The 72089-nt window shown below is 36.4% G+C and overlaps 1 protein-coding gene across 1 annotated transcript; it reads left to right on the forward strand.

Annotated features, from left to right (window-relative positions):
• Window positions 1-2509: 2509 nt before the first annotated feature.
• GABRA1 (gamma-aminobutyric acid type A receptor subunit alpha1) lies at window positions 2510-60196 on the forward strand. The gene is made up of 10 exons (XM_069592545.1): window positions 2510-2823; window positions 5148-5236; window positions 8522-8634; window positions 23632-23699; window positions 31654-31874; window positions 34054-34136; window positions 38958-39101; window positions 50419-50571; window positions 55616-55818; window positions 59643-60196. Exons 2-10 carry the CDS (start codon window positions 5163-5165, stop codon window positions 59952-59954), a joined length of 1371 nt encoding a protein of 456 aa, XP_069448646.1. The 5' UTR covers window positions 2510-2823; window positions 5148-5162; the 3' UTR covers window positions 59955-60196.
• The last annotated feature ends 11893 nt before the right edge of the window (window positions 60197-72089 follow it).

A 72089-nucleotide genomic window follows, 5' to 3' on the forward strand; every position in this document is an offset into this window, starting at 1 on the left:
GGTTTTATGTGCACCTGTTAATGACACCTTAGATGGAAAATAATAACCACACTCATAATTTAGAATTGCAATTGCTATTTTTGAAATAGTCAAACTATCAATATTTTAAACATCCACAATTTATTCATTAAAAACATACATGTCCCAAAAGATATTATATATACATCATCTAGCAAAACCTATCTTATAAATACTGCATCTTAAATAGAGAATCATCATATGGGTATTTCCATTTTCATATTTTTACCATAGTTTTCTGATACATTTGATAACTATTCATAAATATTCATTTGTTTTGAAAGGTATGGAAATGTGCAGTTGTATCTTGCTGGAGAGTCACATAACACTTTTAGTCTCAAGTGAGATGTGATTGGCATTGTTTTCATTATTGCTCAAATGATAAAGTTCAGTGTTTATGCTCAAAAAAACAATCAGCACAGTGATTTGGTTGTATGTCATTAGTCATAAAGTCATTCTCAATTTGTAAAGAGAAGTAAAAGGAGCTGTGACTATAAAGCCAAAGACAGGGGAAAAAATCTAAATTGTGTCATGTTTAGGAGTATCAGTCTCTTAAGTCAAAATGGAACTATGAAATTGCATTTTATATTGTCAGGTAAGAAAATAATGTTTACTAATTGTTAACCTGGGGTTTTGAAACCTTACTAAAGTGAATTTTATTCTCAGAACTGTTTAATAAATAAGTAAATTAATGGATAAATAAAATAAAAAATAAATAAATAAATAAAATTTAATAAATAAATAAAAATTGGGTAATGTCACACAGGAAAACTCTTGATGCTCCTTCAGTGGCTATTGTTAAGAATACATTACATTTGTTGTGTCTGAACAGAGTAAGCAATTACTGCCCAGAAACAAAGGTATTATGAAATAATCTTCAAATTTCCCTTCCTTGAAGATTCATTTCTAAAATAACTTCCCAGTGACACTTCTCCTTCAAAACTCAGAAGAAACCAAGCCCAACTCTGAGTGTGATCTTCAATTATATATTTCTTATTTCAATCACTTGTTTTAAGTTTCAATCATATAAGCTGATTGTGTTGCAAGCACAGTCAAGGAACACTTGTAGAATCAAAAACGCATGAGTGATATAAACTGGCCATGTAGATTTTTCTCTTCCCTTACCAGAGATACAACCGTATCAGAAATCTCTTCTCTGCTAGAAATCCTCCTGGGAAAATGGCTAGGAAGCTCACCAAAGTTCACACTTTGTTCACCAGAAGAATTGCATAGAGGAGTCCCATCTCTTCTCTTCAGCACCTGCTGCTGCCTAGTCCAGGGGAAAGAAAGTGCTGAAGGGACAATTCCCACAGCATCAGGTCATTTCAGTAAATGCTTCCAGAAACACAGCACCCACCTCCTCTCTGCTACAAATTCCCATTCACAAAATCCGAGGAGAGAACTACAAGTCGTCCCTGATTCCTTGGAAATGTAGTTAGACTGATGTTGAAACACACCCTCCTTCCCTCAGTGTATAATTATTCGTGGGTGGAGAGCCACCAGGGAGGGTAATAGAAGAGGAAAGAAAGAGAGAGAGAGAAAAAAAAAAAAAACAAACAAACAAAACACTAGAAGCAGGCTTTGTTTGACCTGACTTCTAAAAATCTTTCTGTTCATCTTTTCTCGTCCCCTCTCTCTCATTTTTCTAATCCAGAGAATGATGGAGTTACAAGGCAAGGGAATGAATCCGGAAATAGAGATAGGACGCTTGCCTAGAAATTATCCGGGCGAATTATTTAAAGTTAAATACTCCTGGTCCTAGGAAGCCAGCATAATTCATATTTAATGGAGGTTATCTTTTCTCGATCATGACATAAACAAACAGTTTTCCTCCAAAGATTAAAAACCCGGTTCCAGAGCGCGTTCTGGCTGTCCTCTAAACTGCAGACTGACGAGAGGTGGAAAGCGCTGATAACCTGTGAAAGTGCGAAAGACTCTCTCACGCCGGTGGCCAATTCCCCACCGGCCAGAGCTCTTCCCTCCTAGCCCTCATCATTCGTGACTCTGCAAGACACAAGGACTCAGACGTGTGGGAGTGCGTGTGAGCGAGACAGGCGAGAGGAGAGCGCGCTTTCCACATGTGGAACCCTGCACCTCCCTGTCTCATCGCTTGCATCCATTCATATGCATGTAGTGGTTAAATATTTGATCAAAGGTGGGATAGTTATACTGATCGGTTGTATTTTTAATAGGCACACCTTAAAATAGAGGGTTCGTACATTGCAAGTGTGAAGAGATTCTGAGGAGAGTCCCTGTGCCTCTAACCCTTTCTACTCTTCCCTCCTCCGTCTCTACTCCCCCCCAAAAAGGGAAAGCTTGCAGCAGATTGTAGAAGGATTTGAGTCTGCAGCTCAGAGAAGGGGATTAGGGCCAGAGCGGTGCAAGTTAAATTGTGCTGCAAATAAAAAATGGGCGGATTGGTCTCCAGATCCAGAGGCTGGTACCACCTTCCTTTCTAAAATAAAATCTCTCTGGCATGAAGTCACCGCCTATTTCACATCCGGTTTGCCCTGGGACGTATTACTACTGTCTTGGTAAAGAAAAATCTTTTGTTGTATAGCTGCAGATTGGAATATAGGGAAGCAAATTCGGGTGTGAAATCTTCAGCAAAGGAACACGCAGAGTCCATGATGGCTCAGCCCGCTCAGACCGAGTGAGTGAGCGGCGGAGCGAGGACGCCCCTCCGCTGCCGGCGCGCCCGGACTCGCGGACTCGCGGACTCGCGCCGGCTCCAAGCTCTCCACGATTTTCTCTCGCAGACTTTTCCCGGGTCTGGAGCGATCCTGTGCCCAGAGGGGGCCCAAGGTAAGTGCGGCTTCGGACCGCAGCACGCAGAGCTTTGAACGTGCCTTTTCCTTGCTGGAGAGACCAGAATGCAATAGGGAAAAGAGAAAGAGGGAACAGGACAAGAACCTGATCACATAGCAGGTAGACAGAACGAATGTTTTTTCTTTCAGGGTTAAAACCGCAGCGGTCTAGGAGCATTATCGTCATTATTATTATTTTCTCCGTCTTTCTTTTCTTTCCTTCCTTTGGCAGGCAGATTTGAATGTATTTCGCGGGGTAGGTGGTGACATGTTGTTTTGGTCTTTTTTTTTTTTTTTGGCAAAAGGGAGCTGAGGTGAAGTGGGGAGGGGCGTTGTGGGGGCATCCTCTAAAGTTAAGACGCTGGTATAGAAAACCTGTCTCAACGTTGCATATCTTAGGGAAGGCACTCTCCTTCTGGCTGCAAAAAAAAAAAAAAAAAAAGCCTCTTTTCTCCTTTCCGGTGAACGCTGCTGAAATGCCCTCTGGTGTAGGGGTCTCTCCCATTCTGAACACGAAAAAACTCAAGTTCTCATTTGATGTGGGTGGCATGGAATATGGGTGTTTGGAGTGTGTGTTTGATGAGGCGAGGTTGAAGGTGGAAAAGGGTTAGGAGACAGCTTAGCGTTTCTCTTAAACTATTATGTTTGTATTTGCAAGAAACTTTCTTACTCAACTCAAGTGCCATGATAGGTTTGTTTTCCTCTTTTTAAAATGTCAGAGGAGGACAGAAAGCAATGGTATCTTGCTTTGGGGTTTTGTTTTGTTTCATTTATTCCTTCGGGAATTACCTTTTTTAAAAAATAAAGATCAACAAATATTAATAAGGTAGAGAAAGTTGTTTTTCCTTCATAACAGATGCTGAAGATTAATAAAATATTAATATAATTATGCAATTTAGATGCAATATTTTAACATGAGGATATTTATCCAATATTCCTTGTCCTATTCAACTCTTCTATGTTAAAAGCAGTCACTAGTTTAGGGAAAAAGTATGAATCTCACAGTTCTTATCTCTAGATCTAGACTGTCCACTCTAAGCACCTTAATTATGTTTCATTGCTTATATTGCCATTTGGAATGATTTTTACTGACATAAATGATCCCAGAGAGTGCGGAAAGCATTTGTGTAGATGTATTTAAAGGCATACCACATTAAACTATAGAGTGTCTCATGAAAAATATGCTTTAAAAGACTTGCAATCCATTAATCACTGACCCTCCTGAGGGATTCAGGGAAGTGCTAACAAATTTTACCTTGAACAGTTTCATAACTGAAATCAATTATCGCACATTCAAGTAAAGTGTTACCATATCTTCTCCTTCTCCAGGTAGAGCACTTATTTTTAAAAACTAACTGCACAAATAGGTTATAATTTTAAAAATTCTCTAAGCTTTCCAGACTCCTCCATTCCTCCAGCATCCCACTACCAAGTCGAAATTCAGCAATCAGACAGTGATTGATTGCACTTTACCTAAGAGGGAAAAAAAGATTCCCTTATTCATGCAAAGCAAAGCACTCCAGTTTCCATCTGTTTGAGATGAAACATTTTCTAGCAGCAACCCGGCAGGCAGAATCCAAGAGGGCTTAAAAGATATGTGTAGGCATGTTTGTGTGCATTTATGTGAGTGTGGTTTGTGTGTGAGAGACCAGCACATGGACTGACTCTAAAGTGTGTCCTTTAGCCCCACAGAAGCATTAGTGAGCATATTTAACAAGGCAATCACAGGCAGAGAATTACAAGCACGACTTCAGGATTCAACAGTGTATCTCATGATTTTTTTTTTTTTTAAGATAAATAGCAGTTGCTTCTGAAATCAAGGTGTATCCAGAACCCCAAGATGAATTCAGTCATCAAAGCATAATAACCAACTCCATCACAGCCCCCAGACATGCTCTCTCTGTTGTAGACACCAGCTGAAGATTTTTAATGCACAGTGCAGTTGTGGGAACTCAAATCAGAAAGGTCAAATTTATCAGATGACAAACAAGAGGAGAGTAATTCAAACTATACTGGAAATATAAAGCCTATAAAAACAAACAACTCACAATTCTATGTTGAGCAATATTATCACCTGAGAGCATTTCAACTTGTATTCTTTTACAGGAGAAATTAAGACACTTATATTTCTGAATGGAGAAATGGAAGGGAAAGTGGAGAATGGATGGTCCAGGTTTCCATTGCTTCCAATGAGGTGTCATATCCCAGTGAGGTCATTTCCTGACTTCAAAGCATTTATCTGAACTGCCTCAGTCAGCCCTAGTGGTTATAACCTGATGTTTCTTGCAAGAGACATTGATCTCTACTTGTTCTACTTTTCAGCTGCACAAGCCCGCAATGAAGAAAAGTCCTGGTCTCTCTGACTACCTTTGGGCCTGGACCCTCTTTCTGAGCACACTGACTGGAAGAAGGTGGGGACCCTTTATTTTAAATCTGCATGAGAATTTCTGTAACTTTTCATTTATTCTTTCAGAGTGAAGAAAATTAACCTTGGATAAATTCATGACTAAGGGAATTAAAAAAACTTAACAGCAATAAAATTCCAGCTAATAAAGTAGAACAGTATGAAAAAATAATTATCTTATTTGCATGTTAGTTAGAATACACTTAACACGCTTTTGTTAAGGAATGTGTTAATTCACCATTTAATTCTTAAATTGAACTTTTCACTGCTTAGTTGTAACCGAACAAAACATGCAGTTTCCTAATTCATAAAAAAAGTTATCCCAATTAATATCTGCATACTATGTAAGTTGATTTTCCAACAAGAAAATTTCTAACTAGTTGCAAAGATCATAGAGTAACTTCTGACTATATGCAAGTAGAAACTTTGGAATAATATTTTTAATTTGAATGTTATAATTTTTTATAAATGCATGTGCATTTTGTTTTAAAACTATTACTTATATAACTAATAGAAGTAGAGTATACTAGACACATTTAAGAACGGTAGATAAAACTGAACTTTTCTATTTAAGTTTACTGTGGAGACAAGTTATGAGAAAAATGTAATAATATGATTAACTATATTCAAAATATTAGCTAATGATCCCTCAAGCATATAGATGTATTATAATAGCAAAGATATAAATGACCAAATATTTCAGATTCTCCTTTATCTGCTTTTATATTTCTAGTGTAATCTGTTCCTGTGGCCAAAGTCTTAGCCATATTGTAAAAATCTAAGATTCTCCATAATGTAACAAAAAGTGAACCCTTAGAGGTTAAGGCAGAGAGATGGAATAGTCTGGAAATATGAGGATTTAGGAGGATTTTTTTCAACTGAGAAGTTGTCCATTTTTAATGTTCGTTATTGTGCATGGTGAATAATGACTGCCAGATGAACAGGAAATGCCTTATTGTCAAATACTCTTAATCTGAGCAGTAAAAGGTTCCTCACTGCTTTTGAAACATTATATGAAGTGTTACTATTGTGATGACCTGTAGATGGAGTTAGTGCACAGTGTTTTCCTATATAGTGGCTCATACGGAATCAAAATCGAGTACTGTAACTGACATTTCTCTACAAATTATAGATTATATATTCAGTTTAGGAGACATTACATTGGCATGAGTGTTTAATAGCAAATAAATAATCTTGCTCTTCATTTTAGGCTTATTCTCTGACAATTACATAGTAAATGAGAATTAAAGATGAAGCATAATCTGATTAAGAAAATCACATAAAAGAATGATTATCATTCCAGTTGGCAGAGCAGAAATGGTTCACTGGGAGGGAGGGAAAAGACTCTTTTGGCATTTGTATTCCAATCCAAACAATTGGTGAGAACAACATTTATAAAATCAAACCAGGAGGAGAAAAGCCTTTCCTGAATTTGACATATGCTATAAAAACAAAGGAAATGCAGGTAAAGGTAATAGACCACTCCATTTTGGGGGAATCATATTAGCAATCTAATATGCTCTGTCATGTCACTTCATCTCATCATCTCCCCCCTTCTTATTTTAGTGCTTCTTCCTTAGAATGCTTGATCAGGCCCTATTCACAACTCAAAGTGTGCTAGCATTTCTTTTCTACCTTTATCAAGATGACCTTCTAATATCCTTGAAAGATGCATGCATGGCAGTAGGTTTTATGACAATGAGTTTTTAAAAATAATTGCCTTCAGAAAACTATTTTTGCTTTACCGCTGTCATCTGCTAGTGAGACATCCTAGAAGACACAGAGCTTGCTGAAAATTTGATTTCAGAAACCAGGAAGATCTTTAATTTTGCCAAAAGAGAGTAAACCCTCAACCTGCATGGTATTAATATTGAATTTATGATACTGTGGAATTGTTTCAAAGAGGTACATTTAATATATTTCATATTCATGAATAGATGTTAGTTATAGCTTATTAAAAGTTTCACATTTTACCAGTATAACATTAATTACCTAAATAACAGTGTTTGTTTTTTAATTGATACTTGATTATATTTCTTGCTTTTGTCAAATAAGTGAATCTTGGTTTCAACTGTTACTATTTTTCTTAATCAGTAATATAAACACACAAGTAAGAAGCTAAAAGCATATTACATAGAAAATATGAAAGTGATATTTTAATGTCAGTTTTTTAGTTTACACTCTATATTCATTTTTTCTCAAGGTCAGAGCTATCAATGAAATGTATCAGTAAGTGTGATCTATCCTAAAATAGAAGACTCTTCTCCCAAAGGATTTTGGAAGTGTCATCTTAATCATTACATAAAATATGACTTAAGGAGCATAGATAATAATGTGATTGATACAATAAATATATAATATTTGAACTGTGGTTATTACATGATCAAAATTCAAAGACTAGTAATGATAAGGAATTAAAAACTAGATATTCACATAGAAAGAATTAAACAGAAATAATTACTCTGATATAGAAGAATGAAAATAATGTCTAAAAGTTAAAGAAAACTGGATTTTAGTTCAAACTCTTCTCACAAATAGCTGTGCTTTCTTAAAACAATAATCTTGCATTATCGCTTACTAAAACCATAAATTAAGAATATTGGCTCTTACCTTTTCCAAGGCATGTTTTACTTCTAAGACCAACAAGGACAAAAATTCAATTAATTAGAGGTTTGAATAGACAAATTATAAAAAGTTTTGGTTTATTGGTTCATAAACCTTAATGAAATAGAAATTACACACTGATGTGAACAAATAATTATCATAAGTAACAAGTTCTATTTTTCTCATTTAAACACCTGAAAGAACATAAAAAATCACAAAAGAAACATAGGAAGTGGACGAAGGAAGGGATGTTGGTAGATGCAATTTTAGGATTATGCTACATATTAAATGAAAACAAAGCTATTAATTATTTTGGTAGCTCCTAAATACTTTTTTTTAATTTGGGAAGAAGTTTCCCAGATTTCGGTTTTTCAGCATTAATGTTCTTGCTTGCCCAAGGAAAACATGCATTACAACTTTGTACACACACTGAGAATTATAAATGTAAAGAGACAACTCATGTCCTTTAATGTTCCTTCCAAAGTTAGAAATATTAGAATGTAGAGCATATCATCTATGAGAACAAATATAAGAAAATGTTAAGAATTAAGCTATGATTTTTTTTTAATTTTACAAGAAGGAATTTTCAAATTAAGATTCAATAGAAAGGAAAAAATTGCAGAAGGCTTTATTTGGAAAAAGGTTTTAGTCGAAATGTATAATTTAGCTATTGCCTCTGATATTTCAGCTATGGACAACCCTCATTACAAGATGAACTTAAAGACAACACCACTGTCTTCACCAGGATTTTGGACCGACTCCTAGATGGTTATGACAATCGCCTGAGACCGGGATTAGGAGGTGAGTAGTGTTATTGTGCTTTATTTTAGAGAACAATATTAAGCCTTTACTATTAAAGCATTGCTTCCCTCTACATGGTAAAGTAAGAATAACAGCATGTAGTGTAATGACTCATCCTATTTTCAATAGATTGCCCAATGTTAATTCAGTTTTCCATGGTCATCCCATGCACATACCCAAACGTGATAAAAGGCAATTCAAACTTCTCATGATGTCATGAAAGTAATGTTACATTTACTTGACATTCATAATCGTTTGCAAGTATGATTTGATTTTACAAGGGAGAAAGGCGGGTAATATTCTCCCTTCCAGCCCAAAGACTGCATTGCTATTTCATTCCACATTGCTTTGTTTGCATTGGATTCCATTAAAATATTTCTGAATCTGTTGCTGTAAACATTTCTTGTGGAATATTACAGACTAATCCACTATTTTGTGTTCGATTAACCCCATCTTTGGGACAAAAGGTGAATGAGATAGATGGTAGTATTTTTTATCTCAGTGCACTTAAACTGTAATTTTCTGTAGTAAAAATGTATTTTTCTTTGTATACCAGTTAATTCGTTTACTAATGAATTTCTACTCAGGAAGAAGATAGCACTTAATAATACAATATTTATAACAATAGAAGCAAATAGTACAAGACATTACACGCTTACTTAAATAGCCTTTGAATAAGATAACCAGCCTATCTTATTTAGTTAAGCAAAGAATAATGAAGTCAAAACAAAATATTGATCTCAGAGTAAAACAAATGAGGCAAAGAAATGAATTATTGTTCAAAGTCACATAAGAAACTAAGGTTATTATCTATGACTCCCAACTATAACTTATGCTGTACTTTCTCCAGAGCATTTGTTGAAACTATTTAATAGCAATATTTAAACTACTATGAAATGGCAGTTTTAAGAAATTCATCTCTTCTCCATCTAGACAGCAAAGATATGCAAAGAATAAGAAGCTTAAGAATTCAATTTGTGATTTTAAAACAGAATGGTAACATGGATTTAGAATCTTCGTTTTAAATCTTTAGGTAGTGTGATCATAGGGGTATGGGACGTAGGTCTGCTTTGAAGCCGCCAAATGCCCTTAGTGTCTCAGAGGTTTGACGGAAACTCCTTTGTCAAAGGCACAATCCAGAAATATGTCAAAGGTCTTACCAGGTGTCCTTTCCTATCAATCTCAAGCATTCATTCTAGGACATGCTATACAAATTCCTCCAGGTTTGTTGTATTCCACTTGGTTTCCCCTTACTAAGTTCTTTGAAAAAGTATTAAGGAATAAAATGTATCAGTCACAAAATAGAGTGCATAAATAACTGTGCTGTATTAATATAAAATCTGTGTATATCTAAACATCTAGAGTGGTTTCAGGAAAACTGTTCTTAGTTTATAAAAATTTGAAATAACCTGCAAACAATGCAGGTAGTGGAGGAACGGACAAAAAGAAAGTCAGAATAGTGATAATAACTTTTATGAATGGGCATGCATCTGATTTCTTTACCTATTCATCTTCCTTCTCCATATCAATCCGTAGAAAATCTGCAGAATTTTATAATATATCTAGAAAATCTTATCTTCATTCTAGTTTAGGAAATTGCGTTTAATACTTTAACATGTGAATATGAGTATCCTCTTAAGTTCTGTGCATAGTTTTAAGTTTGCTAAACAATTTTACACACACACATACACACACACACCTTCGTTAATAATCAGCTATATGGTCGTATTGTTATTTGGAGTACAGATAACACACCCATGACTGCTCACTTAAACTTAATTATGTATAATAACTTTAATAAATGTGTATATTAATTCTTTAATCAAATATCGTGTAAGCAAGAAGCATTTCACCTAATCCTCATATGCATACCTAAGTCTTGGAGAGCCACAAACCTCGAAGATATATAATACAGACTCAGAATGAGTTGAAAAGCTACTCTTTCAAGACTCAAGATGGTGAATTTATGATACAGAAACAACAACATTAATTCAGGCAGCAACTTTCATGGAATCTATTATCTATTTAACCCCCTCAGAATAACAAAAATGTAAAGAACAGAGTAGTGGTAGGCTAAATATAGATAAGATATATTCTTTTTAATTGAAGTGAATATAATGTCCTCTACCATAGTAGAGGATTCAAGGGCTCAGGAAAAAGTTTTAAAATGGGCCTTCTTTATTCTCTTTAAAAAGAATTTTCTGATATTTGTGATTTCTGGAAATGGTGATTTTGAGGTTATGATAGACATGAAAACAAATTTAAAAGTAGCCTAAATAATTTACTCCATTTCTATTTTATGTGTCATCTTAGAACATACTGCAATTAAATCTGATGGATTTGAGATTTATGAAAGTTTTAATTCTAACTTAATTTTTGTCATTTTTTGGATTGCCTTTTCAGTTTTAAGGGATATAATGGGATGAGTTTATTACCCTATCTCCAGAGTCATTTACATGTTTATAAGTACATTTTGAGAATGTTTATCTGCCTTTAGAAAAATACAGCCTTAAATATTAAACACAGTTTTTAGATATTTTATAAACATAATCAGCTATAGAATTAGAGAAAAATGTTAACATCATGCATGATATTTGGATGCTATAAATTGAAATTATCTATTACAAACATTTCTACAGAATTATTTAATTCTATGTCTTTACCATAGATTTCTGGTAAGCTAAGTTTAACATGCATTCTAGTAGCTCTCCATTATAAAAATCAATTTTTTACATGATTCATTTGCTTTTCAATGCAAAAACTATATAGAGGCAATACTTGAAAGATTATCATTAGCTTATAAAGGGGGTAAAAATTTCCTCATAGTAGGTTCATGATCACAGCTGGAATAATCTTTTCTTGCAAGAGAAAGGAGCCCACTGTCTTCTTTATTATGATAAAAGTCTGGTTTTATAAAAATAACAACATTGTGCAGAAGGCAGAGATATTTTGTTCTGAATGCCTTGATAAAATATAGAAATGTGTTGTTAAGCTAAGACTTGAGACTAATGTAAGAAACTCTGGTACGTGCAGTTTCATCATGACCTGTTTTTTAGAAACACACACAGCATCCAAAGGTGTAATGTTACTCATTGGAAATGTACACCCTAGATCCAAAAATTAAGAAACAAATACATAATATGGTTCATCCAGATGACAGGAGGTTGCAATTATTGTAATACTATTTTTAAAAGACTATCTTTTCAGGGTCAAGAGCAATCCTTAGGGGGAAAAAAATTTAAGGACAACATAAAAAATGATATCCTGGAAGGCTAATTTAAAAAAGAAAACACTAAAAAGGATAGTGTGTGGAATTCTAGTAATATCCTCTATTCAGGGACATAAAGAGAAAAACATTTGGCAAATTCATATTTTAAGTACAAAATTAAGGAAGGAAGCTTTAAATAGACTTGAATTGAAATAGTCTGTAGCCAGAAAATAAAATCAAAATTGTCAGTGATTGTTGAGTTCATTCTCGTCTAATATTGCCTTCTTTGAGGGCAAGGTGTGGAGGGCTCCTTCTTCCTTGCAACCAGAGACGGAAGAATCTTTTTGAAAGGCTCGTGCCTAAAGCGTGGTTCCCACAAAAGAATAAAATGGTTGAGGAAGGAGAGGACATAAAATCCAGGAAAAAAAAAAAGCAAGATAAGAAAGGAAAGGTTAGAGCAGAAAGGAGAGCAAGAGGGTATTGAAAGAGGGTATTCAAACTAAGAGAAAGAACGGAGAAAGGTGAGAGAGCTGGAGAAGGCAGAGGAGGACAGCTAGAGCGCCCGGTGCGGGAGAGGCGTCTGTGTTCCAAGGCTGGCTAGGCTAAGGTGTTCCTTGATTAATCAAGGTTCCTCTTTTCATTTTAAATCAAGACCAAACCAAACACCTTCTGAGGAAATCTGTTTTCTCAAGGTTTCTCCTTATTGGCTGTGAATCTAAAACTAAAGAAGCCTAAATTTTCTCCAACTTTCTAAAAGAGTAAACGATGCTCCCCCCACTCCCCCCCAACAAATAAACCAATCTGGGTAAAATTTCAGCCACTATCACACTGGCTTTCCCTGCACTCTAGGAGGAGGGGTAAGAACAATTCAGAAACAGAGATCCAAAACTGCATTCTGAAGAAAGTTTTCAGGTTTTTAAGGAGAAGCAGTGTCCTTCCAGTAACATCTTTCCCGCCCTCTCTGCCCCACCATTTAGACAGGCTGCCCCATTTAGACTCTTTGCAGTGAAAGAGTGCCTGTGTGTACTCATCATGTGACAAACCCAGATGGATGGGAGAAGTAAATAGGTAGGTAGGGATGTAGGTAGAGAACTGACTTTATTCCTGTTGTTGTTTAATCACTGAGTCGTGTCTGACTCTTTTGCAACCCCATGGGCTGTCCATGGAATTTTCCAGGCAAGAATACTGAAGTGGGTGGCCATTTTCCACTCGAGGGGATCTTCCTGACCTAGGAATCAAACCCGAGGCTCCTGCCAGGTCTCCTGAATTACAGGCAGGTTCTTTACCACTGAGCCACCGGCGAAACTACTTATTTATTCCTACTATAAACCTAACATATTTAGTTAAGATTTTCTTCTTTTTCCTGTGTTACAGAATTGGGTTGTTGTTTTAGATTTTAGTTAATTGAAGCTCTCAGTTAGATGAGTATATATAACTGGAATGTAGCTGGGATTTTCTCTCAAGGTATTTGAGCACTGACATACCATGTGATAAACAATCTATGCCTCAAAGCATACTCCTTATCTTCTTGATTTTCCCAATTTTTGAATTTTTATGCCTGTATGAGACCTTTTAGACTTCCTTTAGCCTAATTATTGCAAGAGATCTCAGCTTTAAGATAATAAGTATCTCCCACCAGGCAAGGAGACTGGACTGGATATGAGTGCTGCTGGCAAAGTGGTATTGGCTTCTTGGGGAATTGGCATCTTGGGCTACGTTTCTTCATGTCAAAATAATTCAAGGTGGAACACTAAAGAGCACTCTAAGGCGAAAAAAAATCAGATTAACTTCTGTGAAATTTTGTGCCACTTTATAAACTTTAGGTAACTATGATCTTTTTTATGTTTTTATATGCTGTGTGATGTTGAAATCAGAGGCAACCATTTTATCCATGTTCACTTAAAGCACATATTTTGTATTTATATTAAAAAGCCAGAATTTCAAAAATTTAGAGGATAAGATATTATGTCACAATATATTCACTTTCAATAAAATTACTGACAGTACCCAAAACAAGTTAAAACATTAGATTTCTCCAATATTTGTTATTGCTTTTGATATATTTACTTTACCAGTTAATAGCTTTTCTTGTTAACTTTTGAAATTCCACTCTAGAATTCTTCTTTTTGAATTTGCTATAGCTTTGACTGGTGCTTTTAATGCAAGGTGTGGAGCAGATGCTCAGACTTTGGCTTAATGCAGTCTACTTCCACTGAAATACTATAACCAGACAGTCCATAATTCAACTGAATTTTAGAGGAAGAGCAGTTACCAAAGACACAAGAAAAACTGTTAAAATGAACAGAGAACACCTTTTAACCTTTACTGGCTGAGAGATCCAGTCAGCTCATGAAGCCAGCTTGTCTAATGAATCCAAGTGAGATGCCCAGAGGAATGTTTTAGCATATTTAAAAACTTGCTGCTTCCATTTTTCCTTTTTGTGTATAGATCATTGTGCCAAGCACTTCCTAAGATAAAATGTTGCCTCTGAGACTATGCTCAGGTTATAAAGGCCAAATTATTGGTAAACGACTGCAGTTTATATTTCGTGCACTTACTTTTGACCTTTTTATATACTTAACATTTCCTCTCTTGATACTAGAACGAATGTAAACTACTAAATATATGTGTGTGTGTGTGTGTGTGTGTGTGTGTGTGTGTATAAATATATTCTTTAGATGGTTGGTGTTTTACAGCCTGAACTTGAGTTCTTAATTTGAAAAATCATATTTGTAGTGTTTCTGAGTTGAGAATCTTCTTGTTCATAGTCATGGACTCTGCCATTTTGAAACACTTGAAACTGAGTCCTAAGTGGATGGCATATCCCTCCCAAGATTATTATCCTCATATAACTAAAATTCTATAATGGGAACAGAAAGTATGATGCCTCAAAGCTATTGCATATTAGGCAATTTTTTTTTTATATTAGGCAATTTTGATCAAGACTTATATAGACTGAAAGAAACCCATTTCTCCAGTACAGCAATCACATCCTTTTCTAAAGCTTTGCCCTCTCCCAATAGAAATGCCACGATATAAGGAGCTAAGGAGGGACATTCTCAGTGGAGGAGAGATGAATGTCTGCTGTAATATGCTTTACCTTTTTTCCCTGGGAGATGCTTATATCATCTGAGTTCTGGAAATCTGAAAACACAAAAGGACCAGGCATTGGCTAGACATTTCTTTTTTTTTTTTTTAATTTTAATTTTATTTTACTTTACAATACTGTATTGGTTTTGCCATACATTGACATGAATCCACCACGGGTGTACATGCATTCCCAAACATGAACCCCCCTCCCACCTCCCTCCCCATAACATCTCTCTGGGTCATCCCCGTGCACCAGCCCCAAGCATGCTGTATCCTGCATCGGACATAGACTGGCGATTCGATTCTTACATGATAGTATACATGTTTCAATGCCATTCTCCCAAATCATCCCACCCTCTCCCTCTCCCTCTGAGTCCAAAAGTCTGCTATACACATCTGTGTCTTTTCTGCTGTCTTGCATACAGGGTCATCATTGCCATCTTTCTAAATTCCATATATTTGTGTTAGTATACTGTATTGGTGTTTTTCTTTCTGGCTTACTTCACTCTGTATAATCGGCTCCAGTTTCATCCATCTCATCAGAACTGATTCAAATGTATTCTTTTTAACGGCCGAGTAATACTCCATTGTGTATACATACCACAGCTTTCTTATCCATTCATCTGCTGATGGACATCTAGGTTGCTTCCATGTCCTGGCTATTATAAACAGTGCTGCGATGAACATTGGGGTACGTGTCTCTTTCTATTCTGGTTTCCTCGGTGTGTATGCCCAGAAGTGGGATTGCTGGGTCATATGGCAGTTCTATTTGCAATTTTTTAAGGAATCTCCACACTGTTCTCCAAAGTGGCTGTACTAGTTTGCATTCCCACCAACAGTGTAGGAGGGTTCCCTTTTCTCCACACCCTCTCCAGCATTTATTGCTAGCAGACTTTTGGATCACAGACATTCTGACTGGTGTGAAGTGGTACCTCATTGTGGTTTTGATTTGCATTTCTCTAATAATGAGTGATGTTGAGCATCTTTTCATGTGTTTGTTAGCCATTCGTATGTCTTCTTTGGAGAAATGTTTATTTAGTTCTTTGGCCCATTTTTTGATTGGGTCATTTATTTTTCTGGAATTGAGCTACATAAGTTGCTTGTATATTTTTGAGATTAGTTTGTCAGTTGCTTCATTTGCTATTATTTTCTCCCATTCAGAATGCTGTCTTTTCACCTTGCTTATATTTTCCTTTGTTGTGCAGAAGCTTTTAATTTTAATTAGATCCCATTTGTTTATGTTTGCTTTTATTTCCAGAATTCTGGGAGGTGGGTCATAGAGGATCCTGCTGTGATTTATGTTGCAGAGTGTTTTGCCTATGTTCTCCTCTAGGAGTTTTATAGTTTCTGGTCTTACATTTAGATCTTTAATCCATTTTGAGTTTATTTTTGTGTGCGGTGTTAGAAAGTGATCTAGTTTCATTCTTTTACAAGTGGTTGACCAGTTTTCCCAGCACCACTTGTTAAAGAGATTGTCTTTACTCCATTGTATATTCTTGCCTCCTTTGTCAAAGATAAGGTGTCCATAGGTGTGTGGATTTATCTCTGGGCTTTCTATTTTGTTCCATTGATCTGTATTTCTGTCTTTGTGCCAGTACCACACTGTCTTGATGACTGTGGCTTTGTAATAAAGCCTGAAGTCAGGCAAGTTGATTCCTCCAGTTCCATTCTTCTTTCTCAAGATTGCTTTGGCTATTCGAGGTTTTTTGTATTTCCATACAAATCTTGAAATTATTTGTTCTAGTTCTGTGAAAAATATTGCTGGTAGCTTGATAGGGAATGAATATACTACCCAAAGCAATTTAGACATTTCAAAATGTGATTTTCTACTCCATATCCAGATTTAGCAGTTGCATCACCAACCATCACCAAGTTGCTCTACAGGAGCAGATAGGGGAAAATGGTAAAGAGTTAAGGGAATGGAAATGAAGGACAAGGAGCAGAAATGCTGTTCCAGGCAGATTGGCAGGGAGCTGAAACATTGTCCAATGCTGCTGCTGTTGCTAAGTCACTTCAGTTGTGTCCGAACCTGTGTGACCCCATAGACAGCAGGAGTATAAATTGATGGTTATGTAGTGAGCTCAAGATATTTTCAATTTCTGAACAGGACCGTTTCAAAGTGGGGTTTTAAGAAATACTTTATTATAATGACTAATGGTAGCCAATTCAGACCCCATATAGTGACTGCCTCTGTGAATTAATAGTAACAAAGTAGCTTGAAGGAGGCAATAAACCTCCTTCATAAGTTACAAGCACACAGAACTGGGTCCAGTGAATATTATTCTGAGTTCCTTAGTAGACAGCATTTCCATTGAAAATATGGCTAGTGCCGTGTTAAATAAATTGTTTTAATAGGAATCCCTAACAAAATACTACCTACAATTCTTCACTATTGATTCCCTCTTCCATTTTTTTTTTAAAAAGTAGTCACTCTTACAATCCACTCTTTACAAAGTATCAGTTGTCTTCTTAAACCACAAGTAATATTATTTTACTTCATTACCCCAAAGCTTCTTATTACATTAGAACAAAGGTCACCTGTTTCTATAAAGAGCTCTTTAAGTGTGGACCCTCTTACCTCTAGAGTGCCATCTTATACCATGATCATCAGCATCACCAAGTTCCAGATGTATGGACTTTCTTAAACAAAGAGCATTTATTCTCATCTTTGCTTTATTCTTTCTTTTATGCTTTAGATCTTTGCTTTATTCTTTCCTCTCCTTGAAATGTCTTTGCCTGGATCTGTTCATGCTTGAATTTTTCTCACCATCGAGGTCACAAGTCAAATGCTATCTCTTCTTTTAGAGCATTTATAATGATCTGACATTAACTAGCATAATTTGTGCATATATGCTTATACACAACTATGTATATAATTTTGTCTATCTACCTGCCTGTTTATCTATCTATGTTTCTAACCTATTTACCTAAAATATGTGTTACCTAAGACTATGAGATATGCTGCAGAAGAACAGGAACAATTGCACTTTTGTTAACCAGTGTATTACTGGCATCTAGAAAAGTGCCTTCCTAGCACACAGAAAACTCTCAATAAACATTTGTTGACTAAATTAATGTACCCAGAAAATACATCTATTTGACTCTCACTCCAATAGAATGGAGTTGACTGTGCAGGTATTATTTCTTCACTGAAGAAGTAATAAAATAGTCTAAGAGACATTAAAGGCTTGTCTTAAAATCACAAAGTTTGTTCTCTAGGAAAATCCGAGTTGAAATCCAAGTGTTTTGACTCTTAATCCAGTGTGCTTACTACTTACTATACTACACTGCTTTTCTGATTTTTGCCTCAAGCGCTAATCATCTTTTTGAATTATCACTTCAAAACATCTGTTACTTCAATACTTATCAGCAGGATATCAACATTGTAGGAAATCCCTAGTAAAAACAGATCTACAGCTGTTATAGAGGTTATAACAGTGTATGTACAAATGTGTATGCATATATGTGTGTTTGTGAATATATGTGTGTGCACATATATGTAATATAAATAATATATCTTTGAAGGGTGTGCTTGTTTAAAGAATGATTTTAATCATTATAAACTTAATTTACATTGATGTACTTACTATCTTAGATATCTTCAATCACTCTAACAATAACCACCATCATAATTTCATTTTACATAACTCTACTCCATCTTTATCCTTTGAAAACTTGAACATGTGTATACAGTTATACTAATTCTAAAGAATCTGTTGATTATTTTACACTGGACAGAGGATTATTGTGACAAAAATACTGGATTAGAAAAAAAAAATTACTTGCTGATTGGTCTAGTCTCTTCCAACCAAGTTATTTTGATTGATTTCCACTTACACAGTTTCTTCATTACATAAGAGGTTCATTCACATAGAACTTTGGTTAAGTGTGTAATCTTCCTAGCTAAACTTCATTAGAATTTCTGCTTCATGTTGTATGCTCTCAAATAGAATATTTCAAGCATAAAACTTTTTACTTTTCCCGTGTGATCCATAGAAAGGCCTTGAATACTTTCTAGATATTTCTAATAACTTCAGAGTCTAATGCTAAGTCAATAAAGCCTGGTATTAGAGCATGTGATTTAAATTTTATTGTTCCTTAAATAATACATTATATATATATGTATAAAAATAAAATTTTTGCTGGAGGGGAGGGGGAGGAGATGACAAAGTTTTTCTAGAACTGGGAAAAAGAAAGTTCTTCAACAGTTGCCTTAGCTCTCATCCAAAACACATGAGTATAAGTGCATCTTCCATTTAAGCCTGGTTGATCTGAAGAGGATTGGATTTCAAACCACCATTATTTTGTCAAAAAAGCAAGTTAACCACGGCACTATTTATAATTTGGCTGAAGTTCCTTCACAGTGACCCTCTACCTTGAACCTTTGCACTCCAGATTTTAAAATGTTTATCTTAAAGCAGAATGGCTTCACATGCCACTTAAGGACTCCCCGGTGAGCTGAAGTGAAGGACGCTTTTGGTCAAAGGATTCTATTCTTTGCCACTGAAATTGTACTCAACTGAGTGAGAATGTGGTTTGAGGATAATCATTAAGTATATATTTGAATAGAAAAAACTATGTAAGGGAATACATCAAGATATTAACAGTGAATTTATGTGGATGGTGATGTTTCAGGGAATTTAAATTTTTAAAATATTTTTCTGAAGCATCTCAACTTAAACTATGGACTTATATTTTTTATTAAAATTTTTTTTGTAAATTACATAATATGCAATATTGTGCATATGTTTACTCTAAAGCTTTTGTAATGTTTTAGAGTAGCATTCCCAAGTGAGTTTCAGAAACACAGGGGTAGATGATGTTGACCACTTTCATTTAAAACATGGTTTCTTAGAGAAATGAGCATGGTAATGTCCAAGACATATCTTTCAGCAGCATACATAATAAGCAGTTTGACAGCAATGGTAACTTCTTTTTCCACTATATATTCACTGATGACAAATAAAAGAAAACTACTTGAACATGTGACAAGGGAGCTATGCTGCTGCTACTGCTGCTAAATCGCTTTAGTCATGTCTGACTCTGTGCGACCCCATAGACGGCAGCCCACCAGGCTCCGCCATCCCTGGGATTCTCCAGGCAGGAACACTGGAGTGGGTTGCCATTTCCTTCTCCAATGCATGAAAGTGAAAAGTGAAAGTGAAGTCATTCAGTCGTGTCTGACTCTTAGTGACACCATGGACTGCAGCCTTCCAGGCTCCTCCGTCCATGGGATTTTCCAGGCAACAGTACTGGGGTGGGTTGCCATTGCCTTCTCCAGGGAGCTATATTAGAAGGGAAAGTATAGAAAGTGAGTCTGCTGATTATCTTGCTTCCCCTAGGTTGCAGATGGCATCATCTGCTAACAATCTAAAAACAGCAGAGAGAAATATTCCGTATAATTGGCAAGTTCACTTCTTCAGAGCATTTTATGATAGATAGAACAGAGTTCTAGAAAAATTTTATTGGTGTATAGTTGATTTATAATGTTGTGTTAGTTTCTGATATACAGCAAAGTGAATCAGTTGTGCATAGACATATACCATTCTTTTTTAGATTATTTTCTCATATAGGCCATTACAGACTATTGTTTAGAGTTCCCTATACTATATAATTAGTTCAGTTCAGTCACTCAGTCGTGTCTGACTCTTTGCGACCCCATGAATTGCAGCACGCCAGGCCTCCCTGTCCATCATCAACTCCCAGTGTTCACTTAATCTCGCATCCATCGAGTTGGTGATGCCATCCAGCCATCTCATCCTCTGTCGTCCCCTTCTCCTCCTGCCCCCAATCCCTCCCAGCATCAGAGTCTTTTCCAATGAGTCAGCTCTTCGCATGAGGTGGCCAAAGTACTGGAGCTTCAACTTTAGCATCATTCCTTCCAAAGAACACCCAAGACTGATCTCCTTTAGAATAGACTGGTTGGATCTCCTTGCAGTCCAAGGGACTCTCAAAAGTTTTCTCCAACAGCACCGTTCAAAAGCATCAATCCTTCGGCACTCAGCCTTCTTCACAGTCCAACTGTCACATCTATACATGAGCCCAGGAAAAACCATAGCCTTGACTAGACGGACCTTTGTTTGCAAAGTAATGTCTCTGCTTTTGAATATGCTATATAATACTTATCAGTTATCTTATTAGTTATCTATTTTATATATAGTAGTGTGTCTATGTCAATCCCAGTCTCCCAATTCAGCCCATACCTCCTTACCCTCTGGCAACCATGTTTGTTTTCTACATCTGTAACTGTATTTCTGTTTTGTAGATAAGTTCACTTTATTCCTTTTTTAGATTCCAGTATAAGTGGTATCATATAATATTTGTCTTTCTCTGACTGACATCACTCAGCATGATGATTTCTGGCTCCATCCATGTTGCTGGGAATGGCATTATTTTCTTCATTCTATGGTTAATATTCCATTGTATATATGTACCACTTGCTTTCTATCCATTCCTTTGTTGATGGACATTTAGGTTGCTTCCATGTTTTGGCTATTGTACATAGTGCTACAATGAACATTAGGGTGCATATATCTTTTCAAATTATCATTTTCTCCAGATATATGCCCAAGAGTTGGACTGCTGGATCATATGGTAGCTCTATTTTTAGTTTTTTACAGAATATCCATACTGTTCTCCATAGTGGCTGCACTAATTTATATTCCCACCAACAGTGTAGGAGGGTTCCCTTTTCTCCACATCCTCCTCAGCATTTAAGAAAAAAGCATATTGGTTGCCCCTAAAACATCTGGTAAGCCAAGCTTTGAAAAGCTAGCTACCTCGGGGAGTATTTATTTTCTCCTCACACTCCCAAAATAGATAATACTGATAAAAGAGTCCAAAAGAATTGTCTCAGGCCACGAAGCACTTGCAAGTGTAAAAACAGGGACACTTATTTCCCCAAGTAAGTGTGCATTTAATGATAGGTCCCTACCATAAAAATAAAATGAAAGAAAGGAAATAATCTTACTTCCATAAGTGTCACTCAAAGCCATAAGATATTCATCAAAAACCTTATAGCTTGTAATCTGGAGAGAACTGAATGCAACTTCAAGGACAAAATGATTTGTTTTACTTGATCTAGAAAGGGAAGTCTTGAAAGAGAAAGGACAAAAATGAGCCCAATGAATAGATGAACTGCAGCTTTTGTGACTAGATAGCATGTTTTCATTGTATTATGATTTTTAATTGAAAGTCATTCTGACATTCTAATAAAGTGTGAGCTCTTGCTGGACTCTTAAGAAATAACAGATATACAAATATATATTTCCATATATGTATATATGGAAATAAAGTGTGCAGTAGAGAGAGAGATGTATGCTGGAAGAGAGAATGACTGCTGGAAGAGGTGAGAAGAGGAACGTGGTGTGAGAGGCAAGTGGTTAATACATCTGAGACTTGGTGCTGACAGCTATTCTCTTAAGCTGCACAGTTGCTGCAGGATGTTGGATGTTAAAGTTGAGGTTAGAAATGAGTTCTAAAAACACAACTCTATTCTCTTTGTCTCAAGCTATGTTCTTTATTTTGAAACACTGAACAGTAAACCCCACATAATTATTATGTCAGCAGGCTCATTTAAGCATTTTGGAGCCAATGAAATCTTTGGGGGTAGGGAACAAAACCTAAAAAATAATGGATTGTTTATGGACAGAACTATCTCCACCTCAAAATTATTCTATCATTTGAGATACACATTATGTGTATAACATGACTTCCAAGAGCCAAATTTATACTGAACATTTAATTCTTTACAAGTGAATTGCTAGGGGATAAAATTTTTGATTTTCAAACGAATTCATTATTGCATGTATTGGGTCAACTTTTTAATATGCGACACAAAAGATATAAATATCCACATCAATGAAATGAATTGTTTAAAATGCTGGACTGTTATTTCTCAGAGCTAAAGTTGAAAATTAAAAAGTCATCTTTTCATTCCCACCTCTCAACAAAGGTTTCCTTTTATACAAGCAACATATATATATATTTTTAATATCTGTGTTGGGTTGTCACCAAACTACATACATTTTATTGGATGATATATATGCCTCAGAGCCACTAACATAAAATTACATTGAGCTTGAAATGGAATCTATTAAATGAACTTTTTCGCTGTACCATAATATGTGCTTCTTGTCCTCAAAATTGAAGATACTTGCATAGGTTGTCAGATTCTTTTCCCAGGGAGTAATTTGGATAATCCACTTATGATTTAATGCCAGAAAGAAATCATTTCTAAAACACACCCTGGAGTCCTTAAACAGTTAATAAAGTTTGCTACAGTACATTATATATACATCCCAAGAATAGCCTGAATACCTGGAGAATCTGGCAAGCTGTATAAGAATAGTTAATCTTAAATCATACCCATATGCTAACATATTTTTTATGACAACATGAAATGGCTTGGTATCATTCAGGAAAGTGTGTCCATTCTTACAGAATCCATTAAGAATCATCTGACCTCTCCATAAAATCTGTCTCCCAGAGTGGCATATTTAGGCTCCCTTCTCCATTGAAAAATATTCACTGTGAAATTTCATGTGTAAGCAGTAAATTATCAGGACTACACAGTGGAGCAATTTTAGAAATAGCTAATCAAAGCCAATAAATTTCCCATTTGGGTGTGAGTATATGGTTGTGAGATCTAATCAGGGCTGTTGATAGACATTCACTATCCCAATTTCCTGCTTCATCAGAGCGTGTAACTGAAGTGAAGACTGACATCTTCGTCACCAGTTTCGGACCCGTTTCAGACCATGATATGGTAAGTGACTCTGCAATTTTGGTTTTCCTGGAGTATTTTCTAAATTTAACTTTTGAAGGGAAAAATATGGATTAGGTTTTTAGGAAGTAATTTGCAGTACCCTGGCTATATCTTTGTGTTTCCCTGTGTGCATAATAAGTAATATATATGTAATATATGTATATCTAATATTTACATAATGGAAAATACCCATTTGCTTTTCAGGCCAGGCCTGTTGATAGTTATCAACCACTGTAGTCTTCTTTAGTTCATCACAGAAATTTTTCCTTTGCCTTGGTCTATATTCTGTGATTCCAATAGTGTGAATTACCTTATATTTTAGTTAGGAAGACATATTGATTGAAGAATGGTCACTTTCTGATGGCCAGGACTAGTATAGAATAGCTGTAAACACTGCAATTTCTGAATTATTTTTGGTTAAAAGGAGAAATGTGTATAAAAGCTGAGCAAATACTTGACCAGAATTAGACTGAGAATGAAATAACACCTGTGGGAAAGGTTCAGCTTCACTGCAAAAGGCAATCATTAAATTATTATCAAGAGTGAGAATAAAATAAATACATACCTGCTCTCTCCTTTCCCAATCCAAATGAACATGATTTTCTCTTTTATCTGATGGAAGTTGGTAAGTCTGTAGAGCTCTGCAGATATTATATAATATTTCTGGACTCTTGACAGCCAAACTCCTATAGAAGCAAAAAATCATCAAGAGGCCATGAGACACATCATTACAGTTATTTTGAAGATACATTAATTAAATACTGTTTTTTGAAATATCTTTTTGTTTACGCCATCTTAAAAGTCGTCTGATTTCCTAATAGCTCAGATGATTCAGAATAAATGTTAGAGAAAATAACAGTTTAGACCAGCATTTCCACAAGGCACCCAGATTGGCAGGGTTAGAGCTCTGACCAGTCCCGAGGTAAGGTAAACTGTTGAACTGCATTTAATCTAGTGTGTTCCAATGATATTTGCCCCAAACCCTTTTCTTTAAGTGATGCTTGCTGACATTCTGTGACTCAAACATTGGGAAATGCTGACTTAGGATAATTAGATTTTGTTGTTTTTGTTTAGTCTCTGAGTCATGCCCAACTCTCTTGCTACTCCATGGACTGTAGACCACCAGGCATCTCTGTCCATGGGATTTCCCAAGCAAGAATACTGGAGTAGATTGCCATTTCCTTCTCCAGGGGATCTTCCCAACTCAGGGATTGCACCCACGTCTCCAGCATTGACAAGTGGATTCTTTACCACTGAGCCACCAGTGAAGCCCCAGGATAATTAGATGCTTTACACCTAAGACAGGTTATGAATGTAACCTGTACAGATTAGAGTCAGTGGAGCATAGAACAGATAGCAGAGTGGTAGGTAAGAATACAAATTTCTGAACCAGAATGCCTGGGTTTATAATACCAGTCCTTTTACTAGATAAGAGTGTATCTGTCCTTGGGGAAATTACTTAATATGTCTCTGCCTCAGCTTATTCATGTGTGAAATGGGAGTAATAATAATAATACCTCATGGAGTTATCACCAGTATTAAATGAATTAATGCATGAAAAGCACTTAAAAATCATTAGCATATCCTAAGCACACAATAAGTGTCAACCACTATCACTATGTAAGAAAAAGAAATATTAAAATTAGCCAAAATGGTGGATTTATTCCTCTGGTAATTCATTTTGCCATTGTGGTCAGCCTGTAGACCACTTTATTGAAATACTGTGCAATACAATAATTTTTACAAACTTGATTGTGGTCTGAGAACTATTGTGATTCTCCCACATTGCAACTCAGTCTTCCCACAAAACTATTATTCTCTCATGCTACTTTTCTAATTAAGAAACTTTAATATATCCCAGTTCAGTTTAAGGTCAAATTTAAGCTCCTCTGCCTGTATCCCATAATAACCATACGTGATTTTACCACTCGTCCTCACTTGTTCCCATGGACTATTCAGTGATTTGCATAAGTATTACTTTCTGTGAGGCATACCCTTGGGGGCTAGAACTACTGACTCTAGGATTCAGCCTTGCTGAATTCAAATTCATCACTGACAGCAGAGTGACATTGGAGCAAATCAATCTTGTAAGGCTCAAAGCCTCTAAAGTTGATATATTGTCATAGTCACCTATCCTTGTAAGACTTCAGCAACAACAGCATCCTTGCAGGACTGTTAGGAATTTTAAATGAGATACATAAATAAGGGTCTATCGATAGTGCTCAATAAATAGTAACTATTATTATTTTTTGTCTCTGAACCCCTTATGATGGCATGCACCCTTTGTAGAAATTTCCTCTAATCTCTATCCATTTAAATTTTGTTATTTCCCCAAAAGTCCAAATCAAGACCCAAATGCTTGATGAAAACTTTTCTTTTATTCATCCAATAACAAATTAACTTTCCTTTTCTGCATTCAATCATATTTATTGACTGTAAAATACAATTTAGCTTTTGGTCTCATATATAGCATTGTTTTGTTAAGTTACTTATCTTATATTAATATCTTATTTTCCTAAAGTGATGCCAAATGACATAAAGGCAAGCTTGTTTCACATCTCATACTATCAATGCCTCGCTGTTTTACAATAAGTGTTTAATTTCTACTTACTTGGTAAAAGGTTTATGAGTCTACATTAACTTTTAAAAATTAAGGTCTTCTGGGACTCAGTAAATGACACCCTCTTTCCTACCTGAGTTCTGATTGAGAAATAAGATAGCAGAGTAAAGGACATGAAAAAGGAAGATATCATCTTTATTGCTAATCTTTATTGCTAATAATGGTGGGATTCTAGAAGGTGGCTTATATCAGCAGACAAGTGGTTTCCAGAGAGTAAACACCAGGGTCAGCCAGAGTAACCCACCCAATCAGCAGGAAGTGTTGGCTTCCTTCTGCAAGGGTGGAGACTGTCCACGCAAAACATGGAGCATGGAGGAACACAGTAGCATTTGTGAGTCTACTGGACAGCCGGCATCAAAAATGGAGAAGACAAGAGGAAGTTGCTGAGATAGGCAAGATTAATTTCTCCTTCCAAATTCTCCTGTCAAGTTAAATTACTTGTCCTCTCTCCCCTCTCTGAATAAAAGAGTGTGAGAGAAAGGAGAACTTTCGGAAGTTTTGCACTGGTGAAGCTTTCTTCTCATAGATGGAACACCATGAGCGGGGATAAAGCATTGTAAATAGTGCACACTAATAAAGATATTACTCCTCCTCCTAATAATAATAAGGCTGTGTGCTTAGTTGCTTAGTCGTGTCTGACTCTTGGTGACCTCATGGACTGTGGCTCACCAGGCTCCTCTGTCCATGGGATTCTCCAGGCAAGAATACTGGAGTAGGTTGCTGTGCCTCCCTGCAGAGGATCTTCCTGACCCAGGGATAGAACCCAGGTCTCTCACATTGCAGGTGGATTCTTTACTGTTTGAGCCATCAGGAAAGCCCAATAATAATATAACTATTCTCTATCTCTGGCACCTAGCATGATCTCTCAGGAAGAGTAGATGCTCAATAGAAATTAGTAAGGGACAGTGCCCAAATAAAGCCATATGCAGTCAAGCACTTTTCTCTTGAAAAATATTTTGCATGAACAGTGATGTCTTTTCTCTTAGACAAAAGATTCTCACTAGGATTTTGGATACACTATTAACCCTAAGATTACCATAAATTACTTTTTACACATGGCCTTTGGTCAATAATCAGGTAAGAAGAAGGGAACAGAGTCTAAACCAGTGACACTGTTTTGCCTAAAACTCTTAAACAAGCCAACATTTTAATTGTTCTGTCACAGAAGCAAATTAGCCTTAAGTCTGCAACTGATTTCCTAAGTGACTAGTGGAAACTGTACCTAACCACTTTGAAAAGATTAATATTTAAACTACATTATGGGAGAATTATCCATAAAAAAGTGGAATGATTTAGAGAGTATCAAAATTAAAAGGCAGAATGACAAAGCTATTTTTCAAGACAGGAAATGTAGTTTTTAAACTGAGTACTAATAACTAAATAATGATAACCATAACAACATGAAACACTATTGAATGCTTATGTTAGGCACTGTGCTAAGAGTTTTATAGATCGTATATCTTTTAATCTCCATGTCAAAATTTTTGCTACATGTTATTATTATCCACATTTTCTAGAGTAGAAAAGTAACCCAGCTAGGTAGCAACTTGAACTCAGGCTGCCTGTCCTTAGAGATTCCACAGATCCCAAAGTATCTGACTTCATCTGGAATAGAAAACAAAATTAGGACAACTCCTTATTTTAAAAACCATTAATTGGCAATCAAACTGCACATTCCCAGGGCACTAGGTTCTGACAAAAATATCCAGGCAGCACAATCAGAAAGCTCTGTTTTCCATAGTGCTTAAAATGTATTAAATCACAGCACACACAGATGGTAATAAATTGTGCAAGTGGGAACACTTCAGTACAATATTTATTTAGAAACATAACGGATGTTGTGTCCCTGTCTTCAGAATAAGGCTCATATTCTCTAGGGACCTGCTCTATTGAAAAGGGGAACTGGGAGAGAGTTTTCGCTTGAGTGGTGGAGGCTGGAACACTGAACTCTGAAGGAACACCAACACTTCTTATTTGTTCAGACACTTTTCTGTGGAGTCTTCTATTTTGCCTTCTGTTTTGTTTTACTTAGTTATGACCACTTTCTCACTTTCTTCACTTCCTGTCCTACCACCCTTCCAAAGAAATAGCACTTTTTCATTCCCCGATACCTTGAAATCTAATACAAATTTGTGTTGATAAAAAAAACAAAATGGGAGACCAATAGTCACTTTTAACGTTTACTGAGAACTTCTGTGCTCTAGAACTTCTTGCAAGTTTTTCGCTTGTGTTGGCTCACTTCTGACCACAGGCAAGTGGAATGAGTATTGCAATGATCCCTACTTTATTGGCAGCCAAGGGCGTTAGAGTAAATAAGAAAATTGCCTAAGGCCATTCATCTGGAAGAAGGACAATTCAGTTCTAGTTAGCAGATTTATAATTTACATTTGTAAGCTTTATGCTATGGCTCTGCCCTCTCCTCCTTATTCTGACTTTCTGAAGAAGGAGCTCTGGCACATCTTGGTCTAGTGAATTTCGACCATGGGGAGAGGTCGGGCTGTACAAGTAGCTACTGGGAGTTGCCTGCAGCTACCATGGCAATATTGCAGGAGCCATTCCCCAAACATGGGAAACCAAATATTTCATCCTTGATTAGGCAAGAAGTGTTCACGATCAACTGCTTTCATATCAGTTTTAATTTCTACTTCTAACACAGGGAAACATAAAAATTAAAGCTTATTTAATTTTGCTCTTTGTGCAGGTTTATGCATGTGTGTGTACATGCATGCTTGTGTAACCAGAATGATATTTGAACAGAGAGTATCTTAAATGAATTTGGGATTTCATTGTCCACCATTAACACAGGGAAATAAAGCTAGCTTTCAATATGTTAAACTGTAAGCCTTAGGAGCTTGGCAGGTTTTGACATTTTTTTTGAATCTTAGCCTTTGGGATATATCTTGTCAAAGACTTGATGATAAATATATTTTATCTTATAGGTAACATTTATTTTATATTCAAAAATCTCCTTGGAGCAAGCAAACAAGCAAACAATGCTTTAGATTTATAGTAATATGGTCAGCTTAGACATCCTTGGAACCTTGATTTAAAAATGACCCTTGCCTCCACTGTTGACCAGGCTAAAGTTTTGCAGCCTAATAAAATATAGAGCTGATGTGACTGACTCCTGAGTAACAGACATAGATAGCATCATTGTCATAGCCCTGACTTACAAGTTTGTCTGTTGTCCAGAGACAAGAACATGCACAGCCCAGACTAAACCCGTCCATTCTGCTTCCCTGGCAAGCACTCCTACTCTGGATCCCTTCCTGGTGCAATCCACAGGCACTCTCCTCATTTCTCTCCGCATGAAAAACACTATTCTAAGCCCATCCTACTCCTCCACGAGTTTCTCCTATAGCTTCCAAGTCTAAACAGTTTCTCCCTCTGTCAAATTTAACGGATGCTTAACACATGTTTCTAAGTAAATTCCTACGTCACATATCCCAGTGCTTCTCATCTGACACTTCCAGACAGAAAAAAACAGTAACTTCTCTTGCCTGCAAAGATAGACTGGTGTCATGTTACACTTTTAAAATTTCTATTTCAATCAGCATTTACCACTATGCCTGGTACATTATAGACTTTGTTGTTGTTCTTTAGTGGCTAAGTCATGTGCAACTCTTTCAGGACCGCATGGACTGTAACTCACCAGACTCCTCTGTCCATGGGACTTTCCATGCAAGAATACTGAAGTGGGTTGCCATTTTGTTCTCCAGGGGATCTTCCTAACCCAGGGATTGAACTGTGTCTCCTGCATTGGCAGGTGGATCCTTTACCACTGAGCCACCAAGAAAGCCTCTCGTTATAAACTAACCAATAATAGTTTTTACTTGATCAGTAGGGACTCAGCAATGCCAACTAGTGCTCTGAAAATTTTCATTCAAACTTTATGCAATTTTGCATTAACCCTTGGAAAGAAAGATATAGTAAAATTTATGCACAAAAAGCCTGAACATAGACACTGTTTATTTTACATGCCCTAAAGACAACATGTATAAGATTAAAAAAAAGGAAAAACAAAACAGCAGCTTTCTGATACATCAGGGTTTAGGGGTTTAAGAAAATGGAGCATGATGTTTTTAAGTTAGTTTTCCTTCCAGTTTGGAGCATTTGAAGATTAATCGAGAATATGGTAGTCTTTATTTCAAACCACTGAGTTCCAATTTTAGTGTCAGTGTAGCAAGTCCTGCAAGAAAGATTGGTATTATTACCCCTTTCAATTTTAGGAGCTGGTAAATCTCATTGCTTGTTTTCAGATTAGCAGACGTTTGTCTCTGGGTATTGCCATGAGGAATGCTGCGTTTATTCAAATAAATAGATTCCCTGGCTATGAATGATGAGGAGCTTCACACCGTTTCTTCTCTGTCTCATACACATCAGTTCAGTTCAGTCACTCAGTTATATCCGACTCTTTGCGACCCCATGGACTACAGCAGGCCAGGCCTCCTTGTCCATCACCAACTCCTGGAGTTTACTCAAGTTCATGTCCATTGAGTCAGTGATGCCCTCCAACCATCTCATCCTCTCTTGTCCCCTTCTCCTCCTGCCTTCAATCTTTTCCAGCATCAGGGTCTTTTCAAATGAGTCAGTTCTTCCCATCAGGTGGCCAAAGTATTGGAGTTTCAGCTGAAACTCATACACATATATACTCACATAAACACACACACACACCTGCATACTCTGAATTCTTTTCTGTCTTTTTTTTTTTTGGAAAAGATGCAAATTACCATTGAAATGGATTTCTTATTTTAATAATCTTGTTCATTGTGTAGAACTGAAAGTCTGTATACATTATTTGTAGGGGAATATGTTTACTTAGCCAAAAAAAAAATGTTTACTTAGCCAAAAAGAAGATTATTTCAACATTAGCATCTTGGGATTGGGGTTTTCAGAGACCATGAGAGGGTCCCTAGAATGTTACAGTCTATTTTTAGAACTAAAATTGTCTGTTTTAAACATTTTCATGTATGTAATAACCTGTAACATGAGTTCTGTTTTTATTTGCAGTATATTCTTTCCCTTTGAGTACTGATATGATGGAGGTGGGGTGGAAGTAAGGTACTAAGTTCCTTTCACATATCTGAGAAGATATTCAGCAGAATTTTTCTGACAAAATAATATTTGATATTTTAGACATTTTTAAAGTGATTATGCCAACCAAGGATTCACCTGACACCAATAGGTTCAGGCCACCACAAATTTACTTGTAGAAATATCATCCAGCTCGTGTTTTGCTTCTAAAGTTTCAAAAAGGATGCATTGTCTTTATAAGACATTGGCATTACAAAATACAGCACAGTGAACTCTTTGCCATTTTCCCAAATTACCTAGGAATATACAATAGATGTATTTTTCCGTCAAAGCTGGAAGGATGAAAGGTTAAAATTTAAAGGACCTATGACAGTACTCCGATTAAATAACCTAATGGCAAGTAAAATCTGGACTCCGGATACCTTTTTCCACAATGGAAAGAAGTCAGTGGCACACAACATGACCATGCCGAACAAGCTCCTGCGCATCACAGAGGATGGCACTTTGCTGTACACCATGAGGTGAGGAGGACTGCGCTTTCCCCATGACTTTTTCTAGACCTTCTCTTCCATGTGTAGATGAACATCAAGCTGATGGGCCACTGTAGAGCATCTGGTGTCCTGTTTTCCAATATTAATACTTACTCTACTATGAAAACTAAACAAGCTGAAATATTATGCAAGTCAAAGTGTTAAGTAAAATGATTAGACAAAAACAAAGAAAATGTTTACAGTGTATATTAACTAATGCAATATATAGCTCCAACATATTCTAATTCAATAGAGGAACTTCTCTCTACTATTACTTCATGGCTTCCTGCCTTACAGTAAGGTGTAGATCAAATTTCTAGAAGCTATCTTCTATATATATCTGAAAATGTTTCTATTTAAAAGGAAGTGGAGGAAAAAAATAGAAAAAGTTCAAAAATTTTAAACATAAATTCATGTGGCAGTATACATATTGAAGAAGTGTATGAATCCACAATGATGTTGTTAATGAGAAAGAATATAAATATTACTAATTTTGCTTAAACTGAAGACTATATGTATATTTTTACTTTATAAATATTTCCCCCATTTTGAGATTACTGGACAGCTCAGCATCTGAACCAATCATTCATTTGTGGTTAGATGAAAGAAGCATGAATCAAAAAAATGTTTTGAATATTTTTAGATAAATTTTTTTATGAGAAACTCATTGAGGACCCATAAATGAGGACTTATGCTTAAAGGCAGCTGTTATTTCATATCCAAATGACTTGTTGAAATGTTGCTTTTTTAGATCTGGCCAGCACTTGCTAATTTAGGCTATTCAGTTATTCCTTTGGTATGAAAAGTTAATGAAGGGAATGTCTCGACTTAGAGGATTCTGGTTAGAATGAAAGTAGAGTGATACTTTGCCTTTAGAGAAAGCTTCCAAAATTCCTAGCTTTTTAATACCCAAATATCCAAATAAGAAATAAACAAAACATGCTTCAGGTGCCACTGGAGATAGATGTTGGATTCAACTAGTAAACGTGTAATAGGACTGAAAGAATGAAAAATTCAGAAAAGAGAGACAGAAAATAGAGGATCGGTGGGCAGGTATGTTGAGAACTTTCCAGATAGTCCAAGCAGGATCTGTTTATATTTGAAATTTGAAATATTTTTCCCTTGTGAAATATCCCACACTTGTTTTTGAGCCTAAATCTAGCATGTATTTCTAGTAGCTGGCAGTTATCTGAAGAGGGATTTGCACATACTAAGAAGTTTATCTATTAAAGGTTCCTGATGTATCTAACATTCTTCATCAGGAACTAACATAACCCCCTTCTCTGAAATGTCTCACCACCTTTGCTAATTTGTTACCACTTTCCTAATAGTTTGACTTAAGGATATGAGTTTAGTTATTAGTTTACATGTTTCATATTTAACTAATATTATAATAACTTCATGATTTTACTGGTTACAAAGACACCTTATCACATTTCTTGAGTTACCTAATAATATAGATAAATATATTTTCTGAAACTTATGTGAGGAATTTGGGTATAAATTTTCCATAGTTCGACCAAATGAGATCAAATATATTTCAGTGAATTCCTTTCTTGACTACCCTTTTAAAACATAAATAGAATTCATGTTCCCAGAACATAGGGACTAAAAAGAAATTCTGCAGAGTCCTGGCTTCCGTTAGGCAGTGGATTTGTATATAAAACTAAACAGTTGGAATAGAGTAAAATCACATATAAAGGAGTCTCAGGGACTCTCAGCTTCCCAAAGTCTGAGGACAGTTCGTCCCTCACCTATCCCTTTGTTGTTTAATGCATTTAGTGCTATTTTAGGAAATGAAGTGGGGAACTTGATCCCATGGACTACAGCCCACCAGGCTCCTCCGTCCATGGAATTTTCCAAGCAAGAGTACTGGAGTGGGGTGCCATTGCCTTCTCCGTAGATGGTCACAGAGAACAGCACTGAAACATAGACATTACCATATGTAAAATATATAGCCCGTGGGAATTTCCTGTATGATGCAGGGAGCTCAAGCCCCAGTGCTCTGTGTTATTCTTTTCAGATCCTTTGATTATTAACAGCTTAGTATGACACTGCTGTTTGTGCTTTTCTTTCTTGCTTTCTTAATATATTTGCTCTAGTTAATAACATCCCAATCATATTTATCAGAAAGTATCTAATCTACGCTATATTTCTCTTAATTTCTAAGACTGACGGTGAGAGCCGAGTGTCCAATGCATTTGGAGGATTTCCCTATGGATGCCCATGCCTGCCCTCTAAAATTTGGAAGCTGTGAGTAAATTTATTTTATTTTTGATTCTTATGAGAGCATGTCTTTAAGCAAGCAACCTCCAATTCATTATGAACGTTAGAGAGACAGATAAAGAATATCAAGAAAACTTAGTGATTTATTGCAAGTGCTTTCTATAAGTAACCATCTTTTAGTTCACTTTTTAATATCCTTTCAGGAAATGGTTATTCCCTATCCTCTGGACAAGAAAAAATGAATTTTACTATTTAGTGGAAAAAATTCCATTTTTGTTCAAGTTGTATTCATAGAAAACCAAATGGAGTATGGATGTTTATGCCGCATAGATATCATCTTCTTTCCAAAAAACGGAGGTCATTGTGTTTATTTTATACCATTACTGATGTTTATTCTTAATAATCTGACTTGTTTATCAGATGGAAATATTGGTAGATAGCAAAGGACAATAATTAGATTTTCTTAATAATGAAGCCTTAACCTAAAGATGATGCCAGAAAAGGAGTTAATCACAGTCTTAAAACAGTTTTAGATCTGTTTGGATAGCTCATGAAATTTGGTTACATATTATTGCTTCTGAAGACATCTTAGATGAATTTGCATTGTAATAACTTTCAAGGTTTCTACATCTTTAAAATATGCAGGCATACATGAGAGAAGCCCAGAGAACAGTGGCTAGCCGGTTAGGCTCTCTGGTCTTCCCGTTTTTCTGCTTTTGATTAGCGTGCCTGCATAAAGTGAGGCGGGATAATGTATTCCTGGTTTCTGCAGGGGAGTTACATATAAGGACTGACTCAGCTTCTGGACTAACCTAACCAGCTTTCTGTTCTCACTAGCCAGGCAATCTGAGCAACTATTTTGGTGAAGATATGATTCATAGAAGAAAAATAGTGGTAGTGTAGGAAGACAGCAAGCAAAGAAAATAGCAAAGGGCCTTCAGGCTCCTAAAAGTACTAATCATGGAGAGACAACTTTCTCTATTTATAAATCTCATTCTATACTAAAACCCAACGATAAACTACCTACTTCAAAAACTGTCAGCTACACAGGTCATAGGTGATAACTATCCCCTCTCAATCCTTTTCCCAATGTAATATATGTTCTATGCCATGACCTATTACATTTTTTTTCTGATTACCAGTTCCATTTTTAATGATAATATTTTATATTATGTGTTACTTATATGCCAGGCTATGTATTAAATATTTGTATATGAATCAACCCAGCTAATCCACAAAATAACCTTATAGTTCAAGATATCATACAAAATCAGTACTGTTTTTGCCTGAAATGGTACTGATTTATATCTAAAATCCTAGTATAACTACCAATAGTGTCCCTTTTTGCCTTCAGAGATATCTTGTTTTAGACATTTAACTATATGTTTAGTATATTAATCAGGAATACTTTTAAGCAGTGAGCATAGCTTAAAAAAAGGAGTCTAAATTTTCATATAAGATATATGAAGGTAAGTGATTATTGGTTAATTTCTGGTTAATTTAACATCTTAACAAGGATGATGTTTCAAGATATTCTTAGAAGTTCTTCCTGATGAAAAAATGTTTGCTGCTACTCCAGCCATTGCCTCCACTTTCAAAATAAAGAAAAATAGGGAGCAGAGGAGAAAGGAGCAGTGCCTGTATCAAAAAAAAAAAAAACTTTCCCTAAAATCCTAATAGACATCTTCTCGCATCTCATTAATCAAAGCTGTGTCACATGACCAGTGCTAAATACAAAGGAGGCTGGAGAAACAAGGCACATTTAATTAGGCACATTGTCATCCTGAAGAAAATGGATAGTGAATGGAACACAAATAGTGTCTTATATAAGAAAACTTTAATTTAAAGACAAATAAGTAAGCTGTTCTCTACCTCAGAGCCCTGGCATATGCTCTTTTCTCTGCTGCGGTTACCTTTCCTTTGTTTCTTAGCACGGTTGGTTTTATTTATCCCTTACATCTCAGCGTAAATATTAGTTTCTAGGACCTTCTGTGAAGTCCTTTTCAAAATGTGTATATAGTCCCATCAGTCTTCTTGATCATAATACACATTTATTTTATGCCATTTATCACCAAGATAATTGTTAGTTTTAACACTGTTATTATCTGGAGACTGTAAACTCTTTAAGGGCAAAATCTATTTTGTTCTGCATTTTCTAGCACAGTAATATAATGTAGGCATTCAGGAAGTATTTATTGAATGGATAAAGAATATAATCAGGTTTTAAATATCTATTCAGTATTTAAGCCTCAAAAAAAAAAAAGAGAGTTTAGGGACTGTGGGGATTTAAACCTCAACAGAGAAGACATACATTGAAGAGCAGGCTCAGATGGCGTATGCTTGGTGGGAAAGAGGACCATGGTGAATTGCTGTATGTGCCAGTGATGTGGGAAATGGCAATGGCTGTACACTTACTGTATAGTCATATCTCTAACCTGGCCTAACCAGCATATTTCAGAGATGAAGACGTTAAGGCAAAAGTGATTTGGAAATGTTTTGACTCAACTTTTAAAGGAAACATCTTGCCAAAATCTCAGAGAAGAGAATAAGGAAGAGATAAGCAAGATGATTTTGTGATAATTTATTAAAGCACTATGTAGTAAATGTTTTTAAAGTATCTGAAGTAGCTTCATGCATATGTTGATAAGAACCAAACTTGGAAACGCAGACGTCTTCTTTACCACCCTCCATGAGATTCTGAATGTCAGTGCTACCTTACATTTTCTGCTTGTTAGGGATAACACCTTTTGTATAAGGCCAGATAATGCAAAAATAGTATACAGAGGCAGCTGACATCTTTCAACTGCTTTCTGAGGAATATACAGTATAATGCTTTGATTCTAGAAAAAGTGATTCAGATTAAATCTAGGCAAGTGCTAGATGTAGTCAGGATTTAATAAATGATCATTTCCTGACTAATTACCAAGCATTGTCTTACAAACAAGAAGAGAGGGAAAGAATTATGAATAATAAGTAATTTTAGAAATTATTTAGTGAACCTGCCTCATGCAAATGAAAAAACAAAGGCCCATAAAACCTAAGTGACAGTGTCAATTAGCAGATGCCCTTTTGATACTGTCTCTGCTTTGTGGATTTTTTTTTTCAGTTTTTTTTTAAAGTGTTTATTGAATTTGTTACAACATTGCTTCTGTTTTTGTTGTTGTTCAGTTGCTAAGTCATGTCTGACTCTTTGCTACCCCATGTACTGCAGCATGCAAGGCTTCCCTGTCCTTCACTATCTTCCTGATTTTGCTCAAACTCATGTCCATTGAATCAGTAATGCCATCCAATCATCTCATCCTCCTGCCCTCAATCCTTCCAAATATCAGGGTCTTTTCCAATGAGTCAGCTCTTTGCATTAGGTGACCAAAGTATTGGAGCTCCAGCTTCAGCACCAGTCCTTACAATGGATATTTAGGGTCAATTGCCTTGAAGATTGACTGGCTTGATCTCCTTGCTGTCCAAGGGACTCTCAAGAGTCTTCTCTGGCACCACAGTTCAGAAGCATTAATTCTTCTGCACTCAGCCTTCTTTATGGTCCAACTCTCACATCCATACATGACTACTGGAAAAACTGTACCTTTTGTTTTACCTTTTGGTGTTTTGCCCTTGAGGTATGCAGAGTCTTAGCTCCCTGATCAGGGATCATGCCCGCACCCCATGCATTGGAAGGCGAAGTCTGAACCACTGGACCCACCAAGGTAGTCCCTTCTCCTATTATTTAAAAATTTTTTCTTATCTACTGATTTATTTGAAATGTGAGCTTAACATTTTTGATGAAGTGGTTGAAGACTTTCTAATCTTTTCTTTAGGCTGAAGAGTGTCAAATCAAAAAAGTCTTTATAGGTCCTACTTCTCAGATACTGACACAAAGGAATAAGAAGATGTATCACCTATTGTGGAGCTTTAGGTTGAGGCTTTAGGTGTATCTGTCTTCTATATTTAAAACCAAAAATTTCATCATGTGGATTTACTCTACATTTTGGAAGATTTCTATTGAGAAATAAAGGCAATGAGTAACCACCGCTTTCACAACAATAGCATATTTGTGGTAGATTTCATACACAATGGAGTTTCTAAGAAATTGCAAGGAATGAGATACTGTATCATTTGACATAAGTTGATAGTAACACTTTTTGTTTCCCTCTACAACTATAGTGGCAGCCCATTGGCAACACATGACAAAGTATAAAAAGATAGATCTAGGCACTGTTGCTAATGACAGTGCAATAAAATCACAAGAGCTCTAATTTGTCAAGAAAGGACACAGGTCTAGAATAGGTTTCATCATTACTTACATGATCACCAATTATCTTTGCTTAGCTTTTGAGCATAGTGTAGAGATTTTTTCTCTAGAAAATTCTTGGCAGCAGTGGAGCAGAATGAATAGCATTCTATATTCTTATATTGGTTATCCCACTAAGTAACTGTGGTGGTTTAATCTGGTTTTCCCACAAATTAACTGTGGTAGTGATTTAGTCTCTTAAGTTGTATCCTACTCTGCAATGCCATGGACTATAGCCCACCAGGCTCCTCTGTCCATGGGATTTCCCAGGCAAAAATACTGGAGTGGGTTGCCATTTCCTTTTGCATGGGATCTTCCTGACCCAGCGATTGAACCCAAGTCTCCTGTGTCTCCTGCTTGGCAGGCAGATTCTTTATCACTGAGCCACTTAAACAAAACGAGATAAACAATGTGACTCTAAAGTCTTTCCACATTAACATTCAATGATTCCAGGTACCATAAGCCCAGGATGTCCTCTTTGGTAAGACCCTTCCATTTGACAAACAAGAGTTTGTCAAAAGAGTGCCAAAACACATGGACCATTTTCCATTCTTCCCTTTTAGATGCTTATACAAGAGCAGAAGTTGTTTATGAGTGGACCAGAGAGCCAGCACGCTCAGTGGTTGTAGCAGAAGATGGGTCACGCCTAAACCAGTATGATCTTCTTGGACAAACAGTAGATTCTGGAATTGTTCAGTCTAGTACAGGTAAGTGCTATTTGGGAACTTTAGATAGGGAAGAAGGAGCCAAAAAACTTTATGTAAAACTTGTAAATTCAGTGAAGTCCTTCAATAACAGAAGTAAGGAGAGTGAAAAATTACAGTAAACTGGGGAACAGTTAGGCTGGGAACTAGTGTAACCTCTATAGACCTATGATCTTGAATTTGACATGTCATGCCTTTTGATCTCTGGTTTTTGTTTGTTTGTTTACAAAAGAAAGAAGTGGTTCTGTGTGATCAGGGTAGATATGTGAACTGTATTTAGATATGTGAACTCTGAGAGAAGAATATATGGGTTGAATACTTCTCCAAGTTGCCAGTTAATTGTGGTCACCTCATAGGGTTGTTGGAAGGAATAACTTATATCCATAAAGAGTAAATTATCATACTTTGGGCACATAAAACAACTCTTAATAAATGTTAGCTATTAATATCATCTAGGACCCTTTTATTGTCTTGATCAATAAATCTTGGTAAATTTATAGCACCAGTCATTATACATAGGATGCCAAAACACCTTCCCCATCTCACTCCCTCCACACCTAACTTCATTTGTAACTCTAGCCAGGAAACTTCCACAGCTAAAACCTACACTGACCTCTCTATTTTGGAATTAAAAGTGGATGGACCACCATCTTTCTCAGTGTTGTAACTGTTTTACCAATGAAATACTCATAATTAGATCAGATTTTCTATCAAGCAGTAAAATCCAAAATTTTAAACTTTTGAAGTTTCAAGAAATAATATGAGTTTAGTTATTCAGGTATCCCTTTTGTGACTAACTGATATGTGATAACAGGGCCAGATAATTACTGATAAAATTTGTATCCTAAAAATTAGGAAAACTTACTCCCTCAATCCCAATATTTTTAATTATGTTCAATTACTAAAAACTTAGCAAGGGTCAACAATTTTACAATTGCCTTTTAATTTTGAAATTCATTCATTAACTTTGATTTGTAATTTATAAAAAAAAAAAAGTTAAATGATAAGTAAGGGCAGAATCGCTCTTTATCTCAGAAAAATTTCTCTCTCAAATTTCAAACTTTATATTAGGACCATGGTCATATTCTGATCGTTCTAAATTCAAGTGATAGGTCAATATATCTTACTCTGATTATTGGATAACTGCTGCTTAACAGGACTTATCTTTTGTCCACTTTATAGCATCCTTGGTTACTCTAGAAGTTGAAACGTTTATGTTTCTTGTTTTGAAAAATGAGAAGATTGTTCTCCATTGTGCTTTACCTACCTTAGAAATGCACACGGCATAATGGGAATGTGTCAGGCTTTGCAGTGAGAAACATGTGGGCTCGAGTCCTAGTCCTGCCACTCAGAAGCCTGGTGACATTGAGAAGTTCATTTAACTAATTAGAAACTGTTCTCTTCTAAGAATGGGAAGCCTCTAATTTTGTATTAAAGATAATATAAAATGTTAAGCAGAATGTTATACAGTAGATGCTCAAAATGGTATGTTGTCATTGTTGTTATTGTCCTGAAGATATCCCAGAATGTGCAAAATACTGAAAATTATTTTTTTCTCACCAAGTTATATTGGAAAAGATACTAAAATGAGCAGTGTTTACTTTTAAACATTGAATGCTGTAATTGACTGGATATTGTGACAGGCACTACAGTCAATGATAGACAAGACACATATCTTGCTTTCATAAAACCTGAAGTCTAAGGGAAGACAAACACATAAACTATAATTATCAAAATGGGTGTTAAGTGCTGTGATTAACATTTTGGGGAGGGCAAGTCCCTGCCTGCCTTCTGTGTCCCTATGATTTACTATAGTAGCTGAAACAGAAGAGGCACCAAGTAAATATTTTTGAACTAATGAATAAAAAATTAGTGAATTCAGCCTGGGAGAATCAAGGAAGGATTGCTTCAGGGGTTGACTTTCATTTTGTTAATATGCATTTGTTGGGAGTCAAATAATCGCTGTTCTAAGCCAAGGCATTCAGAATAATAGACCTAGAACATCCCCTCAAGAAATTCTCTCCCTACTGTATTAGAATGGAGGTTGGGTGACGTCCAGGAAATGGTATTTCAAGTGCAGGAGCAATAGGGCGGAGAAGGCAATGGCGCCCACTCCAACACTCCTGCCTGGAAAATCCCATGGACGGAGGAGCCTGGTAGGCCGCAGTCCATGGGGTCGCTAAGAGTCAGACATGACTGAGTGACTTCACTTTCACTTTTCACTTTCATGCATTGGAGAAGGAAATGGCAACCCACTCCAGTGTTCTTGCCTGGAGAATCCCAGGGATGGGGGAGCCTGGTGGGCTGCCGTCTCTGGGGTCGCACAGAGTCGGACACGACTGAAGTGACTTAGCAGCAGCAGCAGCAGCAGCAGCAGCAGCAGCAATAGGACAAGTGTATATGAAGGTTGTTGGGAGGAAGGGATGCTTCCGCTCTGTTCTAGCGCCAATCACCTTAATGCAGCACAGGATCCCTCTTTATGTTCTAGTTCCTATGTCTGCAAAATAAGTGGCTTAGTCTGATGAACTTGGAGACCTTTTCCCTTCTGGTTTTCTAAGCCAACCTACCTACATTCTTGTTACTCAGAAAAGATAAAGAGTCACAAAAGGACACCAGGTGAGAAAGAAGGGTCCAATTCACCGCCACCAAGCTGGCTGGACCTCATAAATTAGGTTCATTAAAAGTCATCATTCTGTGTTGGAGCAGCAAGTTTATCTGTGCAAAATAAGAGCTTGTCCTTGTCATTTCTATAGCGTATGGAGGGAGGGGGAGGAGAATAATGAGCACATTCAAACTCAGTTTGATGTATGTTTTCCACTCCACAATAAAACCCTGAACTATACTTCCTTTGGTTCTACGTTTACTCCCCAAAAATCCACCTTAAAAGATTTCCATGGGAAGAAACAAAGATCTTTTGTAAGGCCTTCAATCCCATATTCACATCTCCTATGAGGCAGCTCATGGCTTTGAGTTTGGAACCATAAAACATGGATGACAGCACACTTGGAGAGGTCTGTATGGGCTCTCATGTCCTTGTAATAGGAGACCAGACAGTCACCCACACAGTGGAAGCGGGTTAAACACAAAGTTCCCTGGATATGATCAGCTATGAACTTGAAGCCTAGAGAATGCAAAGATCATGGCAAACCAAATGCACAGATAATCTAGTAGCTTAGTTTCTTCCCACTAGTCCTTTTTATAATTGATTGTATTTAGCAAAATGGACCAACTTGAATGTCCATTAATAAAAGTGTCATTAGGGCAGCAGTCAGTTTTTTACTAAGAGAAAGAGCAGGGAGCCGATACTTGCCATGTTGCACACAGCTATGAATTTTGCATCCTTGACATTATTTCAATTTTTGTTATAGTATCCACTGCTACTGGGCTTCTCCGGTGACTCAGTGGTAAAGACTCTGCCCAGCCAATGAAGGAGACATGGATTCAATCCCTGAGTTGGGAAGATCTCCTGGAGAAGGAGATGGCAACCCACTCTAGTATTCTTGCCTGGGAAATCACATAGACAGAGGAGCCTGATGGGCTACAGTCCATGCGGTCACAGAAAGTCAGACACAACTGAGCAACTAAACAACAACAACATGGAGCCTTGAAACATTAAGATAAAAGACATCGAGCATTATTGTCTCCCTGTTTCTGCCAGAAGACTAGGAAGGGTGACAGATAAGTGCACATACATTGAGAATCATTAAGTAAAGAGCAGCTTTGGCGCCCTTAAAATTCTCTGTGAGGTGAGAAGCAATTCAGGTCACCTTCTAGAAGGTGTTGGCCTGCAACCAGCACACACATGAACACATACTCGCAACACCACCACTGACCTCTTTCATGTCAAATACCTCTAGATGACTTCAGCGCCATAGGAGGGAAAATACAAGGCTCGATCTAACACTTGTAGTTGTTTCAGTGCAAACATGTTAGAAAGACAGTCCCTTCATTAGCATCTGCCATCAGTTTGTGGAGGGAAATGAGTCGGAGACTTAGTTTGAAGTGCACTTATTCACCTGGCAGAACAAACTTGTTACAAGGACACAGAAGGATGAGTCTAGTCAACTTTCAAATCTGATGCAATTCTCTGTTATCCACTCATTTATTCCTTCAACAGTGTGCTCCTTTACTGTGTTTAACATGTGAATGACCTAGCGAAAACAGATGAGGGACACATACTTCCTGCTCTCAGGAAGCTCATGGTTGGGACTTCTCTGACGGTCAAGTGGGTAAGAATCCACCTGCCAATGCAGGGAACACAGGTTTAATCCCTGGTCCAGGAAGATCCTACATGCCTTGGGGCAGCTAACGCATGCCCACAACTGCTGGGCCTCTGTTCTGCAGCCTGTGCTCCACAGCTAGAGAAGCCAGCTCAACTAGAGAGGAGCCCCTGCTCTCCACAGCTAAAGAGGCCTGTGCGTAGCAACAAAGACCCAGCAGAGCCAAATCAGACAAGTAAATGATTAGGAAAAAATGAAGCTCAGGGTTGAGTGATTTAAGTAGCTAACATTCATTGACTTGGTCTAATCCTCACAACACTCCTAGGGTGTATGTATTATCATTTTTTCCATTTTGAAGATGGTATATAACTGAGGCCCAGAGAGGTTTAATAATTTTTCCAAGGTCACACAGCCAGGGAGTGGCGGAACTGGGATTTGAACTCGGGAAGTCTCACTATAGCATGTATGCCGTCAACCATATGAAACACTAGTAACAGGCAAGATAGACAAGTGTGAAAATGCAACAGTATGGCATGTCATGAAGCGTAAGAGATGGATTTTGGAGTACATAGGGAGGTTTTGAATGCTGGTTTTACAATGAATTAACTGCATGACCTTTGTTCATCTTTTCTCCTGTACTTTGGAGATAATCAGAGGATCTACTTCATGGGGTACTGTGAGATTGAAATGAGAAAATGCATGTAAACTGATTAGCAGAGTTTCTGACATGCACAAATCATAATAAATATTAGCCATTACTATTAATAATGATGAAGTTAATGTAAGAAGTCTATATGATGACACTTAAGAAGTCATTTCTGCTTGAAATGTCAGGGAAGGTAGTTTGAAACTAGACCCCATGCATGGGCCCCTATCTCATTCTACTACACCATTGTTCTGCTTCCTAAGTAATTCTTTAAGGAAAGCCCACATAAAAATTATAATTGTAATTAAAGGGCATGGCAATGTAACTTATAAAGAGAAGCCAAATTGTTAAATTAGTCATTAGGTATAAGAATAATATCACAATTATAAAATAAGAAGATGTAATAAAAATGCTTTTACAAAATGCAACAATGATGACTAGAAAGTCATTTACCTAAGCCAATAGACATACGTGATCAAAGGAAGCATAGGTGAGATTTGCTTAATAAGAATGTCTCTTATTTGTGGATGACTATTTATCCTTAGAACAGATGACTAAAAGAAACTGTAGGATCCTATTTCCTAGAGATAGTCTTCACTGGATGAGTTAAGGATGCCTCGGCAGGATCAAAATGAATGACGAAAGCAACTGTTTTCACTGACCATGGAGCAAATGTGGTGATGGACTTTCATCAAAGGGGCCTCAGGGCCCCTATTTTTTCAGCTTAGCACATGATCTCCAGAGAAATAATATAACTATAAAATGTGAGAACAAATTCACAGAAGGGAAGGTGGAGAGGGAGAAGACGTATACAGTCGTCTGGTCAACCTAATCATATTTCAGGTGAGGAAACAGGTCTAGAGATGTAAGTGGCCTAGAACTATAACCATTGTTTCATTATTGCTATTTAAGTATTCTCTGAAGCAGATATTAAACTGTGAGACCCTCCCTCAATGATATTTCTGACTCCTCATTCCTTTGAAAAAGGTAGCATCTTTGGAAAACACAAACATTTAGAATACTTGAAAAGCTTTACAAGGAACCAGTGTCCACTACAATTTTGTTAAAGAAATGAATGGTGGATTTCTTCAGCTAGAGAGAGAATATGTTTCTATCTGATTTACCTTTACACTATAAATCTGCCTGTGACTCAGAATTTTTTAGAATAATTTTCACATCTGTTATTTCATATCATCCTCACAGCATCCCATGAAACAACTAGCATACTAGCATTTTTACTCAACAAGTGAGAAAACTAAACTCGAATAAAGTTAAGCAAGGGATCTACTCTAAGGAACTAACATTTGGGAAAATAAACGTTGGAAGTCAGATATAAAGAAACCTGCAGTGTTGCTTTACAGAATTATATTCCTGCTTCTTTTCTTCTCTTTCCTTAATTTTATATTGTAATGTGTCAAAAATGTTGTCTCATCTAATTTACAAGCTTCTCTTGGGGTTACATGATGTGCAAGGATATATGAATTAAAATTCTTCTTGACTGTTGAATCAGAGGGAAATACTTTGACATGCTTAGTGCATAAGTACTTGATGTCTAGAGATACTCTTTCAATCCAATTTAGGTGACTTTTTTGCTGTATTTTTCTTTCATTTTTAAACTATTACAGTGTGATTCTGATTTTGTCACTTTCCCTTTTCTTATTTAAATGTTACTGATGGAAATATTAAGTAACAATCTGCAATAGGGATAGAGAAGAGTTTATTTGAACCAAACCGTGGACTATAGCCTGGGAGACACAGATCCAAAAAATACTTGAATTGTGTTTTTCCAGGCTGCAAAATGGGAGATGCTTATAAAGACAAGAACCACAATATTACATAAGTTGTTTTCCAAAATTATAATTGGAGTTGGCAAGAAGTAAGGGTGCTTGTTAAGCTAGTGTTGGTTGGGGTCTGAAATGTTACATGGGGAGAACTTGAGACTATAATGTTCCACCTAGCCACTGCTGGTAGATAATTGTTTTGAGAATAGCAAGGTGGTGTCCTTAAGTATGATAGAGTTCAGAAAATTCAGGTTCTCAGTGATATGAGAATGTATGTAAAACCACATCCACAGTAGCCAACCAGATCCATTTTGGTTGTATGAACCTCAGTTATTCCATTTAAATTTTTAAATGTATTATTTTCTTTAATGGTTAAAGTAGATATACAATGTATGTTTGATAGGCCACAAGGCAGACTGTTCTAGTTAGCATCATGTATAAACCAAATCATGTATAAGCCAGAATGACTTCCCTGTACTTCAATATGTGAAAATTTCTTCCATCAACATGTTATACCCAAACTTTTAAATTTTATTTAATTTAGGAAGGTGATTTCAAAATATTTGAAGTTTTCCTCTACTTTCTCTAGTTTGTTAGAGGGGAAGTGGTTTATAAAATAAACCAGGTTTATAAAATAAAACACTTTGTTATATACAAAGTCATATAACAGCTTATCCAAAAAAATATTCTTTGCAGAATCTTCCCAAAATGTCACACTGTGAACAACAAAAGATGATAATGGAATATATATAGACACTCATTTTTATGGCATTACATGAGAGATGGATTTTTTTTTCTTTGAGCTGGTGACATTTTTCAGGCTACAATTGAATGAATGATTAGGAATAATAATGCCTACTCCTAGGAGGTAAGGTGTAATCTGACTGTGTCTATCCAAGACTACATTTTACCAGAATCTCAGGAAAAAATGTCTTTTGGTTTGTTTGTTTTTTGCTCTTTTTCTTAAATTTGAATCACTTATTTCTTTAAGATGACCTTGGAGACATTATCCAAGTTATCTACAGAAAAATAGAAATAAATTAGATAGCATTTTTTTTACCTTTCAAAAAAGAGATGCTCGTAGGTGTTAACTAGAGTGGGTGTTCTTAAATCTCATGCATCCCTTTTCATCATAGGCAAGTATTGAATATTTAGGATATGTAAAGCCATGCTATCGGGACTTCCCTGGTGGTCTAGTGGCTAAGACTCTGTGCTCCCAAGGCAGGGGACCTGGGTTTGATCCCTGGTCAGGAGACTAGATCCTACATGCCACAGCTTAGAGTTCGCATGACACAACAACTAAGATCTACTTTTCCAATAAATAAAATTTTTTTTTAAGCCATGCTGTATGTAAAGAACTGTCTCTCTTCTTAACTATCTTTTAGTTTGGTGGAGGAGTATAAGCACATAAGTAGCTGAAATTAGGAGAAGGCAATGGTACCCCACTCCAGTGCTCTTGCCTGGAAAATCCCATGGATGGAGGAGCCTGGTAGGCTGTAGTCCATGGGGTCGCTGAGGGTTGGACACGACTGAGCAACTTCACTTTCACTTTTCACTTTCATGCATTGGAGAAGGAAATGGCAACCCACTCCAGTGTTCTTGCCTGGAGAATCCCAGGGATGGGGGAGCCTGATGGGCTGCCATCTATGGGGTTGCACAGAGTCGGACATGACTGAAGCAACTTAGCAGCTAAAATTAAAATTATACAATATAAGCATAAACAGAAGCTGTAAATAAATTTGAAGTTAATATTGATCAGTAAATGGCAGGTGTTATCCTTAATAACAACCATGAAAGCACAGATACTTCCTACTATGGAGAACATAGGGAGCATTTCTTCTGCCAATACTTCCACCAGTTCCAACTGGAGAAATGAGAGGAAAAAATGGAGAAAGGAACTCAGTGTTTTAAAACTCTAATGTAGCATGATCTTCACTAGAGCCCTCATTCTTTATTCTCCCCACATATACTTATCACTGTCTTATAAACAGAGAAATTGAGGATCAGAGAGTTTAAGGCTACACAATAGGAAAGTGGTATATCTGGGTTTTGAACCCAAATTCACTTGCTTCCAAAGCTAACAAACTCTCTTCTACAGTAACTTTCTTCCTATTCTACTATGGACTGAATCCCCACCCATAGATAAACAAAATATTCAGCTATAGAAGAGGTCAAAATGAGATTTTTTTAGGTCAAAATACGGAGAGATAAAAATGTGTGGTGAGACACAAGATGGAATACTGAAATGCTATCAGAGTTAGGATGTGGAGCGTCTTGAATCCTGGTTAGAGAGTTGCTTGTTTGTAACACTGGAGACATTGATTGTCACATTGATGGGAGAGAGAATTCTAATGGCATCTAGGGGCTAAGAGGCAAGGTATGTGACTAAATGTCCTACTTTACACAAGACAGTGCCCACAATATATAGTTATCTCTACTGAAATGTTCTGAAAAGAGCTGAGGTTGAGAAACACTGATGTAGATAATGGGAATCCATTATGATATTTTAAGATATGTATGTATACTTTAAAATGATCATTCTGACCCCAAAACTTAGGGAGAATTGGAGTTAGGACATGACTGGAAACCAACAAGACAGTTCACAGATTACTGTAGATTTACATTGTAAATCTCTAAAGAGATAAGTGTTGACCTTGAGATAAGAGATAGACTGAGAGATACTGCACAGGTGAAATTAAAATTGTGATGATCAATTGATTTATTTCTCTCTCTTTTGGAAGCCTTACTTAACACACAAGGATTAATTCCAGATTTTTAGACTGAGTGGATAGACAGATGAGTGTGCCATGAATTTAGAAACGGATGCTCAGTGGAAAAGAAGCCCTGCTATATGCTAGTCATTATTTTTTATGAAAAGGTTTAAACAATATCACTTTTGAACATATTTAGTTTGTGATAGCAATGAAAAATCACTATCTATGAGTTATCTAGTAGATATTTTGAAATGCAGTGATTTTGAAAGCAATGTCACTTAGAGATGTAGATCCCACAGCCATCTGGATCAAAATGACATTAGGAGCAGGGGTGAGAAAGAAAAGTTCTTATTAGAGTTAAGAAAAAGATGGGCATGACAGCTGAAGACAGAACTACCAGGAGCGTCTGCATTTGCTTTGCAGAAAGATGAAGACCAGTGCCAGAGAGACAGGAGGGACTTACTACTCCGTGGCTGAAATAACCAGTGAGTTAGCAAAAGAAACGGAAAATGAGAGAGAAAGAGAATGTGGCTCTAGAGAGTACTATCAAGATGGCAGGCACCTTCAGCATTGCTCAATTTTTAATGCTACAGAGAAGGTGATAGTGGACTTGAAGACTGAGATGTCCTTTCAGATTGAGACGTTCAGTTATGGATACTAAGAGATCATGGGCAGTTTTAACCGAATTATAGGAGCTGAAGCTGAATGGTCATGAGCTGAGACATAAATCATAGGATGAAGAGAGAAAAGCTTTGAGTTGACGTGAAGGAGGGAGATAGAAAGATGTGAATACCAAAGAAATGTTTTCTTAGTAAGAATATACCTAGTTCTCTCCTACTGAGTATATATTCAGAGTGAATAAAACTAAAAACTTCAAAGATTTGTAATTAAGAAACTATAGCATCAACTTAGAAAAAAGCACCTCCTACAGTTTGAGTTGTGTATTCATTTCTTTGGGCCTCTTAATCAAATCAGGCTTTGTCATATATAAAGATGATGGAGATGCCTAGCTGGCCCAGTTGTTTCCCAGACTGGTCTGGGAGTCGGGACAAGTTCAAAAGCTAGTGACAAATCTGGATTTTCCTGCCCCCCCCCCCCCCATAAAGGATGATTTGTGTATTTAGGTGGGATCTAAAGAATTGCATGTTTCAAAACCTTGCCAGGCGATTCTGGTGAAGATATTCCTTAAAACAAATTTTGAGAATTCTGTCTCACAGTCCTCATTTCAGAGGTCAGACTAAGCTGAATTCACGGTCAGACAGCTAAGGAAAGAAAGGGCTGGAGCTGGAATTCAGGTCCTCCGACTTGAACACCAAAGCTCCTTCATTAGACAACCTGACTCTCCTGCAGTGGACATACTGGAGATCTGGTGTCTTCTGATGCATTGGTGTGTGTCATCAGGATCTAATTCATTGCCTTCAGGGTTACGAGTGCCAATCTGTAAATATATGCTCAGATTTGTCTCTTCAGTGTATCAGTCACCAGGATTATGACATAATATCAACGAGACCTCAGGCACCTCAGTCTCATCCTCAGTGCCTTTTTGGTGTGTTTTATTTTTAAACTAGAGTTTGTTTTTTTTTTAATTAAGATTTATTATAATTTTTTTTTATGTGGACCATTGTTAAAATTCTTACTGAATTCATTACAATATTGCTTCTGTTTTACATTTTGGTTTTTTGACCTCCAGGCATGTAGAATCTTAGCTCTCTGACCAGGGATTGAACCCACAAGTCCTGCAGTAGAAGGCTAAGTCTTAACCATTGGACCACCAGGGAAGCCCGGTGTGTTTGGCAAATGTCTTTTTTCTTTCCTGGATAACAGCTTTTCTCTCCAGGAACCAGATGTTATGTGGAAAAAGGCTATGTCTAACCTCCAGGTTCTTGCTACTGACAGAAAAACTGAGAGATTTCTTTTCAAGGTCAAATTGCTCACCTTATTGTCTTTTTTACCCTCTAGGAGAGTATGTTGTTATGACCACTCATTTCCACCTGAAGAGAAAGATTGGATATTTTGTTATTCAAACATACCTGCCATGCATAATGACAGTTATTCTCTCCCAAGTCTCATTCTGGCTCAATAGAGAGTCTGTGCCAGCGAGGACGGTCTTTGGTAAGTGCCAGTCGAGACATACACGCAAGGGCCACTTGCAAGGGCAATTTGTATCATACCTATGACATTGCAGATAGAATGAAAAAAATAATTATACACTAAGTCTGCAGTTAATACAAGAGAAAGGTTCAAGGTATTACCATTTTAATTATGACATGATTGTAAAAAATTCTTTTTTAAAATAGCAAGCTGTTTTAGTTCATGTTAATTGATGGGATTAATGAACACTTGACTTGCTGTTTTAAAAGGGAAATGTAATGAAGCAGGCATAATGTGCTTCGTAATAGATTAAAATGTACACATAGGAACACTTATACCTAAACCATACATTTAGAATACATAATCAAGTGTCCATATATCTTTTGAGAATCTAAGAAAAATATCAGCAGAACTACTTCCTTAATATATGAAAGCAGGGATTCTTTATATAGAAATAACTTAGTGATGACCATTATACCAGTACAGGAATATCTCATTTTTACTAATGTGTGCACTTCTGAAGAGTTACAAATTTTTTTTTCTATGAAAATATTCTAAATGCATTAGATATTTTGAGTTGTCAATCTAATGGAAAATTATTTAAAGGGTAATAACTTTTTACTAATAGGAAAACTCTTGCCTAATTCATTGTTTTAGAAGTGTGTGTTTCATATAAAGAGCTCCTGCCTGTATTATAGGACACTGTTTTAAGTATACTTTTAAGAATAATAAACACAAGATTTAATTAACAAAAACTTGATGATTCATTTACTCATTTAGTCGTTGACTTTTTTTGAAATCTACTATGAGGGCCTACTCTGTTCTAATGTAGCTGTCACCATAACATTACCCACTCCTCTCATGAATTTGGGAGTTTAAAATTTGAATAGCAATAAAATCTTGCAGAATACTTATTGAGTGTTTTTATATCATGCTCTGTTCTATGATATAACTCTCTATTCTCTTATTTAACACTAGGAAAGTTCTCTGTAATATTACCCCTGTGTTTTAGGCAAGAAAGCTAAGGAACAAGATATTAAGTACTGGGTTGGCCAAAATGGTCATAAAGCCCGAATGACCTTTTTGGCCAACCCAATAACTTGCCTGAGGTCGGAAACTATGAGGTGAAGGACTCTGGAATAAGATCCAGCCTCTTAGCTCTAAAGCCTGTGCAAATAATGATGATGAGGTACCACTCCCCACGTACTGCCTGTTCCATGACAAGGCTAAGAATGGGCTTGTTGTAGCCAGTATAATTCATTTGGAAAAAACAACCACATATTCCATTGGTGAAAGTTGCAATATCAAGGTTCATTCCAGAAATATCAAGGTTCATTCCAAGGTTCATTCAAATATATAATAGGCGCATGCTATGTTTATAACCCTTTACTACAAAACAAAAGGCTTCAGATGCTTACAGTCTAAACTGAGGATTTTTCTTGTGCAAAGAGCCCTATGGCATCATGGCTTTATCCCAGGAAAAAAAGCAAGACTCTGCTACCAGGGCCCAGAAAAGAATCTGGACAAGTTGCTTCTGGGTTGGAAACCACCAAATCTTTGCTGTGACATCAGCCTAAGAGCCCAGCTAAATCAAGACCCAAAATGATTCCAGCCACCAGGTGGAAGATTAGTTAATTTAAAACTCTTTTTTTCCCTTACCACAATTTGTAAATATTAGCTAGTGTTTAAGCCACTTATTAGAACTGAAGATTGAACTCTTGTCAGATGCTCACTTATATATAGATATATGTATATATATATATATAACGACTTATATAGATATATGTATATATATATAACTACATATATATGTATATATATAACTACTTATATACATATATATATATAAGTAGTTTGAGCCCTTTATTCATTTGAATGTTTTAATTAGAACCAATGAGATATTTTCTTTATGTTTTATGTTTATTTTTATAGAATGAGCCCAGCACTATAGTAAAAATGGTTTTTTTAAAGGCTCACTTTCCACCCCCTCTGTCCCCAACAAATCCTATTCTTCCTCTTTGGAAATCCTATAAAGCACTTTGGAATGTTTTATAAGTCAAAAATCTTGCTCTTAATAGTTTCAACAGTCTGCTCGCCTAGCCAACTCATGCCCTTTTGGTGAACATAACTACATATCTGTAAATACAACCGTGGCAAGTATTTCTGTGTATCAAGTTATATATTTCTAACATTTTAAGCTCAATAAAATCACAAATGCAGTTTTCCAAGACCTTTAGCCTTTTAAAATTTATTTAATACACATGTCTTTATTCTTTTTAGTTTATATTCAGCACATTCCTCTGAGTTGTGGGGGATGACTGAGAGGGTCACAGGTACTTGAAGAAAAAATATCAAAAGGAAAAAGAAAGCAAAAGTTATACCTTGCTCAGTTTATTAAATGGCATCCAGAATGCAACAAAGCTGAAGCCATTTTATGTCTTAAAACATCATCTTCTTGACCTTCCCTGCTCTTTCTTATTTGAAGACAGTGTGGTCATGTGATTTTGATTCCAGATACACCCACGATTTTGGTTCAATCTTGTCTTTTAAGTGTTGGTTACTTATAAAATGAGAGTATAATTAAAATAAAACAGTGCCATTTAAAAGATTAGGTGAGAAAAACAAAATAAAATTTATATATTGCCAGCCTCAATACTTGGAACTTAATAGATGCTCAACACATTTTAATTTTTTTCCCTTTCTCTATAGCTCGAATTGTAAGATGACAAAATACACACACACACACACACACACACACACCATGCCTCTCTTTATGCTATTCTTAACTGTTTTTAATTTATGGATACATTTTGTTTAAGAACTTCTATTCCCAAATTACTTTTAGCAGTTGACTGTCCACATAAACCAAAAGTAAAAAAAAAAAAAAAAGGAATTCATTTTAGCAGGGATTTATCCAAAAGGAGTGAAGCTGTCAATAATAAGTTATTAACTTTGCCCTTAGTAAGTATCAGGCTCAATACTTTATTACATTATTTTATTAAATACTCACAATAGTCCTCTGAGTTAGACTTATTCAAATTAAATTACAAGGGAATAATTACAAAAACACTCCAGAAGTTCAGATTTGTGAGACAGTCTTCCCAAGGTCACTCAGCAATTACAGAGCTGGAGCTTGAAACTGGGTTGCTCTGTTCCCCAAATACTGACATTTAATTACTTTGCTCTTTGCTCAAGTTAATATGCAAATTTGGAGGCTTTTTCCCAGCTAATATTCCTTCAACCAGTTGTTGAAGGAATTATGTAATATGGATAATGCCCCAAAATGTCCTGCAACACCTCCAAAGCTCATAGTAAGTCTATTCCCTACAACTCTGACCGTGTATCAAAAATATGACTTACTGAAAATCTCAGTGTTCTTAATCCTATCACTTCCTAATAGAGCTGGAAAGATAAATTACCTTGAAATTCATGGAAAACTGGGAATATTGGGTGGTTTAAACTGCCTTAGAAAAATTAGCTGCCTACCAGCTGCATGACCCTACTGATTCTCTAAAATTAATCAAAAGAGGAATCATAGGTATGAGTTTTAGACAGATGGCATGACAATATCTTCTGTGGCAATAATTGACTTATCTTTAAAATGCTTTCACATGTTATTACATTTATTCCTCTAACCTTATGAATGTGTAAAAAAGAATGTGTTTTCCTTCCTTAGAATTTCAACAATGATATACACCAACCAAGGGAATGAAGTGTAAGTCACCACATTTACAGTTATGGAAACTGAGGTCCTCAGGAGTTAACTCACTTGCTCAAGGCTATACAGTTAATAAATAGTGAGGGACTAGCTACTGGTAGAGGTTAAGATTTTTTCCACACCATGCAGTCTAAGTTATCGGGTTCCTGTGATTTTTTTTTTTCATACATTTTCAAATGGCTTAAAAGGAGACTTACAGTATTCTAACTCATAGATTGCATCACATATAGTAGGTTGAAAATATTAACTTGTTAAATGGATATTATTGAATGTCATCCTTCAATACAAACTCCTATAATTGGGCTCAGTGGTAAAAGAATCTGCCTGCAGTGCAGGAGATGCAGGAGACATGGGTTCGATCCCTGAGTTGGGAAGATCCCCAGGAAGAGGGCATGGCAACCCACTCCAGCATGCTTGCCTGAAAAATCTAATAGAGGAGTCTGGTGGGCTGCAATTCACAGGGTCACAAAGAGTCAGACAGGACTGAAGCGACAGCAGGCAAGCAAACTTAAAGCAACTGACTTGAAAACTGCTTTGAAAAGAGGTGATTTTAATCAGTTGGGATAGATTCATAGATTAGGGAGGATATATACCAGCATTAGCAGAAAGAGTAAGACTTTGGACATTTGAATCAGATGAATGTATTCAAAGCTGGTTTTGCCATTTCTGAGCTATGTGACCTCAAGCAAGTCACCTGAGACTTATTTCAGTTATTTTTTCAAAAGAGTAGCTATTACAAGAATCAGGAAAAATAGTATAAAATACAAAGAGTTTATAACATAACAAAACATTATCCTATGATAATTTAGTTATCTGTCAATGATCAATTATCAAAAAGTTATTGGTTTTATGGTTTATATATTCAAGGATTGTTCAGTCACTCAATAGTGTCTGACCCTTTGTGACCCCATGGACTACAGCCTGCCAGGCTTCCCTGTCCTTCACTATCTGTAGAATATTAAACAGAGCTGAGGATTCAGTGATTATTTATGGATCCTGGACATTGACAATCTCTGCTTTCTTTTTCCTAGAGTTGGGGACAGTGAAGGACTATTATTTCCTTTCCTAGCCAAGGCACTGTGTTCAAGATGCCTATTTAAGGGAGCTCACTATCTTATTAACAGCTTCTCAATAGCAGAGCAGTTTATCCCTCCAAGAACTGCCCTTCATACTGCCATACCATGAACCACAAACTACATTGGGATTAAATTAAAACTCATCCATCCCAAACCAAACGGGATGAACTTGAAAACATACTCTGTCTGTGTTTCATTTTACACAAGTAGGGTGACTTCAGTGATGAAAGTTTGTAGTATGAACCTAAAAATTCACTTTCTTTCTTTGCAGGAGTCACAACTGTGCTCACCATGACAACTTTGAGTATCAGTGCCAGAAATTCCCTCCCTAAGGTGGCTTATGCAACTGCTATGGATTGGTTTATTGCAGTGTGCTATGCCTTTGTATTCTCAGCTCTGATCGAGTTTGCCACAGTAAACTATTTCACCAAGAGAGGTTATGCATGGGATGGGAAAAGTGTGGTTCCAGAAAAGGTAAATGCTTTAATATCTCCTGTGATATTGCACCATTATGTCTTTTTAAACCTGTAAGATATAATGTGTGAGCTTGGGGGAATGGCTGAAGGATGCAGAGAGAGGGAAAAGGAGATTTTTTTTTTTTCTTATGTCATAAATGATTAAGTGCTGTGAGAATTTCCTCACTGCTAAGGAAGGAGGTTGTTTCTGTGGATAGGTGTGCAGAGTCAAGGGAAGGAAATAAAGAAGAAACAAAAAAGGTAAACATTTCTATTCAAGTATGGTTTCCTATGGTTCCCATTAATGTGAGAACAGTTTTAACAAACTTGATATTGGGAGCAATTATGCCATTATAATTTTTGTGACTTGAAAATCATAGTTTTTTGGGTGTTTTCTGAACCTAGTAACTTTGGTCCTAAATGTTATTACTTTAATGACTCAACTGAATTGAGCTTACAAAATGCATTATCTCTAATTTTCACTAAAGTAAAAGTCAGGAAACATATTTTCTTTTTCCAAAAGAGAGGTTTGCTTTAAGAATCACAACACAGAATTCACAAAATTTCTTCACTGTAAAAAATTATCAAGCCAAGACTATCGCTGTTCTTCTCAGTTAGAACATATTTTGGAGTGACTTTTAAACCACAGGTGGGGAGGATATTTCTAATTCTGGGGTTTGAAAAATACGTCAAAAGGCAAGAAAGTCTTGGGGTGGTGGAAAGAAAGGCAAAGTCAGAGTTCCAGAGGTTCTAAGACATCTAGAAGCAATCTAGGAGGAATTTCTCTATAGCAAATGAAGAGTACTAGTGTCCCGAATCGGTCTAAAAATACAGGTATGTTGTCAAATATACTTGAAAAATTCTGAATACTGTCACAGTCACAGTATATTAGAGAGTCTGAGAGGGTCTACAGTAAAGAAATCCATTTAATGATGTTTTTCCCACAGCCCCATGAATATACTAGATAAGAGGATCCTTTGTAGAAACATCTACTGCATTTAACAGAATCTATAGTGTTACTGATTCTAAGATGTACCACTAATTTATGTGTACATAAGAAAGAAAATATGCTGCCAAGTAAAAACTCTTTGAGATTTACCATTCAGCCACAGGTGGATCTATTGAATACTCCAGTGATCTCCTACACAATTCAAAGCAAAGGAAGTTCTGTATGGGGTATGCTATACCAACCAAAATGGACCAGATCCAGGTCCTCAAAATTCACCTTGCCTTGACACATCCTCACTTAGTATAAAAAACATATCTGAATTTCCAAACCAAGAATCTTGTCTCAGGATCAGTAGAGAGGAAACAAGACAAAAGAAACTGCACTTACCAGATGGAGAGAGAGGTGAGGGAGTGGAGACAGAGTTTTTGTTCAATACCTTTAGCCACTGATGGCCTCCATTTGTCCTTGAACAGAAGGGCAACCCCAAAGGAAAGCCCTGAACCTGAAGATGTGTGATCATAAGACACTACAAACTGTGAGACATCACCCCAAATCATAGCTGTGGACATTTTTAAAATCCACATCTTAGAATTACTGGTACACTCTATGAAAGTTCTTCAGAATTAATGATACACAAACATTAGTGATATGCAACTGAAAAATGAAATGCAAACACTGGGAAAAGTTGCTTTTCTATCCTAATCCTTTCTTTGCATGCTACAAGAAGCCAGTGTCTTTCTGATTGTAGCTTGTGAGTTGCAGTTGTTAACGAATTGTTAGATGAACTGAACTTGATCTGGAAAGCATATAATTTGGGTTGAGGTATTGGTGATCTCATAATTGAGTTTGGATTTCTTTCTGACTGTGTACTAGTCTTTAAGTGCTGTCTCAAATAAAATATTTCAATCTCTATCAGTCTACAGGTCACATTATTCAGTGTACATATATAGATATACATCTACATATACATAAATAATACATTTATGCCCATATCTGGCATCTTATTAAGAAAGAAAATATTTTCTATAATGTATTTTTGTCTCTGTAAAAATCTTCCACAGGGCTTTGCCAGTTTGATTTGCTTAAAACAGGGAATGTGAACACAATGTAATCCAGATCTTACTTTGACATTCAGAGAGGATACATTTCTTTTTCTGTAACTAGATAAGTGCTTTCAGGAGAGTTAAAGTTTTGATCTCTGACATGGTATAACTTGAAAATAAAAAGAAAATCCCAATAGGGCATCACATTTTCAAGTGAATATACAGTGGCCTTCTTAAGATCCACCCTCATACGGTTAACTGCTAAATTAAATACTAACTTCTTAAAGAATATGCAACTATATCAGACCACATAGCTCTGAACAATGACCTACTTTATTTTTGAGAAGTGTCTATATGTCAGAAACTAAGAAAAGCTGCAGTTATCAGTTACCACACAGATAACATTAGTGAGCAGGTAACACTGAGCAAAATCAAATCCAGGATATCCTGACTGAGCCCGCTTTGTCATTTGTGCACTGGAAGCCTGAAGAGAAGGAGCAAAAATTAATCGGCTCATCAATTTTTTCTCATTGCAAAACAAACTGCCCCAAAATTTAGTGACCTAAAACAATAACCAAGCATTTGTGGCTGGCAAAAACCTGAGGTTATTCCTTTTAGTCGAACATGGGCTCACGGACGTAGTTCCGGCATCAGGGGAAGAATATCTACAATGGCCATTCTCCCATGTATGGGGCCTCATGCTGGCTGGATCTCTCACTGAACATAGTCTTTGGTCCCTCAATGTCTAATCCAGGCTTCATGTTTCTGTGGCATGCTTCCAGAGAGTAAAGAGTGAGGTTGCCAAGCTTCCTGATGATAGGGTCTAAAGCTGGCACAGCATCACTCTGTCAGAGTCACACGTCTAGATGTAATAAGTGGGGATATAGACCCCATTTTTTAATTGGAAAGCCTGGAAAATATTTGTCTGCATTTTTCCCTAGCCTTTTTGAAAGATAATTGACACATAGCATTGTGTAAGTTTAAGGTGTACAATGTAATTAATTAGATATATTATATATCATGAATTGGTTACCACCATAGTATTAGCTACCATCTCTAACTGGTCACAAAGTCCTTTTCGTGGTGAAAACATTTAAGATTTAGTCTCAGCAATATTAAAGTATATGATACAGTATTGTTATCTATAGTCATCATGGTTTAGTAGCATTAGGTGCTGTCCAAAATGTCCATAAGACATTTGGTCCGTGGAAACCAACCCTGAATATTCATTGGGAGGACTGATGCTGAAGCTCCAACCCTTTGATCACCTGATGTGAAGAGATGACTCATTGGAAAAAGACCCTGATGTTGGAAAAGATTGGAGGCAGGAGGAGAAAGGGGTGACAGAGGATGAGATGGTTGGATGGCATCACTGACTCAATGGACATGAGTTTGAGCAAACTCTAGGAGATAGTGAACAACAGGGAAGCCTGGCATGCTGCAGTTCATGGGGTCGCAAAGAGTTGGACACAATTTAGCAATTGAACAACAACAACAAAGGACTTTGATATTTGGTCCTGTCCAAAACCATTTGTCATGGATCCAGTATGCTCATAGACATTTTGGATAGGACCAAATTGCAAGGACCACTGACGTAAACCAAATGTCTTACAGACCAACTGTCTTATGGACATTTTGGACCAAATGTCCCACCAGGTCACTTGTCAATTTTACAATTAGACCTTTGTGTCTGTGTTTTACATTTATTCCCAAAATGCTGTCATAAATTCCATTTTTTAGATGTTAAATAAAGCACGTTTGAGTTCTAAAGTAAAGGTCACTTGCTCAAGAACTTAAAAACTTGCTCCCCACAATTTACTAAACAAAATACTCTAACTCTTTCCTTTACAGCCAAAGAAAGTGAAGGACCCTCTTATTAAGAAGAACAACACTTATGCTCCAACAGCAACCAGCTACACCCCTAATCTGGCCAGGGGTGACCCCGGCTTAGCCACCATTGCTAAAAGTGCAACCATAGAACCAAAAGAAGTCAAGCCGGAAACAAAACCACCAGAACCGAAGAAAACCTTTAACAGTGTCAGCAAAATTGACCGACTGTCAAGAATAGCCTTCCCGCTGTTATTCGGAATCTTTAACTTGGTCTATTGGGCAACATACTTAAACAGAGAGCCTCAGCTAAAAGCCCCCACCCCCCATCAATAGGTCCTGTCATTCATATTCTGTTGCTCAGTCCTTTGCACTGGGAATTGCTTTCTGTTCTCAACGTGGTAATTCCCATCTGCTTTATTGCCTCTGTCTTAGAGAATTCGAAGGTTTCCTTATTTCCATAATTCATATAAGAACAACAGACCCCTGTCTGGCCGTCCAGAGCAGAACACAGCATACAGCTGAGACAGGATTCTGAGAGAGGGAGCCAGAGAGCAAAATCAAGACAGAAGGAGACAGAAGGGAAGAGAGAGAAGGAGGGGGAAGTAGATCCAAAGATAGGAGGAAAAGTAGAAGAAAAATCCAGCTTAACTCCAGGTCATTTGTAGATATATATTTCCAAATATTCTAGAAAAAAAAAGATACTGTATATGTCAAAATATTTTTATGTGAAGGTGTTTAAAAGAATATAATGTTTAATGAAGAAACATTTTAAAAAATCTATGTCTTTATTGCACAGATGATGATGTGTTTCTCACATTTCTGTTTTGTATTTTAAACCTATGTATAGCTTTAACAGTTTATTTCCAAAGCTCAAGATCCCCATTCTTTCTCTTTTAAGAAATACCTAGGGCATTATTTTGTTGTTAAATGCTATTTTAAAATTTATGGAAATTGCATAGGCAAAGGTGCAGTGTCTCACAGTAAGAGCACATTTAATCCAATGGAGACAAATGCTTTAAATAGGCTGCTTTACTGTCATCTGAGCTTTTACCAGTAGACTCAATGAAGAATCATTCTAACAGATATATACACTCAATAAAACTAAAAAAAAAAATAATTAATAATAAATTTAGATAGAACAATTTTAAAAGATTCATTTTCCACCCTCTCTATATCGAGATAACACATGCATCCAGTAATCATTTGATTTTCATTCTGAAGATGTTTTTAGAGGGGCAAAAATATTTTGCAAGCTCTAGAATTGTTGAATGTATTATTTTATATAACAGTACATTAAAAGCTTTAGATTGAAATTTATGACTAATAAACAAATATAGAATATATAATTATATATGTAAATATGCAGCATGAGATTGTACATTTTTTTACTTTTTTAAAAGTTGTGTTCTTAAAATATTGTGTAGGACTCACCGCTCTTAGCTGTTAGAATGTTGTTAAATGCTATGGAAATACTTTTAGAGCCTGCATTTAAGACCAGAACAGTCTGAAGGAATCAGATGGAATTTACAATATGTGGGTATAAAATCTACTTATGTAGGGAAAGCTTGTAATTCAAACTGTTGTCCCATGTACAGTAGTGAATCAGTTGTTATATACTCTAGTCATCCCACTTTTCCCTATTTTAGGCTCTTATAATATAGAAAGAAAATGGAAAAGCACTAGTGGGAGCTAGAAAATCAACTGTATATTACTGCTATCTTTGCTGATACCAACTATTTCAATAAGTGTTGTACCATATGTAGCATTAAATATAAAAATACATGAAAGAATGTACAGGACTAGCTTTTATCGAGTAATATTACATTTCATTTATACTGTAGCAATATATTTGTAGGCATACTACGTAAGGGCTTTAATGACAAGAGGTCCATTCATACTCCCAAAATTCTAGTCTCTTTCATTACTTCCCAGATATTTTAGAGATAAATATTTATGAAGAAGGTATTTTTGAAGTCTCCTTTTGTCTGACAGAATTTCAGAGATATTTAAAATTAACATCCAGAATCCACAGGTCATGGGCTAACCACATTTAGAATACTATGACATAAACTTGTCATCATAATTACCAAATAAGACAATTGGGATCCATACCCAAGTTTTGAGCAATGTTTGTCTCAAAAAGCTGCTATCCAGTGATGTAGGAAAATACAGTTTGTGTTTTCCTAAACAAACTCTGGTATTTTTAAATGTGCTTTATTGTTTGATTTGGTCCTGCCTAAATTCAATGAGCTAGGCCAATAAAGGCTGAACCAAGGATATTTCATTCTTTGGTATCATGTGTAGATATCATGTATAGAAAATAAAGTAAAATATGGCTCTAATTTCTGTGTTGCTGTTAATCTTGGTTTTTGTTTCTTTTCTTTTTTTTTTTTTTTGGCGTTAATCTAAGTGTTTATTAAGAGTATTTTATCTTCCAGACTCCTCATGGCTAACGTTTGGTCTGTATTTTGCTCATTAGATGTGTATATTTCTTATTAGTCTGCTTTATGCTATGCAATGACTGCATTTCTATCGTTTTTTAGTTCATTAGTATGTATGGACAGTATTCTATTGTATAAATTGATTGCACAACTTATCAAAGACAAATAATTCTATGTAGCTTTTCTACAGTGCTTTGCTAAACCATGTAACACTAGTTAAGTCTTCCTTGAAAATAAAGATACACTCTTATAGAGGACAGTTCCTGTTAGCTCCCAGGAAAAACTTTTAAAAGATGACACTGAATGTTTATGGCACCTTAGTGCAGTGAAGTGGCAATAAAACCTAACATGAATCGAGGTTGTTTATGGCAGATGCATGTATTGCTCTACAGAGTTTAGCAAAAGCTCTTAATTTTATGTCATACTGTATTCTATTATAATAATAAAGTTAACATTATTCAATAACAAAATGGAATGCTTGACTCTCTTTCTTTTCTTATTATCAGTACCATTACTCTGTTTTAAAACATTTTCAAGTAGGAGCACCTAAAAGTGCCAAGTGCTAACATGAATCTAGGCTACTCAGAAGATTTTTGAAGAGGTGTCAACGGTATGATCCTAAACTATGATTTTAAATGACTCACTTTCAGAAAGAGAAATTCTTAAAAACCTAATATCTGCTGTCACCAGTAGCACCAAGACTCAAAATGTATAAAACACAAATAGAAAAGAATCTACATACTGAATCAATAGTAGTTTGTTCAAATCTATTGTTAATACAGTAGATTTGTCTTCTGACCTACCCCTGGGAGACTGGTTTAATAGTTTTAGGGAAGAATCTGAGCATTACAGTTTTAAAAGCTCCTCCAGAGCTATTATGTCCCTTAATGTTTCTATAAGCAAAAAGTTAAAGAATAAAATACAATCACTTGAATAGCGATGGAGAAATCATTTCAACAATAGGCATAAAACTGCACCTGATTCCTAAAGATAAGATCATGTGAGGCAAAATCTTTCTGTGTCTCTTTTTCTATTTCTACAAATAGAACATGTATCTTCTTAAAACATGATTCAGGACTTAGCAAAATTAATACTTTAAAATCGTTCAACGAAATGACTTATTCAAGCCAAATAAAGTTGCCCATGTAAACTAGGTGAACAATCACATTCATTGATTTCTTGGCTCTCGTAAAAACGAATGTAGTGAATGATGATTATTTTGGCTATCAAACTACATCCATGTCAAGGCTCACCATAATAATTATCTAAGGAATCAAAATAAGAATGGACTTGGCATTATGACTGACCATCTGTTTGAATTTAATTATACCTGTTCATTAAGACCTTCTGTTCGAGTTTTCTAATATCCATCCCACTCTTGTGACCAACAAGTACAGTCAGCTGATGTGATTACATTACAGACATGATTTATTCAAATAAATTAACTCTGAATGTTAATTTAACTAAATTCTACTAACATTTGCTGAGTCTTAACATTTAGCAGTGTTAAGTACTGTGCTAGTTGATAGGGATGTAGAGATAAATATCTCATGTTCTTTATCCTAAAGGAAATAAAAGCTATGATAGGGGAAGAAAACAAAGAATTAGGCAAAAATAATAATAAAAATATTATAAGAAAAGTAAAGGATGCCATGAAACACATAACAGGGGTATCTTGCCACTCTTCATAAGGTTAGTTCATTGAATCTATAGGAACTAATAATGTCTCAGATGAAACTGGAAATATAAGAGGAATTGAAGTGGCCCTGCCCTACAAGACAGTGGCCTTGGAACTTAATACCAGTCTATGAGTGTTTAACCATTTAACCACTGACTAAACAGTTGGGACATTCTAGAATCCCTCAGTTACTATGGTGGGTACTGAGATTACAGAGGTGAAGATAACAGTATGCTCTTGGAAAGCTCATCATTTAATAGAGAATCCAAATGAACCGCAAGTTATAACACTAAAAATGATGTACAATTACCAATAAATGGGCCAGGTAGAGGGAGTTTTTACTTGGGAAGTGGTATGAGGAAGGTCTTCAGATGCAAGTGTTAGCTGAGCTAGGTTCTGAAAGATAATTCAACACTTATCAGGCACTTTAGTCTTGGGGAGGCTGCCTGTGATAAGAGACATATTTTTTATCCAGTGATGATAACACATTAAAACTTAGTCACAAAGCCTATTGCCAGGGAACTAACATGCATGTGCAAAGTAGAACATCACATTAAGGGAGGCACTGGGAGCTACGGAAAAAAGCACATGTCCAGTTTCTTTAGCCTCGGCTGTAGCTATTCAGTGCCGTGTGGGGAAAGGAGCCTCATATTCCATATTCCAAGGTACCAACAACAAAACGCCAAACACTTGATTTTGAATTTCCTTTTAATTCTGATTCTGAAACTACTGCTGGTCACATGTCAATGTGTCAGCCAGCTGAATTTGTAATTCAGCTGAATAGTGAGCTCTTTTTTTCAGAGTATCGTACAAATCCACACATTCATTTGGTAATCATTACTTAAGCAGCTATACTATGTTTGGTGTTAAGATTATTTCACAGAGAAATGGAAGGTTGTCCTTTTCTGCATTAGTTGTTGTTCAGCTACTAAGTTGTGTCTGACTCTGTGACTCATGGACTGCAGCAAGCCAGGATTCCCTGCCCTTCACTATCTCCCAGAGCTTGCTCAAACTCATTTCCATTGAGTCGGTGATGCCATCCAACCCTTTCATCCTCTGTCACTCCCTTCTCCTCCTGCCCTCAATCTTTCCCAGCATCAGGGTCTTTGCATCAGTGAGCTGGCTCTGCATCAGATGGCCAAAGTATTGGAGCTTCAGCTCCAACATCAGTCCTTTCAATGAATATTCAAGGTTGATTTCCTTTGGGATTGACTAGTTTGATCTCCTACCTGTCCAAGGGACTCTCAAGAGTCCTGTATTAGTTAGCAAATGTCAAAACTCTATGTGAAAGAATGCTGATGTACTACATTTTCAAAAGCCACATTATTTTTCAATAAAACATTTATAGTTTAAAAAGAGGTCAAAGTTTCCATGGGATTGTAAAATATAAAGATTTTTTTGTTCTGATTGATAATTTACCTGCCTTTCTCTATAATATGTAGTATGTGTTATAGAAAAGATGATATCTTAATTAATAATAGTCCATCAAAATATACCTTCTTAAAAGGTATATTACCTTCTTAAAAGAAGAAATTCGTATAAGTCAATTGATTTGTTTAAAATACTGTGTAAGTGATTTTGTCAGATTAAAAAAGTAATTTGAACTTAATTATAAAGATACTTTCAAAACTCATCTTTAAAAAAACTTACACTGTATCTCCTTGACTAGTGGTCTATGTTTTATTTGAAAAGTTAATCAATGTATAAAGAAAAACAACATGAAAAAAATTGGCCTTTCAGGTCAAAGGAAAAGTCATCTGAAAAAAGTTAGAGGTGATGAGTGTGGTCAGCACAGAAGCTTTTGTAAGAATGTTTACATGTAATGTTTCAAATTTGCAATTGTGCGGGTCTGTGGATATTATAATTATTATCCATTGTAACAGAAAAAGCATGGTAACTGGAGTCAGGTATCACACTGTAAATACTGACTTGACCCATTGCACAGTTCCTTCTGAGCTTAATTTATGAAGAAAACAGGAATAATAGTAGTCAATGTGGATATTTCTAGAGTGACACAGTAAGGATCTGAGCAGCTCCACTCCTCAAAATCAATAGTAAAACTTGACAAATTTTCTGAAGCAATAATTGCAAGATTCTAGAAATCAATAACAAAGTAAGGAGTATTTCTTAAAAAAAAAAGGCTACTGAAGCTTTTGTAAGAATGTTTATATGTAATGTTTCAAATTTTGCAATTGTGCTCATGGCCTCTTTAGCTCCATTTTCACCATACTGTTACCAGTGAAGGACAAGCTGTGTATATAAGCATTGTCACCACTGTGGGGGGAGGGGTGAGTGTCTTACATAAATTGGAGCAAAGTATGCAAAAGTTTTATACCCATGAAATTAGTTGTAATCTGTAGGCAAATGAATAGGAAAGCCAACACTGAGGGTAACCACAAGTTACAATCCTTATTAAAGCAAACAAATGACTGGCCGAAGACCCAGAAAAGAAAATTTAACAAGGGAAAAAGACCATTTATAATGGGTTGATTTCAAATCAGTATAAAAATGTGTTAAAAGATGAAAAAAGTGGTGTTCCAATAATAAAGAAAATTATTATAACAGCAATACATTAAATACAGAATCTCAGACTTCCTTTGTGGTGTAGTGTATAAACATCCACCTGCCAAGGTGGAGGACATGGATTTGATCCCTGGTCTGTGAAGACCTCATGTGCCACAGGGCAACTAAGCTGGTTTGCCACAACCACTGAGCCCACACACCTTAGCACCTGTGCTCTGCCACAAAAGAAGCCACCACAATGAGAAGCCTTGAAGAATAGTCCCTGCTCACCACAGCTAGAGAAAGCCCAAGCACATCAGCAAAGACCCGGTGCAACCAGAATAAATACATTTTTAAAAAATTTCTATTAAATACAGAATCTCAGCAGAGAGATATCATTAGAAAAGTAAATCTAAAGGAAAAATCTGGATTTGGAAGTAAGAATAATTGAAGAGATTAAGTTTTACTAGAGGAGCTCATAATCAGATTTGAGATTTCATTTAGTTATTTGCATATGGTTTCAACATTACCCACATATATGTTTATGGATTCATTGGTTTTATTTCAGAAACTAAAGTAACAATACTTGTGAGTAGGAAAGGAGGGAAGACTGGAGATATAAACAGTAACTGTAGCCTAATTACTAGGGAAAGGCTATACATTTTACTGACAATGATAAGGAATTCCAAGTTTCATTAAAATAAATCTTGGAGATTTTCTCTCATTCAGTATAAAACCAGTAACTATAATAAATTTCCAACATAAAAGGAGTGAGTACAAGTTCAATGAAAAAATAAAATTTAACGAACCTGTTAAATCAGAGGGTTTTTCATTTATGTAAAACTCAAATATTTTGGAAAGTTAAACTGCTTTGCCCTTTAAAGAGGGAACTCAATTTCAGACATCATAAATGAGACTATACTCTCCCCCTACATTACAGCACAGCAGTTTGTAGGTCAAGCAGAAACATTTGTTCTTGCTGTTTGTGGGTGTCTTTTCTTTGGCCACCAGCTCTAGTTTTCCAACTGATAGAAGAGCAGGGAAAACTCTGTGGATATTATAATTATTATAAATTTGTATCATCTTGAAAGATGAAGTATAGTTTCTGCTCAGAATGGTCTAGTTTTAGAGCCTGGCATGTAATAACAAAAATACTGCCTAGACATTTATAACACTGATGGCTACAAAACTAGATTGTTGAACATAATTTGGATTTCTGGCATCACAATTATCTCAAGGTGAGGGGTGCATTAGGGTTTCTTACTCAGAATATTGCTGAGTACTCATTAGGATCTGGTACTCAAAATATTGTTGAGTATTTCTCTTTAACAAAGATATTCAACTATTAATTGTATTATATTTTTGTATTAATTGCATATATTTGTATATAATTGTATTATATTGTATTAAGTATTTAAAATTGCTTTTGTTAATATGGGTGAGTCTCTGCTCCTCATAAACCCCATTTCTGCACAGACCACCACTGGGAGTTGGTATATTAACAATGTGGAAACTGAAACCCACATATCTGTATGTCAGTTGTCCACATAAATTCAGCTTTATTTTCTCATGGCCACCACAAAAATAGAAAGAAACAGAAATATCAAAACTGTTTTTAAGTTCAAGGCCAAAGTAGTATTCTAAAGAAGTAGTCTCAAGAACATCTGTGGTTCAAAAACTTTTTCTTAAGTAAAGAATGATTCAAAGGTAAGATTAGTATGCTATGTGGCCCAAAGAAAAGGGATTTTTCTCCCCAATAAATTTTGGTTGGTGTGCCCCTATAAAGTTAAATCTTGATATTCAGTCACATCTGTGTGTTCTGTGGATCCTAAAGGAAACTTTCCACGGAAAATAAATTAATTTATAGCTCCCAATATTGTATTGCTGACAGATCAATAGAAGATGTGGAACAGATACACAATGGAATATTACTCAGTCATTAAAAGGAACAAAACTGGGTCATTTGTGGTGATGTGGATGAACCTGGAGCCTGTCATACATAATGAAGTTAAGTCAGAAAGAGAAAAACAAATAATGTGTATCAATGAGTATATATGGAATCTAGAAAGATGGTACTGATGAACCTTTCTGCAGGGCAAGGATAAAGATACAGATGTAGAGAATGAACTTACAGACACCAGGGAGTGAGGAGAAGGAGAAGGTGGGCTGAACTGAAAGAGTCTCACTGGCATATATACTCTACCATGTGTAAAATAGATAGCCAGTGAGAAGCTGCTGCGTAGCACAGTGAGCTCAGCTCAGTGTTCCGTGGTGACTTAGAGGGGTGGGATGGGGGAGGTGGGAGGGAGACTTAGGGGGAGGGGGTTATGTATACATACAGCTGATTCACGTTGTTGTACAGCAGAAACTAACACAACATGTAAAGCAATTATATTCTGATAAAAAATTTTAAAAGACTATATCGCTGTCATAGTGAGAGGAATTACACTATATCATTTTCATATTTTACTTAATTCTCACATCTCTGTGATGTTGTGATGAAAATCCCATTTTACAGATGAGAAAACTGAGGTTTTAAAACATTAATGAACTAACCCACTGCTGTGCAGCTATAATATGCCAAACCAGGATTCAAAACAGGATTGAAACTAGGTCACTTTTTATGAACTGAAAAGGACCTAAAAGGTTATATAAATTAATTATTTTACTTTATGAATAATATATAATAAAAGTCATAATGGATAAACTCTCTGCTAAAGGTAAATTCAAGATTATAGTGCACATTTTTTAATGCCACCTTAGAAAACAAAAGAAGCCTATTTTTCCAGTTTGAAAAACCCAACAATGAGATTATTGTGTCTGACTATGAAATCTAATTTTTCTGGAACAATAATTTAACCAGTATGTCTTCTGCTTAGGTATGTTTTACCATGTGAATTTTATTCATTTCCTATTGGTTGTCTAACAACATTAGGAGATGGGTGTAAGTGGTGAGGAGGGGAATGGAAATATGGAAAATTGTAGGTACAGATTCAATTTGTTATAAACTTAGTCTTAGAAAAACTGCCAACAGTGAACTGGGAAGGGCCAGCTGTGGAAGTGAAATATCTGATGGACTAGAAAACCCTGAGCTCACCTTGCCCCACAAACATATCAAAACTACAATCACATATGGAGCCACTTTCTCTGAGAACTAAAACAGCTCTTCTACAACCAAAGTTATAAGGAAAGAACCACAGAGAGCCTGGTAAGAGGAAAGACCCAATCTAGTCTAGACTCACATCCCTGCTGGGTGACCTAGAAGAGAAGGAGGATATCACAGGTTAAGGAATCCTGCCTAAGAGGCAAGGAGGTCAACTTCCATATCAGGTGCCCCAGCCTTGGGGTCTGGCACTGAGAAGATGAGCTGGTTAGTTTGAAAACCAGTGGGGCTTACCAGAGAGTTGTAGGAAATCAAGACTCAGCTTCATTCATTGATATTATCTTTCTCAACTTTATAGGCACTTGGAGGCCCCTGGACTATAAAACTACACATCTCAATGGAAACTGAGCTATTAGACTTTTTCGTGCAGTGTCCTCATCAATTATCTGGGATTTTTAACTTCCTCATTCTTACATTTTGGGGAAATAATACATATGTACGTGTACTTGTAGAGTCTTCTCTTGTGTTGTTGGAAGAGGGTGTTTGCTATGACCAGTGCATTTTCTTGGCAAAACTCTATTAGTCTTTGCCCTGCTTCATTCCGTATTCCAAGGCCAAATTTGCCTGTTACTTCAGGTGTTTCTTGACTTCCTACTTTTGCATTCCAGTCCCCTATAATGAGAAGGACATCTTTTTTGGGTGCTAGTTCTAAAAGGTCTTGTAGGTCTTCATAGAACTGTTCAACTTCAGCTTATTCAGCGTTACTGGTTGGGGCATAGACCTGGATTACTGTGATATTGAATGGTTTGCCTTGGAAACGAACAGAGATCATTCTGTGGTTTTTGAGATTGCATCCAAGTAGTGCATTTCAGACTCTTCTGTTGGCCATGATGGCTACTCCATTTCTTCTAAGGGACTCTTGCCTGCAGTAGTGGATATAATGGTCATCTGAGTTAAATTCACCCATTCCAGTCCATTTTAGTTCACTGATTCCTAGAATGTCAACGTTCACTCTTGCCATCTCCTGTTTGACCACTTCCAATTTGCCTTGATATGGCAGAAAGTGAAGAGGAACTAAAAAGCCTCTTGATGAAAGTAAAAGAGGAGAGTGAAAAAGTTGGCTTAAAGCTCAACATTCAGAAAACGAAGATCATGGCACCTGGTCCCATCACTTCATGGAAAATAAATGGGGAAACAGTGGAAACAGTATCAGACTTTATTTTGGGGGGCTCCAAAATCACTGCAGATGGTGACTGCAGCCATAAAATTAAAAGACACTTACTGCTTGGAAGAAAAGTTATGACCAACCTAGATAGCATATTCAAAAGCAGAGACCTTACTTTGCCAACTAAGGTCCTTCTAGTCAAGGTTATGGTTTTTCCAGTAGTCAGGTATGGATGTGAGAGTTGGACTATGAAGAAGGCTGAGCACTGAAGAATTGGTGCTTTTGAACTTTGGTGTTGGAGAAGACTCTTGAGAGTCCCTTGGACTGCAAGGAGATCCAACCAGTCCATTCTGAAGATCAACCCTGGGATTTCTTTGTAAGGAATGATGCTAAAGCTGAAACTTCAGTACTTTGGCCACCTCATGAGAAGAGTTGACTCATTGGAGAAGACTTTGATGCTGGGAGGGATTGGGGGCAGGAGGAGAAGGGGACGACCAAGGATGAGATGGCTGGATGGCATCACTGACTCAATGGACGCGAGTCTGAGTGACCTCCTGGACGGGAGTTGGTGATGGACAGGGAGGCCTGGTGTGCTGTGATTCATGGGGTCGCAAAGAGTCAGACACGACTGAGCGACTGAACTGAACTGAACTGATGTGTACTTGTCCATGTGCCATGCAGTGTGTGTGTCTGTCTGTATTTCTCCCCTTCTTTCCATTTCTAGCTAGATAAATACAGAAGGAGAGAGATCAAAAGAGAAACACATACAAACCCATATACATATGTAGTTATTATCTCTCCAAATATTTCCTCCTATTTGCAGAATTTGGTGAAGAGAGGGTAAAAAGTATAAAGCAGATGATCACATGCTGTTTTTTTTTTTTTATCTAGAAGTATAACAACCCCATAGGTGATCTAGATTCTAAATGAACTTTCTCAAGAGCTAATGATTTCTTGCAGTACAATGACACCTGCATTTTTTAAAATAAAGAACAAACTCTCTACATTGGCATCCTTGGTTTTCAGGTACCTGTTTGCTTTTGTTGTTGCCAAAAGGTTATTGGGACAAAGCAGAAATGACAGATTGTCTGGAGACCATAAGGCTGCTAGCAGCCTGTGGCGGTCCAGGTAGCACCAGGGAGCAGCCTTCCACAGACTGCCAGGCCCTGTGCTCTTTAATCAGGACTGCTAAACGATGCAGGTGGTGTGGAGATTGGGGCATCCTAGTATAACACAGCAGAAATAAGTTAATATTCCCTTTCCACCTGTTCCATTTGGCCTTTCTTCATTCCATACAAATGTCCCCAGGAGCAAAGGGGACCTGTTTTTAAGGACAAGTTGAATACTTCCATTTTTTTATTTATAAGAATGGGGCTTCTCAGGTGGCTCAATGGTAAAGAATCTGCCTGCCAATGCAGGAGACATGGTTTCAATCTCTGGGTTGGGAAGATCCCCTGGAGTAGGAAATGGCTACCCACTCCAGTTTTCTTGCCTGGAAAATACCATGGACAGAGAAAGCTGTTAGGCCACATAGTCCATGGGGCCGCAAAGAGTTGGATACCTCTGAGCAACTGAGCAC

The sequence above is a fragment of the Ovis canadensis genome, chromosome 5 (genome assembly GCF_042477335.2).
Source record: "Ovis canadensis isolate MfBH-ARS-UI-01 breed Bighorn chromosome 5, ARS-UI_OviCan_v2, whole genome shotgun sequence".
NCBI classification, from domain to species: domain Eukaryota; kingdom Metazoa; phylum Chordata; class Mammalia; order Artiodactyla; family Bovidae; genus Ovis; species Ovis canadensis.

Excerpts from the sequence above, each read along its gene's own strand:
- GABRA1 (XM_069592545.1), top strand. The coding sequence starts at position 5,163 with ATGAAGAAAAGTCCTGGTCTCTCTGACTACCTTTGGGCCTGGACCCTC. Across the intron at positions 31,875-34,053 it reads ACTTTGCTGTACACCATGAG|ACTGACGGTGAGAGCCGAGT; the intron begins GTGAGGAGGACT and ends TTAATTTCTAAG. Across the intron at positions 39,102-50,418 it reads AATTGTTCAGTCTAGTACAG|GAGAGTATGTTGTTATGACC; the intron begins GTAAGTGCTATT and ends TTTACCCTCTAG.